We start from the raw sequence: 72,089 nt of genomic DNA, 5'->3' as shown, positions 1-72,089 counted from the left end.
AAAACTTGTTGATACATTTAAATTTGGTGGTTCTTTGCCAGTTCAGTTCAATGGAGATAAATTAACTAGTGGCAAAAAAGAATATGAAAATATAAATGGTGGATCTTTTAACTGGTGAATCTTTTAACAAAAAAAGAGATTACTATGGATAATATAGGTGAAAATTTTGATTCTGTTGATTTATCAAATTATGCTGATATGTTGTATATTGTTAAGCATTATATTCTGATTATAATCCAGATAAATTAAAATCAAGTAAAGGTAATAAATGTAGAAGTTTGATAAAAGAAATTGTTCATATCTACTTCATGTAATTAAGACAGTTACAGAGAAATTCAGATTCCTCAGATTATTCAAATCCAAAAACAGGTGAAAGCTTAATAAAGAAGTATACTGAAAAACTAGTTGAATATACTTGGATGAATCATGTGTGGGGATTAATCAATAGATTAGCAGTAATTCACGATAAAGAATAACCTGGAAATAAAAATTATCATATCAAAAAAGTAGGAATAACACAAATGGTAATGAATAAATTCAGTGATTTTGTAATCAATAAACATAAAGGAATTCCACACTTGATGAGACTTTTGAACAGCTTACCACACACATTTTGAAAAAAATGGGGAGTATAAATATAAATTTTATGATCTTGGTAATCTACTAGATAAACAACTTGCTGACATAGTTCAAGGTAAAAATACATAATCTGAAGCATTTAAACAACATGATATTTTCTAAAGAAATAATAGTTTCAGAAAAAAGGTATGAAGTAGATAAACAACATCAATTGCTTGCAAAAGAGAGAATGTGTGCTTCTGATCCTTTGTTGGATGAAAAATTGGCTTCAGCTGTAATTAAAGGAACAGTGTATGGAACAGTAAAATTAAGTATTGGTATAGTTATTGATGGAAATGATTGAGAACATTAAAAATTTCAGTATCAGTAAAACACCGCTATCTAAAAATTTCAGTAGCATCATTTCGTGTGTTATGTAAAAATATTAATCATCATAAAAATTTTGATATCAATGATGCTTACAAATTGCTACCTAGTGGCAAAATTGAACCAAAAGCGGTTACAATTAAGCTCAATAATGAACAGCTACATAGCACTGGTAATGTTTTAACTTATGCTCAAAAACCGAAGAGAGATCAAAAATTGGTGGAAATGTACTGCTAACATTAGACATATCAGTTGTGAAAAAAATTACTGAGCATCTAAAAAAGGTAAGACGTATTATGAAAAAAATTACTGAGCATTTAATAAAAAAAATATAAGGGTCTGAACTACCATAACACAAAGGAAGATTTCTTCTGTTACTTTTGGTGGTATTACCATATTTAGCTACACTGGCTCAGTAGCAAGTGAAGCTCCCGCTGTTGCAAATGCCATCATAAACAAAAAGAAAGCTGATGGAAAAGTGGCAGAACAAATAAGGCATAATCAAGCAATGGAGAAGAAAGGAACTGGATGTAGTGTAGCAAAGAATTGGGAGACAGATTCTGGAGTAAAACAAAAAAAATCGAATATTTGATTAATAAATATGATACATTATTATCAAACATTGACATAGAAAAACTTGCTAAAAATTTAATGTTAAACAGTTTTGTGGTGTTTACATGATTGATGAATTACCTACTCACCCTAGAGATTATAAATCTGATAATGTTGCCATGAACTGGATATGTTATTAAAAGACTAAAGATACGAAATTTGTATTTGATTTATTCAGTGGCAATAAATTAAATATTTAGGTCAAAATGAATTATGTTACAGTATTAAAAACAACATTGAAAAAATGTAAGATTATGATAAAGTGAAGTCAGACATTTTGTCTTTTATTTATTACTTATTTATTTGATATTTTCTTTTAGTTTGTTATCTATATAAAAGGACAGACTGAAATCTGCACATGAACAGGCCTGCATAAAGCACGTTTCATTTTATCATGAACTCAAATGTGTTAGTAATCACTAAGCATTATGCTACACGAAAAACTACAATAATAATAATAATAATAAACCCCATGGAGGCCCGGTAAAAGAGTGGGCCTCCGGTATGTTCTGCCAGTCTTAAACGGCGATGAAAAGAACAAACCACTAATAGGGCTAACCCCCCTTTTAGTGTGATTAATTGGTTCAGGGCAGAACTAATGAAACCTCGGACAAGCACTGTCATGGTTGGGAACGATGCTTGAACCCTATGCCCGTCCACAATGGTAATGACACTGCTAGCCACACTGAAAATGATTTAAATCCAAATAGAGGTGTTTCGTAGGATATGCTTCCTGCAACCACTCTAGAAGGAAAACAAAGACAGAGGATGAGATGGTCAGATGAAGTTAACCGACTCCTCATGTTCTGTTATTGCCAACCAACAAACTTAGGAACCAACACAACTGGGTACATATCACAAGTATACACAACATTTATTACCAGATACCCAGAGTAAAATTTTTTAACAGAACAACGACTAGCTGATCAGATCTGTGTAATAATCAAAAATAACAGGATACCCCGGTCAGAATTAGAACACATCAAACAACAAGTACAACAAATACTAGAACAAAATAATGTGCAATCAGAAGAAGAAGAAAATACAGTAATGGACTCAAACATCCCATAGCTAAAAAACAAAGAACAACACACACCAATTAAACAATCAGAGGAAAACGAAATCTTAAGACAGCCACCTGAACAAGCATAAATAGAACACGAAGTGACACACATGTTAGATATAGAAGAAAAATTTCAGCTGACATATATAGAATACAAAGATACAAATACAGACATTAGACCATTCTTGCATAGCCCGCTAAATAACCCACAAGTCGAAACAACAATAACAACTATCAACACAATCATACACAACACAATAAATGGAAATACAACTATGGAAGAGTTACAACTACTGGTTTATATAGGAGCACTCGCTACACTAAATATACACACTAGGCAGAGATCAGAACCAACCAACACACAGAAGAAACCCACAAAACCAGCATGGCAACACAGGCTACAGATCAGAATAGAAAAACTGAGAAAAGACGTCGAACAGCTAACTCAATTTATAAGAAATGAAATGTCAGAGAAAAAACAAAAAAAGGTTAGGTAAAATCTCACAACAAGAAGCGATAGAGCAATTAGATGAAAAGATGTAGAAATTACAAGCATTCGCCAAATGACTTAGCAGATACAAAATAGTGAAAATAGAAAGAAACAAAACCAAACATTCAACACAAACCAAAAGAAATTTTACCATACAATAGACAACACACACATTAAAGTAGACAATCCACCAAACATAACAGACATGGAACACTTCTGGAGCAACATATGGTCAAACCTGGTAAACATAACAGGCATGCACGGTGGATACAAGCAGAAACAGACACATACAAGGTGATACCACAAATGCCTGAAGTGATAATTTTGCAACATGAAGTCACCCAAGCAATTAATTCTACTCACAACTGGAAAGCCCCGGGAAAAGATAAAATAGCAAATTTCTGACTAAAGAAGTTCACCTCAACACATTCACATGTAACTAAATTATTTAACAGTTACATTGCAGACCCATACACATTCCCTGATACACTTACACGTGGAATAACTTATCTGAAATCTAAAGATCCAGCAGACACAGCAAACCCAGCTAAATATCGCCCCATAAGATGCCTACTAACAATATACAAAATATTAACTGCAGTCATTACACAGAAATTAATGACGCATACAACACAGGTCAAAATTATAAATGAGGAACAAAAATGCTGTTGCAAAGGAGCACGAGGATGTAAAGAGCAACTGATAATAGATGCAGAGGTGACATATCAAACTAAAACTAAACAAAGGTCGCTACACTACCCATACATTGATTACCAAACAGCTTTTGATAGTGTACCCCACTCATGGTTACTACAGATATTGGAAATATACAAAGTAGATCCTAAATTGATATAGTTCCTAAACATAGTAATGAAAAATTGGAAAACCACACTTAATATCCAAACAAATTCAAATAATATCACATCACAGCCAATACAGATTAAGTATGGAATGTACCAAGGAGACTCATTAAGTCCTTTCTGGTTCTGCCTTGCTCTGAACTCACTATCTAACATGCTAAATAATACAAATTATGGATACAATATTACTGGAACATACCCACACAAAATCACACATTTGCTACACATGGATGATCTAAAACTTCTGGCAGCAACAAATCAACAACTCAACCAATTACTAAAGATAACAGAAGTATTCAGCAATGATATAAATACGGCTTTTGGAACAGACAAATGTAAGAAAAATAGCATGGTCAAGGGAAAACACACTAAACAAGAAGATTACATATTGGATAACCACAGCGACTGCATAGAAGCGATGGAAAAAACAGATGCCTATAAAGATCTAGGATACCGACAAAAAATAGGAATAGATAATACAAATATTAAAAAAGTACTAAAAGAAAAATACAGACGAAGACTAACAAAAATACTGAAAACAGAATTGACAGCAAGAAACAAGACAAAAGCTATAAATACTTATGCTATACCAATATTGACCTACTCATTTAGGGTAGTGAAATGGAGTAACACAGACCTAGAAGCACTCAATACGCTTACACGATCACAATGCCACAAATATAGAATACATCACATTCATTCAGCAACAGAAAGATTCACATTAAGCAGAAAGGAAGGAGGAAGGAGATTTATCGACATGAAAAACCTACATTATGGACAGGTAGACAATTTAAGAAAATTCTTTCTAGAACGAGCAGAAACTAGCAAAATACACAAAGCAATCACTCATATAAGTACATCGGCTACACCACTGCAATTTCATAACCACTTCTACAACCCTTTAGATCACATAACATCAGCAGATATGAAGGAAGTAAATTGGAAAAAGAAAACACTACATGGCAAGCACCCGTATCATCTAGCACAGGCACACATCAATCAAGACGCATCCAATACATGGCTAAGAAAAGGCAATATATACAGTGGGATGGAAGTATTCATGATTGCAATACAGGATCAAACAATAAACACCAGATATTACAGCAAGCATATTATTAAAGATCCCAATACCACAACAGATAAATGCAGACTTTGCAAACAACAAATAGAAACAGTAGATCATATCACAAGCGGATATAAAATACTAGCAAATACAGAATACCCCAGAAGACATGACAATGTAGCAAAAATAATACATCAACAGCTTGCCTTACAACATAAACTTATACAACACGTTCCCACATAAAAGTATGCACCACAAAATGTACTGGAGAATGATGAATACAGATTGTGCTGGAACAGAACCATTATAACAGATAAAACAATACCACATAACAAACCTTACATCATACTCACCAATAAAAAGAAGAAATTAACGCAACTAATCGAAATATCCATACCCAATGCAACAAACATACAAAAGAAAACAGGAGGAAAAAATTGAAAAATACATCCAACTGGCTGAGGAAGTCAAGGACATGTGGCATCAGGATAAAGTTGACATTATACCAATTATACTATCATCTACAGGAGTCATACCACACAATGTCCACCAGTACATCAATGCAATACAGCTAAATCCAAAATTACATATACAACTACAGAAACCTGTAATTATTGATAAATGTTCAATTACCCGAAAGTTCCTAAATGCAATGTAACATATACTATACAGTTAAAAGGAAGTCTCACTTGATCAAGGTCCGTGTCACTTTCCATTTTGACTAGACATAACGTCTGAGAAAAGAAAGAATAATAATAATAATAATAATAATAATAATAATAAAGTCTGAATACTACCATTTGGCCATTTGGCACATAAATATCTGTTCATCAGGAATCCAGAAGGCACGTTCTATCTGTCTATTACACTGTATGGCACTGGTCATTTAATTACATATTCCTAAAGATATTGTCAGATTGTTATGAATTATGTAACACTTTTAATTTAATAAACTGAGATTTTAGGAAACTGTGGATAACTAGAGGAAATGAAAAATTGAATCGAAAATTTGCTACCAAAGACTTATTCAAAAACAGAAAGTTTAATTAATGAGTTTCATAAAGAATTATGTAACATCTTTTAAGTTATCCAAGCTTATATTATTTTAAAGGTAGAAGATCAGGAGGTTTAAAAGAAACCTGTAAGTGGCTATCATCCAGTCATTTGCTACTTAGCAAATGAATTACATAGTGGTGCTTTGTACTCAGTCCCTATGGTCAAACTTTTTGCCAAATCTGAATACACAAGAATTTTAGCACAATTCAGTAATTACATCACTACTAAACATCTTATTGAAAATCATCTTAGTGAACAGTTTAAAAAATTTCTTTACGAGAAAAAATTGAAGTAAAAAAAAGCTTTTACAGTTTTTTTCTTAAAGTCAGATTTAGCATTGTACTTAAACCAGTTAACTAATCTTCAGTCTAGAATGAGTGACAAACATGAAGTGAAATTTCATTTTGATACTGGTGAGGAAATATTAAACTACATGTTTGAGTATGACGTAAAGATTAAGAGTATTTTCATTTTTGGAAACAGTGTAAAAGGTGGCCTGTCACCTACTGATTTTAAAACCGAAATTGAAAGATATAATGTCTATTAACTGCAAACTTTATTTCCCACTCAACTAAAAAATCCCTCACTTGAAAAGAAAGAAAAAATATTTAGATCTCTAAATCAGTCTGTTAAAATTGTACCTATTTTAAGTGAATTACATTTGTGTAAATTGTTTTTAGAATCCAATGGTGATGATAGATTTGAACAATAATTAATAAATTTTTAGTCTATATAAATGGATAATGATATTTAGTGTTTGAAGAGCAGAAAATTTACTGAAGCACATCATTCTCAAGGAATAATAAATAAAAATGGAAGACTGAGGACTGAATTTATACACAATATGCAAGAGCAAAATGAGTAGTTGTATTTAAAAAAATGTAAGTGATGGTATGCGTTCTGAAGAGTGCTTCAATAGTCACTGTCTGAGCCTAATGCTTGAGAAGATATTAATCAGCTACATAAACTTATAGTTTAGATATTAATCAGCAACATAAACTTAAGTTTCAAAAGAAGAAATGACATTACTCTTGGTATAGATGATTCATGGCAAGCTAATCTAGCAGAAATGGACTCTGGAAACTTAAAAGGATTTCAAAAATAATTAAGATATAAAGATTTATTAACTGTAATTGACTTTTTTCAAAATTTGCATATGCTACTCCAGTTAAAGGTAAAAGATGTAAATGTTCTTGATACCCTTGGAAAAAAATTAAAGAAAAAACTCCAAGAAATCTAGAAACAGATAATGGATAAGAATTCTATAATAAAGAATTTCAAGAATTGATCAAAAATATAATACTAACAATTACTCAACTTTCACATGCATTGTTGAAAGATTTATTAGAATATTAAAGGAAAAATGTGGAATAAATTCCCTTCAAAGAAATTAGGAATGCCCAAGAAGACACTTTATTTTAGCAATGCCATTCCCAAATTTAAAGTGGGAGTTAAAATGAGACTAAGCCAAATGAAAGGAATTTTAGGAAAAGGATACGCAGCCAAATTGGCCAACAGAAATATTCGAAATCGAAATTTTTATTCTTTCTGACCTAATTACATACAAATTAAGACCTTTACTTGGAGGAGAAGTGAAAGGAACTTTTTATGTCCAAGAACTACAAAAAATAAATTATCCTGATGTATGTCTTGTTGAGAAAGTTTTGAGGAAGAAAGGAGGTCAAGTGTACCTGAAATGATTGGGTTTCGATAATTCATGTTACAGTTAGATAAATAAAGGTAATCTTATTTTATAAAGGATTTTCCACATCTTGTAACAGTTGTTGGTCTGTGTAGCCATTATCTAACGAAAAGCAAGTTCTGCAAAGACGAACATTTTGATTATATTGTTTTTTAATTTTATTGTACAAATGAACAAATTAAAAACCAAACGGACGTTTTGAGGCAACCAGTTCAAACAAACATCTACTAATGCACGTCATTTGGTTCAAAGAGTAAGGAGGATAAAGTAACAGGTAACCAGCTGCAATACATAACTCAGATATTCTAAAACAGCAATGACAAGCTAAAAAGTTAGTTTGCAATTTACTGGAAACCTGAAATTTTGTCAGATGGGTACACTTTTGCTCTAAATAAGTTGCTCTAAGAAGTTGAATTCATCAAAATTGGCATATATAGTTGATGTGATCTTCTCTACTTCCTTTGCCTACTATTTTCAGAAAATTATAATTGGAGGCATAAGATACTTCAATGAATATTGCCTGTAGCCTGTCTTTTTTACTAATCTGTGCACTCACTGGTAGGAAAGAAAATGGTACCTCAGTTACAAAGTGTTCTGTTTTTAGCCTTTTATAAATATGGTTGTCAACATCATAGTGTAATAAATATCTAAATGATTTTCTCCGAAATGGTTTGATTAATAACCATAATTGTTTATACAAATTTTTATCTACCTCTGCTTTATAAATCAGCAATACGGTGGAGGGAAGGGAATGCTAAAATCTCAGCAAGCTCAGGGACAGGTCCTCTTAACGTGAAGGAAGTGGAAACCTTGTAAAACTCTTTGTGCGCTGAACGCGTTAAATTACTGTAACATGACGTATAGCGTGAATTCCGATGAGTGAAATAAAACTAATGTGGACGAAGTTAACACAGTAACAATGCATGAACAATGGGAGGCTAGAAATTCTAGCAGTAAAGTCATTTATTCTCTGTTTCTGTAGAAATTCTGAAAAATGCGTATTATTAAGCTCGACACCGAGAATAATAGTGCTAAAATACGTTGTGGGGCATCTGATTTAGGTGTACGCTGATAATTTTAAAATTTGTCATACTATGTAATGATTTTCTACAATACTGCATTGAACTGATCATTGATGAGGCCAGAGATATTGGATGATTGAGCCAATGAAAGCGAGTCTTAAGTCGTGCAAGAATAGCTCGTTTATTAAGAACATTTTCAAAAGGGTTTAGGTTGGAAGTTGTATTGCTGACAGCAGCGACCACAAAATTTTACGTACGGTTATTGTGAAGTCCTCGACTGTTTTTAACGTAGCGAAACAAACTTAGAAGCTATAAACAAGAAAGGGGAGCCTCTAACTCATGTAGGAATGTGCTTCACCTTTCATTACAAGAGTGTGCCGAAACCGTTCCGCTTAGGTAATACCTTGTAATGGAGACAGAAATTCAGACATTCAGTAGTCTTCAAGTTGACGTACACTATCCACACAGGTAGAGGTAGCATCCCATCTTCGCTGTAGTCTTCGACTTTCGCCGTATTTCTTCTGATAATCTGCTCCTTATGTTCGAGCATACATGTTAAATGTTGGCGGAACGTCCCAGCAGGGTGTCAGTTATCCATAGCGAAACAAGAGTACAGAAGCACCTTATATTTCTGCGCTTACAGCAGCGCACTGAACGGATCTTCAGGTTGGTCAGTGACTAATCCCAAGCACTTTAATGACGGTGTATCCGTGTTGTCTGTTGTCGGCATCATCACCTGAGACGATGCAGAAAGCGTCTTTCATAACGAAGTCTCATCGGAAAATGGTGTTTTGGTATTTTAATAGTTGATCCCGTTTTCGTGTTAAAACAGTGTTAAACAATTTTCGATTACATTTCAATTGCGTTTACCGTGTGTGACACCAATATTCATCGCATCTGACGTTCACACTTTGATCTATACAGGGCGGAAAATCCTCATGACTGTGTATCCATTGAAGACTACTCAAGTCAGATTTACGTGGGTAAATATTGATAAGGCAGTTGAATTCATTCAGCTACCTTGTGTCTAGTAATAATTACAGTGGTCTCGCATGACTACAGCTTCCTATAATAGATTTTATATTCGCATCGTATAACGAGTTACTGTTTCCCATGCCCTATGCGTTGTCTAGCCACGTAGAACGAACTGATGTATCGAGCTTACCAGCATTTATTTTGCGTGTTGCATCCGTTTATGCTTTGATCTCATACGTGTGAGTGACAAATCCGCAGAGTTATGTAGACAGGGTAGCGAGAGGATTAAATCATTATAATGGTGTCGACAACTTAAACAAGAGATTCCGTTAAATTCCTGATTTTGTGGCCAGTTTTTCTCTGATGTGTCCAGTTCCTCACCCCTATTCAATTCACCAAGCAGCTGAGTAATGATTATCAGTTGGATATTAAGTACTGTTAGCTTGTATGTGTTTCAGTGATGCTTTAATCAAAAGCGACTTCCATCGATTGTAATTTCATTCAACATTATTGTCTTAATGTGTAACATGCATTACATAACATTTTTTTGTGTTAAAAGCGTTTTTTATTTACTTAACCTCGTTGCGATGTACTCGGCCGGTAGTATAACGATGAAAAATAATCTGTTCTGAAGTTTACTGCAGGAATGCTTTCTCGAGTTTCAAAAATTTTGTCTACTAGACCTTGGCTTTGATATCTTCGATACAGACAAGTGTGAAGCATATTTTATCAGCTACGAATTACGACACAAATCATGCCTATTAGTTTTTTTGTTCCACTGATCACTTGCACGATAAATACTTACGGTGTGGAACGAGTCATTTCATACTCACATCATCACAAATTATTTTGGAGGCATGGTTATTAGCCGATAGTTTACAAGTTTTTCTTTTCGGATGTGAACTAGTAATTCCTAACTGCCACATTTTAGACATCACAACGACAGAAATTCTTCTACGGAATAGAAGGAGTTGTCAAGGAGAAACTGTTACAGAGTGTTGTCAAATTTTACTTTACTGTTTGTGAGACATTATTATATCGCTGGATAAGCAATCTAAAATTTTGGTTGCAGCATTGTGCACCCCTTTTTGTGTTTAAGAGATCCTTAATGTGTCATTATTATGTATGTCATTGTTCCTTTCGAACTGTAGTGAATTATTTAGAACAAACTTCACGAGGGAATAAATATACTGTGAAGCTTCAGCCAGAATGCCTAACTCCTTAAACAGACGTCTACAAGCTTGTCGTCGGTGAGCGCTACATATTATAATTACAAGAAGGTTTTGGCCGATGAAGATTTCTTTCCTTAAATATGAATAGTTCCGTATGAGTAGCCCCATATGAAGTTATTGAATCAAAATATGCAAAACTTGTCAGCTCACTGATTTGTCTCCACCCAAAACTGCAATGGTTATAAGTACAAACGTGGCTGAACCAAGTTGCTTTAGGAGTTTCCAAAATGTGTTTTTTTTTAGGTGAAATTCTCATCAATATGGACACCTAAGAATTTTGAAGTTGTTGGAGGGGAGTTCCCTAGCAGTACGCTCAGCCGGTCAGTTACAAAGGACGTCTTTCTTGGCGCCAAATGTCAATTTACCTTCCTGTGATGTGTGAGAATTAACTCTGAAATGTAGCTATTGGGTGCAGGTGACTATGATGAGCACGGTTAGAGTTTAGTGTGATGTTTGTGGTGTTGATGGCGATCAGAGAGGAGAGGTTGAACATGGTGCCGACACGTAGCATACTCTTGCGGAATAACACCAGGAGATCGGCAAAACTTGACGTCCCCATGCGACGGACGGATTTCCATCAATAGTGTCACATGTCCTCACTACGTGAGCCACAGGCGAAGAGGTTTACACGTTCACCTGGAACAGACACAGAGTCGGGTGATTTGAAACTGTACGCAACTACCTATGATTGACTTCCTCGCCAAATACGGACGACGAAAATTTCTTTCATCAGAATGATTCGATCTGGCTACCTAAGAGCAACCATGCGTCAGCTACCTCCGCTACATTTTCCTTTCATTTTTTATTTAAATTCTTAAGCGCCTTCTTCATCTCCTACAGCCCCGTGTTGCACTCGCCAAAATTCGCGTTCGTCGGCCTAAGCGTGTAGTAAATTTTTCCTTGTAAAAATTTTCGAAAAGCATCCTAAGCTAAATCTGATGAAAACAAGCGTTTTTTGAGACTGAAGGATTATGATAATAATTATTGTTATTATTAATTTGTAATAAAACAGTTTTGATGCCAAACCCATGGAAATTAATGTGTAAACCAGCTGAAGCAGAAATACATCGATTAAAGAATTAAAACCAGGAGATACTAACATCTTTTATTATTATATCATAAATACAAATATAAATGACAGGACTGGCAGCAAACACTAGACAATTGGTGAACAAGTAAGGGGGTTTGGAATATCTCTTCTCACCATTCAACAGAATGATCTGAAGGCGTGTGCGGTAGATGCAAGGTCGGCGCGACTTGTCGAGCACTCCTCGAGGCTTTTGCTGTGGCGTTCGACTGCGTGCACCATTTTCCGTGGCTGTGTGGCAACGCTTTGGGTGGCTGAACTCGATACTTCTTCTGCTCTGCCAGACTTAATCCCCTCTGGTATAGAGCGCTCAGTGGCTAACGCGATGTTTCCGTGCTTGGCTACTGTCTGCAGTAATTGTCTTACAGAAGTGATTTTACGAAAGGGTGGTGTCTGTTCTTTCGGATATGTCTGAAAGAACAGACACCACGCGGAACACGCAGCTCTGATATATAGTACGTAAACGGAATGCAGAGGGGGAGTAAGGAAAACAAAGGGACGGAAGTAACCTTCAGTATACATAATACGTATCACAGTTGCGCATTCATGTAATTGATTCGCCTCAATGCGCAATGAATCCACAACTTTCAGTGCGGATGCACGATTATGTTCGACCTCCAGTGGGAACCTAAAATTAGCGAGCATGGAGGACATGGACGGAGACTGCGTATAGTTAACGCCAGGTGCCAGTGTGGAACAGCCCCGAAGCGTGCCCAGATAGTCCGCGCATTTGCGATAAACACCGTGCGCGGGTGTCGCAGTGGTTAACGCAACTGCCTAGTAAGCAGGAGATCCCGGGTTCGCATCCTGGTACAGCACACTGCCTTCTCGCCGTTTCTTCCGCTCACACAGATCACTGACTGACTAATAAATTACCTGACTAGCTGATCAGCTATCTCCTGTGTGTTCTCGCCCGACAATCTTGTTCTTGGTCTCCTGCACTCTATCCTCCAAGTGACTAACTTTCCGTGATATCATCTCAGTCATTGGTAGGCCCAGTTTGCAGTCCAACTCGATAAATGATCGACTGTGCATAAAAATGCCTTCCAGTCTTGGCACAGAGTGAACATTTTCGATTTCTCGGCAGCTGACGTGTAGCCCAGGAACTCACATCTTGTACTCATGCTGTTCCTCGTTGTGGCGGTAACTAATACGGGCTGCGATCTCTCTAGTGAATTGCCGGTTACGAGGCATTGCTTTAAGTGCTTATTAGCTTTCAAGAATTGCCAAGAGACTAGCCATCAAACCATAAACCCCACTTGTTTGTAACGGGAATGCCTATGCTCTCCTCATTGGCGACATTCCTTCTGCTCTCAGTCAGACCTACACAAGCCAATCCTTCCAGAGGAAAGCAAACACTTCGATCTTACTTGTGTGGCTTTTAGGAAAGTCCCACGTTTTGGTTGCGCCTCAAGTGTCCTCCTCAATCTCAGTACCCAGTGGAAAGGTATTACAGACATCTTCAAGACACAAAGCAGTCAACTTGGGAAAAAACAAAACTATTTTTTGACAAATAATAAAGGCCTTTTTGAAAATCTTTAAGAGTCTTCCTTAAAAAAAAACAATAAACCTTGAAAAATCATTAACAGTTTCTGAGAAGAGAAAAAGGACTGTCAACGAAGAAATAATTTTTGAAAATGACACAGATCAGTTCTTAAAAGACAGTAAAGTTCCTCCTCGACGACAACAAAAAACTCTGGAAACAGTAAAATTCTCCTTGAAACAATGAAGCACAGCCAAATTGTGTATTCTCCAGGACTACCTGTAGGAAGTTCTGGAAACGTGTTCAGAATGATCCACTGTAGTTAGCACAGATACTATCACTACTTACCTATTAATATTGTCTTTAAACTTAACATGGAAGTGATTAGTTGTTCCGTAAACCAGGCAAAAGAGCTATTTTTGGATACTAGGTAGAAAGTGCAACGTCGGAATATTCTTCGCCGCAGTGTAGACAGCGGCTGACCTGATTGAACATGCCACTTTTAGACATGTCCAAACTCACATCTGGTTCTGATCACTTGTATGGACGCAGTGGAGCAAAGCTATGGCGGATATATACATCGGTTTACCTCTAATAGAATAACGATACTGTAATAGAAACGTATCAGACACTCTTCATTTATCAACGATAAAAAGAGATTTCTATATTTCGACAGATTAAAAAAATAGCTTATGGTGTGTTTTGCTTGTTGTGAACTCAGGTTATAACGATACATCTTCGAACAAATTGGTGAATTTATTCAATAAAATTCTAAGTAACTCAGTTTATGCACTTTATTCCATTTCTGATAATATACATAAGAAAAGGAAGCTGCTGTCCGAGCAGAAGCGAATACCGATGAGGAGCAGCAAGGAAACAAATAAAATAAACGATATTAGTACTTTCTGTAAGCGGTACAGGATTACTTATTTCATCGGCGTTACTTAACTTTCTTCAGTAGTAGAGGCATACCTTGAATGACAAGCAAAAGTGTAATGTTTAATAATTATAACTCGTGGTAACGACTAAGTGGTAACAAGTGTTTGGTTTCTTCAAATTAAATTAGCTGTTGATCACTGTGTGAGAGCAGTAAGGTACAGAGCGTGCACATTCTCTTGTGCTCGGTTTGCTAATCGTTACTTGTTAAATGTTGAAAGACATCTCTCAAAGCTGCGAACCTTTGGGGTAAAAAAACACTTTAGCGTAGTAGAACGCATAAGTACATCAAAGCAATATCATGACTACTGGAGTTACCAATGTAAGGATTTAAACTGCGATTGCCCCACACATTTAAATCTTCGCCCAGATACTATAACAATGCTATCAGCAGCACATTAAGCAATGTCGACTCATACCATTAGTTCTTAAAAGCAAATAGTTGGAAGCAACACGTCCTGTGCGATCCCCTGCATAGCCTCAAGTTGTCTTTGGAAACAACGTGCATCGCGAATCATCACACCACATAATTCTTTTCCAATCGCCGTTGGCCTATGGTTTGTGGGAAATAGCCTAGGCACTACATGAATTTTAGAACGTTCGCTGGTGTTAACAGAGGTTAGGAAAACGCTAACAACCCGCATCCGTTCCGCACCTGAATCTTCATTTGGAGTTTAGCTGGGAAATAAGTAGTTCAAAGTAAAGCCATTTGCTTTGCTTCAGCTCTGCTGTCCATCGTGACGGACTTCAAATATCGCGGTCGTTATTACTACGGACTAACTCTGCACCAGTGGCGCCTTGGCATAGAGCTGTTTATGCCGTGATCACAGTGGTCGTTACTTATTTCGGTATAGCTAACCGGTTGTTTTCGTTGCATTTACTCCAATGAAACGCTGTATTACGAAATATGAGTGGCCTCTAATTTGTAATTACATTCGTCAGGTCAACTGTACGGATTAACACAGAACACATCGTGTAGCCTGCAACCGCTAATTTCTTTTATTGTAATAACAAAGAACACTAACATGTACGAATAGTCTCAGCCACTACATCACAGACGCATTAATTTTCATTCCTATGTTAACCACTGCCACTCATTGCAGGTTTCTCCGGAACAACATTATCTCTAAACACTGAACAGCACGATATTTTAGTCCGACTTTTTTGTAGTGTATTAGTTGCTCACTAACAAGAGAAGCGCGTTACCTCGAACGCTCAGAAGCGCATGAACTTTGCTTAAAATATAAATCACTCTTTCCAGAAATTGCGGTATTAACCACTGGCCTGCAAAGCTGCGTGTCTTACCACGAGAGACATTTGAATGATCACATATCCAAGGTCGAAGAAAGAAACTTTGGTAAAGTGTAAAGTGTAGAAACAAAATATTGACATAATAGGACCAAAACCACACATATTTCATTGGCGAAACTTATTGCTATATTTCCCTGTGCTTAAAATAATCACACTACAGGAACAACAAACTTTTTCTGCTGACCTGACAGTGTTGAAAAGGTTTTGTATGTGGGTGTGGGATTTCAGTGAAATGGTCAGAGCACAATGGAACAGAACAGTATGCATATATGAGTAGAACTGAGAGCACTTCTTATGTCAAAGCTAAACGGGCCGCTGGAAATAAACCGCTCATATGTTACCAAATTTTAAACTGACGCGATTCTGGCGCAGGTCATCTTCAGAATGTCATATAGAACTGTTTCATAAGAAGTATGGTATCACATGCATATGCACGTGGATGCCATCAGTGCGCAACTGATAGTGAGCACTTAGCGTGTGACGCTATTCTTTGTATGAAGGCTATTTTGTTCGACTTTCTGAAGATGACCTGCGCCACAAAAGTGACACTATAATATTATTGAACAACAAGTAATCATGTGGAATAATTTATACTGCTGGAATAATTATTTACTAATATTTTATTATCTCAATGCATTTCGGCAGTATGCTGCCATCATCAGGTGCATTATACAGTTACTTCTACATCAGCTGATAGATTATGTACATTAGCTGTGTGTACCACTGGGGTTAAGAATCGAAAAATAAACCTGTATGGAAGGATAAATCTCTTACCGTGTGTACATTACGTGAATTGCATGATTAGGTAATATATTAATACGTTTACTTACATTTCTATTGGCGATTTAATTTTCTGGCACACAGAGCACAGTAACAAGTAAATCACAACTTAGTATTTTCGCAAACATCTGTTTACATCTTTCCAAAGAGTTTTAAAATCTAAGATAAACTAATCACAATTTCAAAGACTGTTAATATCTTTCCAGAGAGTTATAAAATCTAAGCTAAACTACTTACAATTTCAAACACAGTAATATATACCTGTAGTGAAGATGAGAGCTTTTATCTAGGTATATTGACAATAAGGAGAATGTTACATGGATACTGAATGAAAACTATTCTGTCAATGAAATAAACATTTAATGTAGGAGAAGTTTTTGAAGAAGTTAACAGTATTACTTTCAAGCTTATCATTTAATAATACATCTCCATGTGCTGTGCCATGAATCAAGATTTCCAGTTCTTCATATAAGTCAATTTGGTGTCCCTTATTCTTTTTATGTAATATATGAATTTCATTCGTAATATCACAGAACGGGTGTCCTGTGTCTTTTATATGGGTGGCTATTGCTGATCTATTGCAATTGTTAGTGTGGTAAGCATTTATGTGTTCATTATATCTTGTTTGGAAGTCTCTCCCAGTTTGACCTATATACTTGTAGAGAGATCTATAGGTATTACATGCTATTTTTAGACGCCTGATTGTTAGTGTATCTCCTTCTGTGTGTACATATTGTGTCTCAGTGTGTATTGCAGTTTGTTGTGTGTTGTAAAGGCAATGTTAGTGTCGTGTGGTCTGAGAATGTTTGCTCTTTTGTAGGAGAGTTTGCCTGTAGAAGGTATGCAAGCCGTGGATTTCTTTTTCTTTTCATGTACGGATGGCGGTTTATTATTGTTTTTCCTTTTTTGGGTAAGGTTATCAATTAATATTTTATCAAAGCCATTTCCTAAAGCTATTTGTTTTATTATTCTGAGCTCATCAAGATGTGCATATTTGTCCATTGGTATATTGTTAACTCTATTACTTAGTGCTCTGTATCCAGTAAGTTTGTGTGTTGTGGGATGACAGGATGTAGAATAGTTGTAGTTTAGCACTAGTTCAAGGATGTCCATGAATTCCATAATTTCAGGCAATGATATTTTCTGATGTTTTATTTTACATTTAATAATAAAATCTACATGCAACATAGAGATCTTGCAATGTGATTTTTTGGATTGGATTGTTTGGGGAAGAGACCAAACGGCGAGGTCATCGGTCTCATCAGATTAGGGAAGGACAGGGAAGGAAGTCGGCTGTGCCCTTTCAAAGGAACCATCCCAGCATTTGCCAGAGCGATTTAGGGAAATCACGGAAAACCTAAATCAGGATGGTCGGACGCGGGATTGAACCGTCGTCCTCCCGAATGCATCTTGCTATGGGCTCAAGCATAGCTGGTACAATTGCCAACATATATATTAACCATCTTGAGTAAAAAACTCTTGCTAAAAATCAAGCTCTATGGATAAAATCACTTACTATAAACGTTAGGTTGATGATATATTACTCCTTGTAGAAGATGACACAAATGATATTAACAACATATTCGACACACTCAATAAACAAGATAGAAATATAAAATTCATAGTGGAATATGAGAGCAATGGTAGCATCAATTTCCTTGATCTAAACGACAGTAAAGACAACAACTCAATCATCTTCAAAGTTTACAGAAAGGCAACAGCAACAGATACCACCATATACAGCTCATCCTGTCACCCCACAACACACAAACTTGCTGCATACAGAGAACTAGTTAACAGAGCCAACAATATACCAATGAATAAATATGCACATCTTGATGGGCTCAGCATAATAAAACAAATAGCTTCAGCAAATTGATAACTTTATGCAAAAAGGAAAAACAATAATAAACCACCTTCCGTATATGAAAAGAAAAAGAAACCCACCGCTTGCATACCTTTCACAGGCAAACTCTCCTACAAAATAGCAAACACTCTCAGACCACATGACATTAACATTGCAGTTACAACACATAACAAACTGCAACACACATTGAGACACAATATATACACACAGATGGATATACACTCACAATCAGGCGTCTATAAAATAGTATGTCATACCTGCAGATCCCTCTATGAGTATATAGGCCAAACTGGGAGAGACTTCCAAACAAGATATAATGAACACATAAATGCTTACCACACTAACAATTGCAATAGATCAGCAATAGCCACCCACATAAAAGACACTTGAGACCCATTCCATGATACTGCGAATGAAATTCATATATTACATTAAGGGACACCAAATGGACTTATGTGAAGAACTAGAAATCTTCATTCATGGCACAGCACATGGAGATGTATTATTAAATGAGAATCTTGAAAGTATAAATGAGAATCTTGAAAGTAATACTGTTAACTTCTTCAAAAACTTCTCCTACATTAAATGTTTATTTCATTGACAGAATAGTTTTTATTCAGTATCCATGTAACATTCTCCTTATTGTCAATATACCTAGATAAAAGTCCTCATCTTCACTACAGGTGTATATTACTGTGTTTGAAATTGTAAGCAGTTTAGCTTAGATTTTATAGTTCTCTGGAAAGATGTTAACAGTCTTTGAAATTGTGATTAGTTTATCTTAGATTTTAAAACTCTTTGGAAAGATGTAAACAGATGTTTGTGAAAATACTAAGTTGTGATTTACCTGTTACTGTCCTCTGTGTGCCAGAAAATGAAATCGCCAACAGAAATGTAAGTAAACGTATTAATATATTACCTAATCATGCAATTCACATAATGTACACACAGTAACAGATTTATCCTTCCATACAGGTTTATTTTTCGATTCTTAACCCCAGTGGTACACACAGCTAATGTACATAATCTATCAGTTCATGTATAATGCAACTGATGATGACAGCATGCTGCCGAAATGCATTGTGCTAATAAAATGCTAATAAAAAGTGGCTGTATCAGTATAAATTATTCCACATAATCTCATAACACAGTCGCAGGCCTCAAATAGCATCCACATAACATGGATAGATTTAAAAATTAAACAAGTGATCAGTTCATTTCAAAGCGACCCGTTCCGCATTAACAAACAGATGTGCCCACACTTTTGCTTCGTGGTCTCAGACCTCTAGCGCGGCTTTATGTCGTAACTAAAGTTCATTTAGCTACAGGCACTTTTTGACATTCAGAATGACTTCTGCATTCAAGCATTCCAATATCGAATGCAACACGAATTCCATACTGAAATGATGATATTGGTGTGTCAATGTCCTGAACTGTATTTCCCAAGCGTATGGAAATACAGGCTTGTACGTCGGGGCAGGAAGTTGACTGCATAGTACACAGTGAAGTTTGCTGATGAAATGACGATCATGTCAATTTACCTGTGGTTCTTCACTTAGAGTCTTACAAAATCAATGATCCGTTTCATGTTGGGCTCATATTGCCTAAATAAATACGCATAAAGAGGTTGACAATGTTTTTTTGTCTTTGGTGTCAATACCTTGAGCATAACATCCTTGTTCGGAAAACTGTCATCCAAAAGGGTACCATATTTATTGGCTGAGCGGGTATCACACAGTAATGCGTCACTCAGATAGTCACTTACATGTTCACCCAACATTACAACATTGCATGTTAACTTTTCATATGTTTTTTCGTTAATTTTTCTGTAGAGGAATTTTTCTTGGACATTTTGTCCAAGTTTCCTTGAAAGATGTGCCTTGCGCATGTAGAAAAAAGATATAGAGCTTCTTAGCTAATCTACCACTCATTGATAAATCCACATCAATTGTGCAACTATGTACAGAGTTATGCACAAGCTACAAGACATGAGCTGTAGTTTCCTCTCCTGGATGTAGTGTCGACAATGAAGTCATTTCATAAGAAAACTGACTTTGGTCGCCGTTGAAAACATTTTCTTTGTCCAGACTCCAAGCTATTACATACTTATTCACTTCATTCACAAACTGTTGTCCCTTCGGATTAAAAACAACAAGAGAGGTTAGGGTTCAATCCCACGTAGACGACGATGACGTTAGAGATGGAGTGCAAGCCGAGAATGGGAAAGGACGGACAACGAAATCGGCTACGTCATTTTCAAAAGATTCATCCTGCTTCTGCATCCGCCATTTATAGCGAAACGGTGGAAAACTTAAGTCTGAATTTCCTGCCAAGGATATGAACCGCCGGTCTCCCCAGTACGAATGCCACCTCGTTTGTTTGGTACTCAGAATTGTCGCGTCAGTGGAAACAGACACATGCACACGCATACACACACACACACACACACACACACACACACACACACACACACACACACACGAAGAGAGACAGTGCAATAACTGTACCACGTACTGCACATTAGTGCTCCATCTTTCATCGCTCCAATTGTTATACTCGTATTTACTTCCGGAGCCAAATCCCTTATCTTTCAGGACTTTCGAAAGGGAGCCGCCGAGTGACAGTATTGTATCTTTTAGGCAGTAGGGACCGGCGTTCTGAACGTTCAGACTCCGTCTTCTCTTCTCTTTTTGCGATTTCTACGCCGTACCACTCGTTACCTCAATCTTGTTTCCTTACAAAGGATACTGCCAGAAAACAGTGCAGCAGACGAGGTACCTGAGGTGCTCTGCGACTGACAAATTGCTCATCCCGTGTTGCGTTCCCTATCAGCTAATGCGGTTTCCGTTAACCTCACCTGCCGTGCCCAGCGGACCGCGTTTGTGACGAGCGTATGGAAGGCTGAGGTTGCAAATTTCGATAGGGGTGGTTAATAGTCGTGAATGCCAACGGGAAGAAGTTGGACGTCAGAGACTGAAAAGAAACGAATGGTCCTAGTACCTCTCCCTTCTGGCAGAGAAGTGAACCCTGACGTAGTTGATGAATGACGAGTCGTTCGCTAGACCATAGTTTCAAGCGATAAGCCCAGAGAACTTGGCCGAGTGAGTTAAGACTGATGCATATGCAGACCAGAACATTGTATTCTATTACTGCTCTCTGTAAATAGCTACGGGAATACAGGACGATCGGCCAGCGTTGGGGTACAGACATTCGAGGAATCGCAAATGTGGGATATCCCTTCAGTATGCACATCCCGAGAGAGAGCTGACAAAAAGAACTCGCAATCTACAGCAAGAGTTCACTGAATGACAGGAGCAGATTTCACCTCTTACTTTCTTCGCAAACGCCAACACGCACCGCAATCACCCACACAGTGAATATCGAAAGAACTTAATGATAACACCATCTCCACACAAGAGGATATTATTTAATGAGTTCCTTGTCAGTTCGACTACACAGCAGGTAGTGCGGGCGGCCAGCTGTCAGCGCAGGCGCGTGGCGCAGATGGTGAAGACGGTGACACACACGCGCACGTGTGGGTTCTGCCACTCGTAGACCAGCGCGTGGTCCATGCCCGGGTGCCAAGCGCATGCGCTCTGCCCGTGCATGCCCGTACCATCATTGGGGCAGATCACGCACGTCGCTGAACAGACAGCACTCTTATAAGCCTGGCGTACTGTCTTAACCTGTTAATGAGCGATACTGGTCATTCACTTAAGCCATAGTTGCGAAATGAAAAAGGTGAACATCACTGCATTCCACCATAAGAGGCCATCTTCAGATCTCAACTGGATGATTATAACTACTGGCCATTAAAATGGCTACACCAAGAAGAAATGCAGATGATAAACGGGTATTCATTGGACAAATATATTATACTAGAACTGACATGTGATTACATTTTCAAGCAATTTGGGTGCATAGATCCTGAGAAATCAGCACCCAGAACAACCACCTCTGGCCGTAATAACGGCCTTGATAGGCCTGGGCATTGAGTCAAACAGAAAATGGTTCTGAGCACTATGGGACTTAACATCTATGGTCAGCAGTCCCCTAGAACTTAGAACTACTTAAACCTAACTAACCTAAGGACAGCACACAACACCCAGCCATCACGAGGCGAGTCAAACAGACCTTAGATGGCGTGTACAGGTACCGCTGCCCATGCAGCTTCAACACGATACCACAGTTCATCAAGAGTAGTGGCTGACGCTTTGTGACGAGCCAGTTGCTCGGCCACCATTTACTAGACGTTTCCAATTGGTGAGAGATCTGGAGAATGTGCTGCCCAGGCCAGGAGTCGAACATTTTCTGTATCCAGAAAAGCCCGTACAGGACCTGCAACATGCGGTTGTGCATTATCCTGCTGAAATGTAGGGTTTCGCTGGGATCGAATGAAGGGTAGAGCCACGGGTCGTAACACATCTGAAATGTAGCGTCCACTGCTAAAAGTGCCGTCACGCGAACAAGAGGTGACCGAGACGTGTAACGAACGGCACACCATACCATCACGCCGGGTGATACGAAAATATGGCGATGACGAATACACGCTTCCAGTGTGCGTTCACCGCGATGTCGCCAGACACGGATGCGACCATCATGATGCTGTAAACAGAATCTGGATTCATCTGAGAAAATGACGTTTTGCCATTCGTGCACCCAGGTTCGTCGTTGAGTACACCATCGCAGGCGCTCCTGTCTGTGATGCAGCGTCAAGGGTAACCGCAGCCATGGTATCCGAGCTGGTAGTCCATGCTGCTGCTAACGTCGTCGAACTGTTCGTGCAGATGGTTGTTGCCTTGCAAACGTCCCCATCTGTTGACTCAGGGATCGTGACGTGGCTGCAAGATCCGTTACAGCCATACGGACAAGATGCCTGTCATCTAGACTGCTAGTGGTACGAGGCCCTTGGGATCCAGCACGGCGTTCCGTATTACCCTCCTGAACCCACCGATTCCATATTCTGCTAACAGTCATTGGATTTCAACCAACGCGAGCAGCAATGTCGCTATACGATAAACCGCAATAGCGATAGCCTACAATCCGACCTTTATCAAAGTCGGAAACGTGATGGTATGCAATTCTCCTCCTTACACGAGGCATCACAATAACGGTTCACCAGCCAACGCCGGTCAACTGCTGTTTGTGTATGAGAAATCGGTTGGAAACTTTCCTCATGTCAGCACGTTGTAAGTGTCGCCACCGGCGCCAACCTTGTGTGAATGCTCTGAAAAGCTAATCATTTGCTTATCACAGCTTCTTATTCCTGTCGGTTAAATTTCGCATCTGTAGCACGTCATCTTCGTGGTGTAGCAATTTTAATGGCCAATAGTGTATTATAACATTAACATATTGTGTTTTAAAGTACACTCTAAGAGAAAAAAGACGAACGACTAAAAATTGTTCGAATGGGACGGAAATCGGTAGATGTGATGTACATGTACACACAAACAAATGATTAAAATTTCAGAAAAATTGGGAACTTTATTGAAGACAAAGAGCTTCGCAAATTTACGAATACAATTACACGTTGGTCTACCTATGGCCCCTACGCAAGCAGTTATTCAGCTTGGCGCTAACTGGTAGAGTTGTTGGATGTCCTGTTGATGGATACCGTGCCAAATTCTGTCCTATTGCCGCCTAGGACCGTCAGAATTACCTGCTGGTTGGAAGGCCTGCCCTAGTGCTCCGAACTTCTCAATTGTGGAGAGATCCGGCAGCCTTTCTGGCCAATGCAGGATTTCGCAAGCGCGAAGACAATCAGTAGAAACCCCCGGCGTCTGCTGACGGGCATTATCTTGCTGAAGTGTAAGCTCAGGATGGTTTACCATGAAGGGCAACTAAGTGGGGCGTAGAACACGGTTGACGTACCACTTTGTTGTAATGGTGCCGAGGGTGAAAATCAAAGGGGTCTCACCATGAAACGAAATAGCAGCCGAGATCGTTACTACTCGTTGCCCAGCGATATGGAGGGCGACAGTCATCCCACCAATGTGTCGGGAGTCTTCAGACACGTCTTCGGTTATCATCGGGGCTCATTTCGAAGCGGAACTCATCCCTGAAGACAATTCTACTCCAGTCAAAGAGATTCCAGGCCGAAGACGTCTCTGCTGCAGAAGCCTCGGACAGTGGCGGAATACCAAAATGACTATCGTCCTCCATACTGCCCAACAGCCTAGAGTGATGATCTGGGGTACCATTTCTTTTCACAGCAGGACCATTTTGGTTTTCATACGCGGCACCCTTACAGCACAGCGGTAAGTCGGCAATACCATGTACCCCATTCTGTTGGCCTTCGTGCAAAGCCATCCTGGACTCACATTTCACTAAAATAATGTCCGCCCACACACGGCAAGTGTTTATACTGATGATCTTTGTGCTCTACCTTGGCCAGCAAGGTCGCAGGATCTCTGCCCAATGGAGAACGTGCGGAGCATTGTGGTGAGGCCTTCCAACCAGCTCGTGATTTTAACGATGTAACGCACCAGTTGGACAAAATATGTCACGATATCTCTTAGGAGGACGTCCAACAACTTTGACAATCATTGCTAAGCCGAGTAAGTGATTGCATAAGGGCCAGGTTTAGACCAACGCATTATTGACTTGCTCAGGTTGTGAGGCTCTTTTTCTTGACTAAATCATCCAATTTTTCTGAAATCGTAATCATTTGTCTCTACACGTACATCAGATCTACCAATTTCTGTCCCATTTGTATAATTCCCTTCGTGATGTGTCTTTTTTTTCCTTGTCTTAGAGTGTATATCGAAGCCGTGATTGAAATAAAAGTAAATTAAGATACCACTTTGTTATCCTCATCACTGTCGCTCTGACTCTCCTACCGTTAACATTAGGTACTATTCAAATAAATGCACACTGTAATTGTGCAACACACGAAAGTGACTTAGGAAGTACAGGTGTTGGACAAAAATATGTAAACACCAAAACCACAATACATTACCACGCCTAATACTGTGTGGGAAAACCGTTGGCATTCAGAGGAAAACAAATGCGGATTCTGTGTGGATTTACAGGGAATATTATAAATTCCTTCTGCAAAATAGTGGCAACTTCTGGTAATGATGGTGTGGATGGGTAGCGATCACCTCCTCTCCCCCTCCCCCTCCCTTCCGTACCTTGTCGCCAAAGGAGGCCACAAAGATTCAGTAATATTGAGATCTGGTGACTGTGGTGGCCACGGAAAATTTGAGAGTTCATTCATAATCGTTCCCACAAAAGAAGGACGGACGATATGAGCTGTGTGAACAGGGATTCTGTCGTCTTGCAACACGGCATCCCCAGTGGGGAACAATCGCTGTACCATGGGGTGGATCTGATCAACCAATTTCCGTAGGTTGGAACTTAAATAGTGGCAACACTGCTGTGGAGACACTATGCAATGGACTCTACTATTGTCGCTGATAGCACACGTTGCTGACATACCCTACCTTACCTCCGAGCAAATGGATTCGCCCGTCCCACGTCACAGACATGCGCACAATCGAGGGATACACAGTCACTTGTGAGCGAGCGGTCTAACGTAATGGTGTCGCAATGTTTTCCAAACAGGAACAACGGAGTTGGATCAAGATTGAAAGTGCCAGAGATCGTGCAGCACGACAGTGTCATCAAGGTCTTCAAGAGGAGTGCGGGGAATTGGCATTGCCGTACAGAACAGTGGCACGTTGGGTAAAAGCCTTCAACGAAGCTCCGCAAACTGTGTCAGACATGCATCGGGCAGGTCGTCCTAGCGTCTCTGAAGAAGACGTGCATGTGCATGCTTTTGCCGCATTAGTGGACAGTGATCGACACCATACGATTCGTGAGCTCACCAACGAAACCGGATTAGCGAATACGACTGTGCTTCCCATCCTGAAGGAACGCCTGGGCATGCGAAAAATTGCATCATGATTGGTTCCGCATGACTTGAGGGAAATGCAGAAATGGATGCGATACAACGCCGCTAAGACACACTTGGAGCGCTATGAGCGCGAAGGAGAGGCTTTCTTACACCGTATCGTAACACTGGATGGGACATGGGCCACATCGTACGAGCCAAAACTGAAACGCCAATCCAACGAATGGCGTCATTATGGGTCGCTGCGAAAGTCGAAAGTGCGTCAGAGCCCCAGTATGGTAAAGGTTATGGCGACTCTCGAGTACGACTGTGATGGTGTTATCCAAATGCTTTACGTTCCTCCACGACACCCCGTGAATGCGCAGAATTACTGTTCGTTTTTGCCACCTGCGAACAGCTTCGCGAAAGAAACAGCTACACTTTCTGCGCAAGTCACTCATCATTTTCCACGACAATGCGCGGGCGCATACAGCGCAAGCTGTGGCTGCTCTGTTCGGTTGATGGGACTAGAAAGTAATGTACCATCCACCTTACTCCCCGGAATTAAGTCCTTGTGACTTTGATTTTATTCCGAAGATGAAGGAACCACTTCGTAGCATTCGCTTCGGAACTGTTCCAGGGATTCGACAGACAGTAGACCGCTCCATTCGCACCATCAACAGAACAGGCTCTGATAACGGTATACTACGACTTCCACATCGCTGGCAACGGGTTCTACACAACGCTGGTGACTACTTTGTAGGACAGTAAGAGGAGCAAACATGTAACTTTTTTGTATCGGTTGTGAATAAATAGTTGGCACTATTTAAGTTCCAACCCTCTTAGATTCAGAACCCTTGGCAGAATGCGAGCTTACTGAGTAACCAAGGTGATCATGGAATATCACGATACGGCTGTATAAATCATCACCGAATCCCCCCCCTCCCCCCTCCCACAATGTTTCTCTATTCGCAAGTGTAAGCACGGCCATAAGTTGGAAGCAGTGTGAAGCAAGGTTCATCCGACGAAATGACTTTCTTCCATTGATCCACTGCCCAGACTTGAAGGTTTCGGCACCACATTTCCCTGTTACTGGCATTAGCAACAGAAAGAAGTGATTTCGGAAATCCAGCTCGCTCTAGAATTCCCTGCTTATGGAACTGCCTTCATCTTGTTTTGGTGCTGACAGGGCTTGAAAGTGCGACATTCTGTTCTGCAATTATTTCTGTAGCTGTCGTCCTCTTTATTTTTCGTCACCAACCTATTCAATGGTCGTCTGTCACTATTACTCAACACTCACTTTCATCGAAGTTGCGACTCAACGAATGATGGGTTTCCGTTTTACCTGTATGCCTCTTGAAACGCGAAAGACTTCTACTATCTTAGTTACGGAAGCACCTACCGTACGAGTATCAACGATTTGCCCACGTTCGAATTCACTTAGCTCCGACATAATGTACTTACAGTCACACAGGACACCGTTCTGACAACGTGTGACACTTGCAACGTACTGCCGTTAGCGGTAAAACACTACAGCGCAACCATCTAATTTATGTTCAAGCATGCATTTCCCGCATTGTTTACGTATTTTTGTCCAATGCTCTATGAATGTATGTATCTATGTTCGCCGTTTCATCTTTTACAACTGGATCCATTTCACCCACATTTAGCACACATGTCACTTGCTATCTCGAAAAAAGCACTGTAGAGGTAAGAACCACGTACCTGTTGCAGAAGTGGGAGTAGGGGTGGAAAAGACGCGTACCGCTCACATAGGAGTGGGAATGGAAATGGGATGATATTGAAGTATAAAAAAGTAACACGTGGAACAATTGCAACGAAATCTGTTCCGGGCACTCCCATACGCTGCCAAAGTTGTTTTGATTATTCTGCAGAAGCTCTAACGCGAATCCTTTACACATCCTTTATACGGTCCATGTCTCTTTCCATGCGACTTCCAATATTTTGGAATCCATGAAAAAAGACATTCGTCGCCGTCGATTTGCTTCTGGCGAAGAGGTACTATCATCGTTCCGTAGACAAATATTTTTCATGAAAGCACTGACTCTCTTGTCTCACAGTGGGATAGATGTATCAATACTTTTGAAATAATAAACAGTTTACTTACGTTTTTCCATCTGCCTCATTTTCATTTTACTTATGTTTATTTGTTAATTGTTCTGTCTTCCACATTTGTTGGAAAAAATTCATATTTTGCATTGACGAAAGTTACTGACCTGTACGCTGGTCAGGGCGTCAAACCAAGACCCTCCCCTCCGCCGAGCGACATGCTTCCCAGAACGTCAAATCGTTCTGCATTTTACGACTCAAGCTTCCACTGCAAGTACCTCCGCCACTAATTGCTGAACTAGCACTCCAAACAGAACGATTGCGCAGGTGTTAGGGCTCTGGACTCGCTTTTGAAAGTCGCGTGGCTTAAATTCCCGCAAGCTATCCGAGTATAGATTTTCCATGGTTTCCCTGATTCGGTTATAGAAAATGATGAGACAGCCTCTTAAAGAAATAGAAGGTCGGAAATAATATGTTAAGCTTAAAAAAAGAAGAACTGATGTCTTTTCAGGATATCCACAGGGGTCTATTTTATCTTAATTCTTTAATCCACAAGAGAATCTCGGTAAGTCGTTGTTCAAAACTTGAAAGCTGTATTTACTTTGTGTGATACTGAGCCGTGTAACTGTACATAACTGAGGAAACTTCTGTTATGTGTGAATCCTGTGATTCGAAAATACAATCATAATACACTGAAGAGCCATACAAACAGGTACATGTGCCTAAAATCGTGGAGGGCCCCTGGAAGCACGCAGAAGTGCCGTAACACGACGTGGCCTAGACTAGACTAATGTCTGAAGTAGTGCTGGAGGGAACTGACACCATTAATCGTGCAGGGCTGTCCATAGATCCGTAAGAGTAAGAGGGGGTGGAGATCTCCTCTGATCAGCATGTTGCAAGGCATCCCAAATATGCTCAATAATGTTCATGTCTGGGGAGTTTGGTGGACAGCGGAGGTGCTTAAACTCAGAAGAGTGTTCCTGCAGCCACTCTGTAGAATTTCTGGACGTGTGGGATGTCGCATTGTCCTGCTGGAATTGCCCAAGTCCGTTGGAATGCAAAAGGGACATGAATGGATGCATATGACCAGACAGGATGCTTACGTACGTGTCACCTGTCAGAGTCGTATCTAGACGCATTGGGGATCCCTTACAACTCCAACTGCACACGCCCCACACCATTACGGAGCCTCCACCAGCTTAAACAGTCCCCTGCTGACATGCAGGGTCCATGGATTCATGATGTTGTCTCCATACCCGTACACGTCCATCAGCTAGATACAATCTGAAACGAGACTCGTCCGACCAGGCAACATGCTTCCTGTCATCATCAATCCATTGTCGGTGTTGATGGGTCCAGACGAGGCATAAAGCTTTGTGTCCTGCAGTCATCAAAAGTAACCGAGTGGGCCTTCGACACTGAAAGCCCATATCGATGATGTTTCGTTGAGTCCTTCGCACGCTGACACTTGCTGATGGCCCAGCATTGAAATCTGCAGTAATTTGCGAGAGTGTTGTACTCCTGTCGCGTTGAACGATCCTCTTCAGTGTCGTTGGTTCTATTGTTGCACGATCTTTTTCCAACCTCAGTGATGTCGGAGATTTGAAGTTTTTCCAGATTCCTGATATTCACGGTACAGTCATGAAATACTCGTACGTGAAAATCCCCACTTGTTAGCTACCTCGGAGATGCTGTGACCCATCGCTCGTGCGCCGACTATAACACCACGTTCAGACCCACTTAAATCTTAATAACCTGTCGTTGTAAAAGCAGTAACCGATCTTACAACTGTTCTAGGCATTTTTTGTCCTGTATAGGCGCTGCCGATAGCAGTGCCGTCTTCTGCCTGTTTACGTATCTCTTTATTTCAATGCGCATGCCTACACCACTTTCTTTGGCGCTTCAGTGTATATCTGCAAGAGACACCCACATGTTCGCGCCTTTAATGTATGATAAAGAGATTAACACCTCTGGCAAAACTGTATTACGTAATGAGCATTGCGCCTGCGTCAGTTTGTGAACTACCATGTGTGAGCTACGCTTCACAAGAGCAGTGCTTTCTCAATATGGATGAAATTTGGTCATTTATGTGTTATAAGTCTGCAAGTATGTGCAGCAGTAAAGTACTGTGTTTTAGTATAAGCTTCGACCACGAATGACATCTTCGAAATGCGAAATTACATTGTCGGTAACGTAACGAAAATAGCTGCTAATTCAATCGAACGCTGCCCTCATTTCGAGCCCCGACCCATCAATAAAAAATGAGTACCAGCCACAATTCGTTACGAGAGAAATTCATATTTCAACGATTCAGTTTACTATTCCAGTCGAACGTTTAATTAAAGAACCCACTGTCAATCGTGTGGTCGTTCACCATTAATTGTTTACTGAGTCAGCAAACATATGGAACAGAGACTGTTCTGTTTGGAACGCCATAGCTCGAACTGTTGTGTTCTTTCGAAGCCGCTAACAAAACTATGTACTGAGAAATTTATAACAGGCTGAAGTGAGGTTAACTGCAAGTAAAAAAAGTCATATTCTTATGAGTCTTTCTTCAAAACTAAAAGTTTTAGTACTTAAATGGTAAAGCAAGAATGAAAATGCAGCTGGTGTACTGTTTCGAAAGTAAAACGCCAAAGGTCATCTAGGGTCTAGTCCAGTTTTGGTGAAAAATGAGTTACAGGCAAAAATGCATACTCTGCATGTAGCTACACCAGACGGTGTACGAAAACAGCCGATGTCATAGTTTGTTGCTGTTCAAACAGAGGTAGTAAGTTTGAGCTGAGTGCAGAAACGTCCAAAGTCAAGGACTTCGGTTATTTTTCTTCTCAACTGATGGCACCACAGTAAAGTGCGGTACAACTGTACGGAAGACATTGGCATTGTTGATTTTTGTATTCTTGTGAAAATGGATGAAGTGGCGTGTACCAGCAGTTATGTGAAGAAAAGGGTGAAATATTCTTCGGAATATCAAAGAAACGTTATGAAGAAAGCTAAAATTAAAAGAGAGGAATATGTGAATTATAGAGGCAAAGGAATTCCGAAAAAGGTGACAGGAGTAGACTGCGAGTGTCGAAGAAGATGTTTCAGTGTTATTGCAGAAGACAACAAAACTCAAGCTATAGCACGTTTTCTGAACATGGAATGCAAGAATGAACTGGACCTTTTCCTGCAAGGACTGATCATAGCTAGTGATGTTTAAAGACACCGCCCAAGAAGTGAGAAGGGGTGCAGGTGTGAAAAATCTTTTAGCTACTTTGTCCTCGTTGGAGGCAAACGATTTGAAGTGGTTAGAAAAGCTTTTCGAAGTATTTATGCAGTAACTGATGCCAGAGTTAAAAGAATTCGCAAATTTTAATGGGCAGACACTGAAAGTCGGAAGAGGGAAACGTAAGAGTGTTAATGCTGTGCCGTCAGAAGGAATTGTCAAAATTTCAGATTATATCGGATCATTTACCATTAAGGAAAGTCATTATGGCAGCCGAACTATGCACTACCTTGACTGTGAACTATCTGTGAAGAAAATGCACCAACATTTTATTGCCAAACATCCTATCACGCCAGAGAAATACGAGTAATATAATAAGATTTTTCGTGAAAACTTTTCGCTTGCTATAGGAAGACCTAAAGTAGACATTTGCTGCCTTGCGAAGAACTGACGTTAAAGAATAAATCAAAAACATTCCATGAGGTAGCAAAACGAGAAGCAGTAGCATAGAAGATTGTCCATATTCGAAGTTCTGAGAAGTTTTATGATGCTCTGCAAGATGGGAAAAGACAGTCAGAGACTAATCCTAGAACTACTGATTTATTTTTCGAACGCATGCAAAATGTTCAACTTCCTCGTGCCCTGGGGCAAGGACTGTTCTACTTGCGCCAGTTGACTGTTGCAGTATTTTGTATACATAATCTACATACAAGGTCATCTGTTTTCTCTGTATCACGAAGGGAATGCGGAGAAAAGATCCAATGAAGTTTGTACTTTTCTATTAAGCTACATCAGTGAACATATAGCCCAAGTCGTGAAAAACGTACTTCTGTTTTCTGATAACTGCCCGGGACAGAACAAACACAACATCGTGATCCGCCTGCATTCTCCACTCTCGTGGAGTTAGATTGATTTGAAAAGATTGAACATTTTTACCCTATCCACGGTCTTTCATTTCTGCCATGTGACAGGGTATTTGGGGTAATAAAGAGAGTTCTCAAGAAAGTAGAGAGAATGTTCACAATCCATGAATTAATGGAACTTATAGTAAGTGCAAACTGTAATTTCATGGTGCATTTGGTGGATGGAGATGAAATAGTAGATTTCAAGACGCCGTGGCTATCAGTTTTTAAGAAGACTTGCTTTTCTATTGAAACATCGAAACGAGATATTCCAAGGGCTGACAAACTACCACTAAATATTTCAAAGTTTCATCATTTTCGTTATAAATCATCAATGCCACGAGTTGTGGAGGCAATGGATTTCATTAATGGGCTTCAGACCAATAACTTCTCCCTGAAATTTGACCAAAGGAAGAGTCCACAGTTGCCAGATGAAAAGTGTTACAAGGTTACGAAACTAACTACTGGGGTCAAGAAAATGGAAGACATTAAACAACGTATATTATTTGTTCCTGACAGTGAAAGTGTGTCATCCTTCTTGACCTACAGCAAATATGCAAGAGACGTTGGGTGGACTTCTCTATTGTAAACATTAAATATTTTTTTGTTTTGTTACTTGTTTTTCCTTTTGTAAACAGTGTTAATTAGCAAAAGCATTCAAATATGTCGTATTACAGCTCTGCAATAAACATAATAACTGTGTACTGTATTCAAAATTAAAAACAGTTAATTTGTTTTTATATTTTTTGTTTTGTTTTACCATCAAATGCATTGATTGCAAAAACAACCTAAATCCACAGCATAAAAAGTTTTTGCAATCCAAATGGGTTAGCATGTAGGTGTGAGATGTTGACAATGAACCTGTTGAGTGCTAGTTAATCTTCAGCTTAGGTTTCACTGTATTCTAATAATTTATATAGTACTTATATTATTTTTCTCACTTTCCTTAAAAGTAGACGAATCATATTTTTTTGAAATTAACCAACTACAATTTAGAATAAAGGTACTTCGGTAAACTGCTGCCATTCACCTGACTGAAATCGCAATTCATTGTTGAGATAGATGAAAACCATTGAAGTAATCATTTATCATCTTAAAAGAAAATAAGCAGGTTTCTAGTATTTTTAGAAAGCCATATTGAACAGACAGTAAAATCCATGGCCAGTCATGTCAGCCACAATGTTACAAAACATTAGAGTTTTACGCAGCACTTACATCACTTAACAGCCTTTCTTTACAACTAGAAGAAAATAATGAAAGAGTTTAACATCTTACAACAGACAGCTGTCTTAATGACTATAAGGGAACAAGAGTCATAAAAATGTGTAGTAACATTATGAGACACTTTTTTCTCTTTATCTCACACTTTATAATATTTTTGTAATTTTTACATGTAGAGGAAGTGGTGGTAATATGGCACCTGCAACAAATATGGCCCCCCTTAATATCTTAATAACATTTAGCTGAACTCCAGTGGTGACAGCCGGAACTAGTCTACTAGTATCCTTACTGGTCTGTAGGAGCGCTGAAAGCAGGTCAGTCCAGTGATTGAGTGACAGTTAGGTTATATTTTTCAAGATCCTGTTCAAAACTTTGAGAGGTATGTTAATTTCACTTTATTAACGTACCATTACTGGTTAATACATAGATGTAAGCACCATGCATACAACCTAGAAAGCATTAGCAACAGTTTCAAATAGATTAAAAGGTGTGGTATTCTTTCGTTTTATGTTTTTTACATGAGTTTACAAGGTGTAGGTGACTGTAATATGGTCCCCACTGGTGCTTGTAATGTGGGCCTCATGGTCTGTAAAATGTTTTTATTTTTGTTTTCAGATGCCTAGGACTAATCTGGCACCTAAACTAACTCCCAAAAGGCAGGTGTGAGACAAAAAAAAAAAAAAAAAAAAAAAAAAAAAAAATGCGACAGGCAGTGTCTGCTGTTATAGGCAAAACGATGAGAGTTAAAAAAGCATCGAATCATTTTTCTGTCCCAAAAACAACTCTGCGCCGGTATGTGTGTGAGGCTAATACCTCACAGATAGCAGATGTTGAAACTAAAAATCTTGGAAGAAGATGAGCTCTACCAGCAGCCCAAGAAAGTGAACTAGTGGATTACTTACACTATATGTCTTGAAGGGAGGATATAAGATGAACATCAACAAAAGAAAAACGAGGATAATGGAATGTAGTCGAATTAAGTCGGGTTATGTTGAGGGTATTAGATTAGGAAATGGGACACTTAAAGTAGTAAAGGAGTTTTGCTATTTGGGGAGCAAAATAACTGATGATGGTCGAAGTAGAGAGAATATAAAATGTAGAATGGCAATGGGAAGGAAAGCGTTTCTGAAGAAGATAAATTTGTTAACATCGAGTATAGATTTAAGCGTCAGGAAGTCGTTTCTGAAAGTATTTGTATGGAGTGTAGCCATGTATGGAAGTGAAACATGGACGATAACTAGATTGGACAAGAAGAGAATAGATGCTTTCGAAATGTGATGCTACAGAAGAATGCTGAAGATAAGGTGGGTAGATCACGTAACTAATGAGGAGGTATTGAATAGAATTGGGGAGAAGAGAAGTTTGTGGCACAACTTGACTAGAAGAAGGGATCGGTTGGTAGGACATGTTCTGAGGCATCAACGGATCACCAATTTAGTGTTGGAGGGCAGCGTGGAGGGTAAAAATCGTAGAGGGAGACCAAGAGATGAATACACCAAACAGATTCAGAAGGATGTAGGTTGCAGTAGGTACTGGGAAATGAAGAAGCTTGCACAGGATAGAGTAGCATTGAGAGCTGCATCAAACCAGTCTCAGGACTGAAGACCACAGCAACAACAACAACAACAACATAGAGGGCTAATTCTACTGTTTTACTCGTATGAATGTTCGAAAAATGGCCTACCAACTTAAAGTTAGGAATGGAATTGCAACAAACTTCAGAAATGAAATTGCTGGAAGGGCTTGGCTTGACCATTTTCTTCGACACAATCAAGATAAGCTTTCAATTAGGAAGCCAACCAGAACGTCGTATGCTCGAGCAAAAGGCTTTACCCGTGAGAAAGTTAACTTATTCTACGACTTGCTACAAGCTGAATATGTATGTCCTTGACAGAGGAACTGTAATAGGTCATGTGTATCGGGATGTCATTTCGCTTTTCAGGGGTGCAGTGGATCCCACCTTCCGCCTGATGGATGATAATGCACGGCCCCACTGACCTGCCATTGTCGAGGAATACCTTGAAACAGAAGATATTAGGCGAGTGGAGTGGCCTGCCTGTTCTCCAGACCTAAACCCCATCGAGCACGTCTGGGACGCTCTCGGTCGACGTATCGCTGCACGTCTTTAAACCCCTACGACATTTCAGGAGCTCTGACAGGCACTGGTGCAAGAATAGGAGGCTATACCCCAGCAGCTGCTCGACCACCTGATCCAGAGTATGCCAACCTGTTGTGCGGCCTGTGTACGTGTGCGTGGTGATCATATCCCATATTGATGTCGGGGTACATGCGAAGGAAACAGTGGCGTTTTGTAACACATGTGTTTCGGGACGGTTTTCTCAACTTATCCCCAATACCATGGACTTACAGATCTGCTTCGTGTGTGTTCCCTATGTGCCTATGCTATTAGCGCCAGTTTTGTGTAGTGCCACGTTGTGTGGCACCACATTCTGCAATTATCCTTAATTTATGAGCCTGAGTGTAGGCTTTGTAGTGTTCGGTCAAGGTGATTAGGGTGTAACATTTCGCATTTCCGTTAGCGTATATGGAAATAAGGCAACTGGACAGTAAGCAGATCAAGCTTAACTTCTCTCAGAACGAACATTTGGTAGTCAACAGACCTACAAACTTGCTGTTCTTCTCTAGGCCCACGAAGCGGCCGAGGCAACTCTCCAGGATGGCGTTGATCCACATCTCGACCCGGTGCTCCTGGAACTCGGCGTCGCCCACTACGGCGTCCAGCGCCTCCTGCACCGCCGTCCCGATCTCCTCCCTCAGGTAGGACGACTGCGAATCGATTACATGCAGGTGTCACCGTCACCAATAGAAACAGTAAAGGTCCATCTAGCTCACTTACCAAAGACACGAAATGTATTCTCAGCTGAGAACACTGTATAAACCGCCTCCATCTGTATGATGGAATGACGACAATGAAAATTTGTGAAGAACAGTGACTCGAACCCGCATTTTTCGGTGGAAGCGAGCGGTCGCCTTAACCGCTTTCACACTGGACTCGCATTCGGAAGGACGACGGTTCAATCCCGCGTCCGGCCATCCTGATTTAGGTTTTCCGTGATTTCTCTAAATCGCTCCATGCAAATGCCAGGATGGTTTCTTTGAAAGGGCACGGTCGACTTTCTTTCCCTAACCCGATGAGACCGATGACCTCGCTGTCTGCTCTCCTCCCCCACAACAACCCAACCCAACCTTAACCTCTTTGGTTATCCGAGCACGGCCCAAGGCCGGACCCAAATTTCCACATTTTGTAACGCATGTGTTGTACCTGTGTACACTAATCAAACGTCAGCACCTTACGCACAAGTGTCTCGGTTAAGTGCATACAAGTCCAAAGATTTCTAAAACTCCTCTCTCATTTGCTTTATGACCAATGCATACAGTCCCTCATATCTCTCCTCGACATTATCATTCTCGCATGGACAACACAGCAGAAAGATTCGTTCCCATAAGACAAAACTGCTTTCTGTCCGTTTCTATCACACAGGCGCCTTCGCCAAGTCGACCTCAGTAGCAGGAAATGGAATGGTCTCCTTCACTATACCGGAAAACTGAATCACATTTCCGACCTCACACCAGTAATAACTTTTACGTTTGCTTTTTTCACACTGCTTACCCTGTCACAACTAAGAAATCATCCTTTCCTCTCATCAGATTTCTCTTTTCCCAACGTCCCTAGCTAGGGCAGTGCGTCGGAACCACTCTGTCTTAGACCTCGCTGTGTCACAATGTCACGGTTTTCTGTACAAACAATTAGATATCTTGCTCCTGTTACCAACGTTTTTAGTATTATTATTGTTTATTTACCATTAATAGCTGTTGTATTTCTATTATTATCACTATCATGGCTCTTAGTTTTTACACTGAAGGGCCAAAGAATACTGGTACATGCCTAATATCGTGTAAGACTCCCGCGAACGCGCAGAAGTGCATGGTATGAACTCGTCTAATGTCTGAAGTAGTGCTGGAAGGAACTGACACCATGAATTCTGCAGGGTTGTGCATACATCTTTAAGAGTACGAGGGGGTGGAGATCTCCTCTGATCAGCATGTTGCAAGGCATCCCAGATATGCTCAATAATGCTCATGTCTGGGGAGTTTGGTGGACAGCCGAAGTGGTTAAACTAAGAAGAGTGTTCCTGGAGCCAATCTGGCAATTCTGGAAGTGCGGGGTCTCGTATTGTCCAGCTGAAATTGCCCAAGTTCGTCGGAATGCACAATGGACATGAATGGATGCCGTTAATCAGACAGGATGCTTACGTAAGTGTCACCTTGTAACCGCTCTTTAGAGAGTGGGTATTCAGAAACGAATATTATATTAAATTCTGTAATGCGAAATGAGCCAAGAGCCAAAAAACGGTAGTTGAAACTCCAAGTAATACTTAGTTAAAATTTTGCAAAGAGTAGATATTTGAAATAGAGTAACACCAAGTAGTACAAAGAGAATTCAAGGAAGACATAACAGAGATGCGTTTTGTTTTGAATATAATATATAAACTAATACACGGCATTGTTAGCATTCTTGAGTCTTTGTTTTCGCATGTTCGCAGTCTTCCGTGGTAGTTGGAAGTTAGGGATTATAAGCCTAATTAAATATCATTCTGATAACTGGATTATACATTGGAGTGGCGGATAATAGATTATTTTGAAATATTGGGACAGAAGATACTTGGACCTTATCATAATAATAACTTTGCCGATCATTGTCAAGGCGATTCTGCTAATAAACAAGACGTGAGATGTAGTGCCCGAGAAAGGACTAAATTTGTGCTGAACAGACATTGAAACAACTCGAACTTATAATTAATATCGTGTCGTGAGAATTAAGAAGCTTAGTCATTGTAAAGCCAAAGACATATTTATGATTTATCAGATATTAATGGTAAAGGACAGTTTCATGAGAAATAATATCTATGGTGATAGGAACGCGAAAGAATGTGTACGAGACTTTCTCCGTGTTTTCTAAATCTCAAAAATCAGCTAGTACATAGACAGTTATATCTGTGAATATTCAAGGGTTATTGAGAAAAGCTGATCAATCTGTTACAAATAGATAATAGGATTTAACGAAGGCACATTGGCTACGAAGGTAACTAAATCAAATTATTTGGGAAACAAAAATTAGAAAAAAAGTAGACTGGAACCCGACTGCTTTGTTATTCCCTAGTAATAAATAAAATCACTGTCTTTGGTTCCGTCGTGGTTGAAAGTGTATGAAATATCTTTGGAAATAGAAAACGAGATCAATTTTGAACTGTTAATTCATAAGCTGTCAGTCGTATCTAGATGTTTCAGGGGTCATATCAATCCAACTGCGCACGCCTCATACCATTACAGTGCCTCCACCAGCTTGAACAGTTCCCTGCTTACGTGATGGGTCCATGGATTCATGAGGTTGTCTCCATAACCATACACGTCCATCCGCTTGATACAACTTGAAACGAGACTCGTCCGACCTGGCAACGTGTTTCCAGTGAACAACAGTCCAATGTCTGTGTTGGCGAGGCGTAAAACTTTGTGTCGTCCAGTGATCAAGGGTAGAGGAGTGGGCTTCGTCTCCTGAAACCCATATAGATGATGTTTTATTGAATGATTCGCACGCAGACACTTATTGATGGCTCAGCATTGAAATCTGCAGTAGTTTGCTGAATGGTTGCACTTCTGTCACGTTGAACGATTCTCTTCATTCGTTGTTCGTCTCTTTCTTGCAGGATCTTTTTTCCGGCCGCAGCGATGTCGGAGATTTGATGTTTTCCCAGATTACAGGTATTCATGGTACACTGGTGAAATGGTCGTACGGGAAAATCCCCAGTTAATCGCTACCTCGGAGATGGTGTGTCCCATCGCTTGTGCGCCGAGTGTGAGACCAGGCTGAAACTCACTTAAATCTTGATAGCCTGCCATTGCAGTAGCAGTAATTGATTTAACAACTGCGCCAGAGACTTGTGTTATTCTGCTTGTTTACGTATCCCCGTATCTGAACACGCATGCCTATACCAGTTTCCTTGGCGCTTCCATGTATTTACTTATTTATTTAACGTGATCTGATCACGGCCGTCAGGCACTCTCTTACGTCGGACCAGGATTTCACATGTACAGTAACTTTTTTGCACCATAGATATTTAAGAAATCTATGGCGATGCGGTCTGGACTGTGCGGCTGATCCCGGCGGAGGTTCGAGTCCTCCCTCGGGCATGGGTGTGTGTGTGTTTGGCCTTAGGGCAATTTAGGTTAAGTAGTGTGTAAGCGTAGGGACTGATGACCTTAGCAGTTAAGTCCCATATGATTTCACACACATTTGAACATTCTTTTTTCCCATCTGGACATGACTTGGTTTTATTGCACCTGATGATGCAAGCAAATTGCTGCGAACCGGTTGTGCCTACAAATACAGTACTTGCAGATGAAGCGGTCTATCTTTTCAAAATAAGAAATAATAATTTTAATGTGACAAATGGTATTCAAATGATTTGAGTTTCTGTAGTGTCAGTGTGAGTAAGTAATACAGACTACGAACTAATAAAGTTAATACTGGCAATATTTGTACCACTGCTGCTATCATTAAGAGTGACGATAGTAATAATAATAATAATAATAATAATAATAATAATGAGATATAAAAAATAATTTACAAGGGTACATAACAGATGTTTTATGGTATAGCTAGTTCTGGAGAAAGGAAATTTAACAAGGCTGCATTAGCTAAGAATACTGGGAAGTGAGGAAGAGCTGGTTGGAAAGAAACACGTGTATGGGTAACGAGTGCATGCAAGGACAATGATAATCATAATTTTCGCTTTAGTAAATATGTGGCTGACTGCCTTCTGAAGTTTGAGTTGTTATTCAGTTCTCTAATATAATACGGAAAGTTTTCCACAGTCAGGTTCCTGTTACTGAGAAGGACTTTGAGAAAATAGCTGAACGTTGGAGCTGGACAGCAGGGATTTTGCTGTGATGGGGACGGGTGCCTCTGCCATATTGTTCAGATGAGAGCGTTAAGGTCGAGAAGAGATATGGGGGATGGTGTACGTTGATAAGACAGCACAGAAGACAAATGATATGGAAATCACTGCACTTGTCTGCACGCATCCACGATAGCTATGCTTATGATGGTGAAGTATTATCAAATAGAACAAACACAGGCATTCATAATCAGTTCTAGGCGTCGTGATCTTTCCTGAGAGAGGCCTAGCGCAGGATAACGTCGCCGTATTCAATAACTCGATGTATAAGCGTTTGTAAAAGTTTCTTTTTCCGATGGAGAGGGAGGGGTTTTTATACATTTATAGGTCATCGAGAGATGCCTTCTTACACATTGCACTTATGTGCTCAGTACACTTTAGATTTTCATCTGATATTTTTCATAGACTCTTTGTTGAAGCAGAGAAGTTGATATTCGTCCCATTTTGGTTTAAAGATGATATGGATGCTCGATATTTCAGGCTAATAAGCCTAGAACGACCGACCATTAGCACTTGTGTTGTGAATGTGATGAACGTTAACCCTCTGTCCAACGCCCATTTCGATAGTGCGCACCGACCGGTATTGAGATTCTCGACAGCTGTCTTTAGGTTTATTGGTTTTCCATTTAGGTACAACTGGAGATCATCAGCATATATATATATATATATATATATATATATATATATATATATATGTGTGTGTGTGTGTGTGTGTGTGTGTGTGTGTGTGTGTGTCGGGCGAGGGAGTGGGGGATGTTTGCCAATGTCAAACACCAATGAAACACCATGCCACCAGCTTGCAAGATTTTGAATATGTAGGAAGGAAAGACTTTGTTAGTAACGTAAATGTCTTTCCTTTAAGTATTACACAATTAGTATAATAAGCTGAAACTGCGAAGGAAGTTACTCACATAACTCTTTAAACCGTGTAATGAAGCTTCTTCTTCTTCCTCCATGACGTTAGCTTAAAGTGTAGCAGACGTTTCAGGAAATAATCTCTGTTTACAATTGAACTGTTATTCAATGCTCTCGCCTTCGGCTGAAACATTGTAGCGGCCAATAGCGGTGTTATGAGTTCTGTGTGAAATGATTGCTGATATTTAGTAGCAAATAATAAAGTCACTTATCTTGGAAATATTTACTTATCCTACAAACATAATTGGTAATCTCACGTTAGTTTTGTATACATATATGCACAGTAGTCACAATTAATATGTGGCTCATTATTATCTTACATTTACTTTCAAATGATAACGAAAAATACTGAATGTCGGCAAATCCATAAATATTATAAAAGTGGATGCGTGTATGTATGTTCAGCATCTCCTAAACTACCGAACAGATTTAAATCAAACTTAGTACACATAGGCTTCGTGACTAGGATTGCACGAAGACATACACTGTTGAGAAAGCACACTCCTCTCGCCAGCATTCCCCTCCTTCTTGTTTTGAATGCTCGTATTGAGTTCTTTAGCTAACACGAGAAATACTTCAATTGATCGATGAAAGGAGGAAATACGAAAATGTTACCGAGCGAGATGGCGCAGTGGTTAGCACTCTGGACTCGCATTCGGGAGATGACTGTTCAATCCCGCGTCCGGCCATCCTATTTAGGTTTTTTGTAATTTCTCTAAATCGCTCCAGGCAAATGCCGGGATGCTTCCTTTGAAAGGGCACTGCCGACTTCCTTCCCCGTCCTTCTCTAATCCGATGACAACGATGACATCGCCGTTTGGTCTCTTCCCCCAAAACAACCAAACCCAACAAAAATGTCCCGGGAAACTCAGGAATACAGAAACACAAGTCGATGAGGAATGCAATAAATAGGAAGTGCAGGGAAGCTAAGACGAAATGACTGCAGGGAAAATGTGAAGACATCGAAAAAGAAATGATTGTCGGAAGAACACACTCAGCATACACAAAAGTCAAAACAGCCTTCGATGACATTAAAAGCAAGGCTGATATCATTAAGAGTGCAACGGGAATTCCACTGTTAAATGCAGAGGGGAGAGCGGATACGTGGAAAGAATACATTGAAAGCCTCAATGTGCGGGAAGATTTGTCTGATGTGATAGAAGAAGAAGCAGGAGACGATTTAGAAGAGATAGGGGATCCAGTATTAGAATCAGAATTTAAAAGAACTTTGGAGGACTTACGATCAAATAAGGCAGAAGGGATAGATAACATTCCATCAGAATTTCTAAAATCATTGGGGGAAGTGACAACAAAACTACTATTCACATTGGTGTGTAGAATGTATGAGTCTGGCGACATACCATCTGACTTTCGGAAAAGCATCATCCACACAAATCGGAAGACGGCAAGAGCTGACAAGTGCGAGAACTATCGCACAATCAGCTTAACAGCTCATGCATACAAGTAGCTTACAAGAATAATATACAGATGAATGGAAAAGAAAATTGAGAACGCGCTAGATGACGATCAGTTTGGCTTTAGGAAAGGTAAACGCACGAGAGAGGCAATTCTGACATTGCGGTCAATAATGGAAGCAAGATAAAAGAAAAATCAAGACACTTTCGTAGGATTTGTCGACCTGGAAAAAGTGTTCGACAATGTAAAATGGTGCAAGATGTGCGAAATTCTGGTAAAAGTACGGGTAAGTTATAGGGAGAGACGGGTCACATACAATATGTACAGCCAAGAGGGAATAATAAGAGTGGACGACCAGGAACGAAGTGCTCGTATTGGTTCAAATGGCTCTGAGCACTATGGGACTTAACTTCTGAGGTCATCAGTCCCCTAGAACTTGGAACTACTTAAACCGAACTAACCTAAGAACATCACACACATCCATGCCCGAAGCAGGATTCGAACCTGCGACCGTAGCGGTAGCGCGATTCCAGACTGCAGGGCCTAGAACCAATCGGCCACACCAGCCGGCGAAGTGCTCGTATTAAAAAGAGTGTAAGACAAGGATGTAGACTTTCTCCCCTACTGTTTAATCTGTACATCGAGGAAGCAATGATGTAAATAAAAGAAAAGTTCAGGAGTGGAATTAAAATTCAGGGTGGACGATATTAATGATACGATTTGCTAATGACATTGCTATCCTGAGTGAAAGTGAAGAAGAATTACATGATCTGCTGAATGGAATGGTCTAATGAGTACAGAATATGGATTGAGAGTAAATCGAAGAAAGACGAAGGTAATGAGAAGTAGTAGAAATGAGAACACCGAGAAAGTTGACATCAGGATTGATGGTCACGAAGTAGATAAAGTTGTGGTACTTAGGCTGTAAAATAACCAATGACGGACGGAACAATGAGGACATCAAAAGCAGACTAGTAATGGGAAAAAGGGCATTCCTAGCCAAGAGAAGTCTGCTAATATCAAATATCGGCCTTAATTTGAGGAAGAAATTTCTGAGAGTGTACGTCTGGAGTACAGCATTGTATGGCAGTGAAACATGGACAGTGGGAAAACCGGAACAGAAGAGAATCGAAGCATTTGAGATGTGGTGCTACAGACGAATGTTGAAAATTAGGTGGACTGATAAGGTAAGGAATGAGGAGGTTGTGCGCAGAATCGGAGAGGAGAAGAATATGCGGAAAACAGTGATAAGGAGAAGGGAGAGGATGATAGGACATCTGTTCAGACATGAGGGAATGACTTTCATGGTACTAGATGGAGCTGTGAGGGTAAAAACTGTAGAGGAAGACAGAGATTGGAAAACATCCAGCAAATAATTGAGGACGTCGGTTGTAAATGCTACTCTGAGATGAAGAGGTTAGCACCGAAGAGGAATTCGTAGCGGGCAGCATCAAACCATGTAAGTGTACTGTCATATCACTGGTTTAGTTGTGGAGTATCTTTGCGGGCAGCCGCGTCTAGAATCGAGCGCGGGACGCGGAACTGTTATGTTACGGGTAGCTCTGCATGTGAGAGGCATTGTTAGTATGGAAGCTGAAGTGTTGCTGCAACTGCTATTACAGTAAAGTGATGAAATATGGAAATGATTCAGAGGAAAGTGCGTCAAGAAGTAATTTAAAAATGAGGAGTGCTGCTGATAACTTATTTGTGTATCCTCTCATTGCGTGTCGTACCGTACAGTATCAATCATCCGCGCCATGTTCGGTCTCCCAGAATGAAATGATGTGAATCAGTAAATATTAGTTACCATAAAAGAGTGCAGTCAAGTACCAGTGTCTTCTAGCGAGCCAGAGGACATGCGTTCGATCATCGCGTTTTCTTATTATCAGCAATCAGCCGCGCCGCGACGGTTACGCGTACGCTCGTGCAACTGAGAACTGTGAACTGTAAAATTTAACTTTGTGAACAGTGTTAAAATATCATTAACAGTGTCAAGGAGGACTGGTACCAAATATCTGTGTATGCGTGATGAGCGTAAGAACTTTCGTGCGATCATTCGGCTTCCATATTATCAACAATCACCCGCGTCGTGTCGGTTAAGCGTACGCTCGTGCGAATGATTTTGTGGACTGTTAATCATCCATTAATTGGGATAACACTTCTGAATTAGAATGTAAACAGTGCAAGCTGCGGTTTCCTTTAATCGTCTCAGAATATAGTTGTTCATACCAGGCGTAGAACAGCGTTGTGTTCTGACGGTGAGTGGCTCCCCTAAACCCGCTTGCATAATTTGATCGACAATTTCAGGCAAGCCAGAAGCAGTGTGGAGCAGAACAAACGACCGCCGCGGGGTTATCAGGTATGTGGTGTGGACAGGGCGCACGGTCACGAAACGAGAAGTCAGTATAAAGTACCCCACCCATTCGTACTTCCGGGCGTGTTACATGGCTACGTGTATTCAGGACCTGCAATTTCGGTTAAGAAGTGCCGCATAATTTATTTGGGAGTGTGAACTATTTGTGTGTAATCAGTACTATTATTCTCTATTGTTGAGTGACGTCACGCGAGCTCTGGTATGTGTACGTCAAAGAACTTGTGACACAGTGTATATACTCGTCCGATTCGTGACAGTACAAAGAGCTAGTGCTACGAATTAAACATACTCGACGGTGGTGCGCTTTTGGTAACGCCAGGTATCTATGTGAGAAAGGGAACAGCTATTTGGCAGCCATTATGAAAGACGTCGCTAGTGACACCTATGGGCGAAAGTGAAAACTTTTTGGAAACCGTCAGCGTGTACGACGTGAGCGGCACCTAGGAGCGACGCAGCAAATATTACCACGCTTTGCAGAGTGCAGTGCTGACAGCCGGACGGCGTCAACTGAGTTGGCGCATCGCAACAGCTGCGACTACGGAGCCAGCAGACAACCCAAAGTAAGTCGCGCATCACAACGTTACCTCACATAACTGAAGCAACGAGAGTAATTTACTGGCAGTGCAGATTGCGTTCTATAATTATGTAATTACAAATAGTAACAGTTGAAATACTTTTGTTCACAAAATTACGAGCCATATTTACTTTGCAGATCGTAAAGTAAATGTCACTGTCAGATCCTGTTTAGTTAGTGCTCTAATTTTTAATAACAGTTGATACAATTGCAGAACTGTATTTACGTTAGCTTATATTTAATTCTTTTTTTTTCTTTCACGTGATCTTGTATGTTATGTGTGCTTCTGAGCACGAATTACAGCGTTGAATGTGTATGGCGTTGTAGTTTCGTGGTGATTATTGCCATCCATTCTATGCTACGAGTGTTACTGTGATTTGTTTATTTCTTTTTTCTGCTTGGGTGACTTTACGGTGGTTCAATATGGCAAGTAATGAGCTTGGTGCAACTGCACTAGACAGGGATGTGAAATCAGTTTCTTTGGGTGAAAGTAATCAGGTGGAAATGTCGAAGGATTCCGGTATAGGTGACAGTAGTCTTTCAGCAACCATCGTTGACATGCTCAAAACATTATTGAATGATAGCAAACAAATAAGAGAAGATATTAGGCGATTAGTAGACGACCAGGAATTATTATTGCAAGAAAACAAACAATTAATGGAAGGTATTAAGCGATCCATAGTGCATAATTACAAACAACTAGGGAAGATATTAAGCGATCAGTAGAGCAAATAAACGAAGGACTCAACGAAAAGACCGATGAAACTTATGAGGCTCTAAAAAAGCGGGCTGAATCAAGTCATCAAAGGATAAATGAAGTTACCATTCCACTTGAGCAGAGTGTTCCAGGCGATACTAAACGTTTTGAAATGGTAGAATCGGTTGTCGAAGAAGTGAAGGAAGTACTTACAAAAAGGGTTGAGATTTACGACGAGCATTCGAACAACTAGGAGAGGAAGTGAAACACTGTAAACACAGGACATCAGAGGAATTTTTGCAACGATTTTGTTTTCGACATATCCAAAATGAAGTACGCAACTGTCTATACCGAGGTAGAAGGTTTGAGACCGGATGTGACCAGAAATTAAAGAAATTTTTTCAAGATCATTATGAGAGGAACTTGTATTTAGGTGAACCAGTGATGACAGAAGAAACAGTGTCTCTGAGCATAAGTAACCTACCAACTGTAGTTCAGGATAAGTTGCTAGCTATCTCTAAAGATGACGTAGAGGCAATGAAATTAGTCTCAGGACAATTAAACCCGTTGTATGGGCCACAAGGAACAGGAGGAGGAAAAGATGATAGAAGAGTATCAGGGAACAATGAAACCAATACAAATACCCATTCAAACCATGACAGTAGACATAGTGGACGACAGTGGAATAATTATAATGACAGGAGGCATTACGGTGGTTTCGGTGCCCATAGTGGTCACAGAAGCGACGGTGGCGGCTATGGATATCAGAATTCAAGGCACATTGCATCGGATGACCAGGTGCGAAACTGGAAACATAGGAAGTGGAAAGCGTATATAACATATTTTGAGGATGTAATCAACAGCATACCTCCTGGCACAAGGGCAAACACCAAGTGGAAAACATTAAACTATACTATAGTGAGCAAGATTAATGACTGAGTGATATATTGTGACGTGTCTGAATCTGTATATATGTCAGCTGCTGTTGTCCTTAAGTACAGACATTAATTTCTGATTATTTTGAGGTTTTATGAGGACACTTTAATCGAGTGAGATTTAACTAGGGTGTGTTCCCATCATCTGCAATATAACTTTTTTTTCTTTTCGCTTTCTATCTGTTTAATCTAGATTATACGTATTGCACTTCTTCTTGCCCATACAGTGTTATGGTTTCAGTGATTACTAGTGTCTAGTGTTTATAGGTTGTTCTATCCAAAAGTTTTTTATTTAAAAGTTTCTTACTACTCTTGCTTAATGATTGCTATTATTTTTTGTACCATCCACTTAGTAACTAAATTTAACTTCGTGGACATCCATATATATATTTTTTTCTTAATAGCCTTATGTGTTTATTATGTCATATAGAACACCGTAATGTCTACTGTAGTAGTAACAGACTAAGGCTAAATTGAATAGGCATTGCTAGGGCAACACTGAGAGCGCCATTAAACTGTTTCGTGTATGCCAATGGACGGATTACCGCGAGGCAAAAGTGGCGAACTGACGACTATACTGCACATCTGCCGGTCGGCGCAGCGTCGACGATACAGTCACTCCCACCCCCTTTCATTGCAAAGAGCGCTCCCTTGTGATGCAGTGTTGTGAGTAGTGAAATAATTTTTCTTTTCACTGGATTTTGCAAGCCTAGTGCTGATGGAGGTTCTTCAGTTTTAGCCTAATAGTATCACCAGTGATATTGTCTAGCAAGAGTAGCAGTGAACGCATGTGTTTTTCTACTATTTTTTTATCTCTTTCTTTCAGGCACCTGTCTGTCATATCTAACCTATTATATTTGTAAACTTTTCTATTTCAGGGACTTAATATTTTTGTTTCTTATTGCATTAGCTCCTTGTTTATCCACTCTATTGTAACTGTGTTTTGCTATACAGGTTGCACTGTAGGTAGGGTTCTTTTATTATGTAAAATTCTGCATATTAGACAACTGTTCTTTATGTTTCCATGATTATGTGTAACTCATGTCTGGTCCACAATGTGGCAATGAAATATAACTGTGGGATGCGGCAGTATACCCCCCTCCCCTCACACCATCACTTTAACCACCTGCAGAAGGGAATTATTTATATTTCGATATTCTCTTCGACAATTCGAAACTTTTTGTGCGGGAATGTAAGTGTACTGTCATATCGCTGGTTTGGTTGTGGATTATCTTTGCGGGCAGCCGCGTCTAGAGCCGAATGCGGGACACGGAACTTTTATGTTGTGTTATGGGCAGCTTTGCATGTGAGAGGCATTGTTAGTATGGAAGTTGAAGTGTTGGTACAAGTGCTATTACAGTAAAGTGATGAAATATGGAAATGATTTAGAGGAAAGTGCGTCAAGAAGTAATTAAAAAATGAGCAGCGCTGCTGATAACGTATTTGTGTATCCTCTCGTTGCGTATCGTACCTTACAGCATCAATTATCCTCACCGTGTTCGGGCTCCCAGAATGAACTGATGTGAAACAGTAAATATTAGTTACCATAAAAGAGTGCAGTCAAGTGTCAGTGTCTTGTGGCGAGCCTGAGGACATGGGTTCGATCATCGTGTTTTCGCATTATCAACAATCAGCCGCGCCGCGACGGTTACGCGTACGCTCGTACAACTGAGAACTGTGAACTGTAAAATTTAACTTTGTGAACAGTGTTAAAATATCATTACTAGTGTCAAGGAGGACTGGTACCAAATATCTGTGTATGCGTGATGAGCGTAAGAACTTTCGTGCGATCATTCGGCTTCCATATCATCAACAATCCCCCGCGTCGTGTCGGTTACGCGTACGCTCGTCCGAATGATTTTGTGGACTGTTAATCATCCATTAATTGGGATAACACTTCTGAATTAGAATGTAAACAGTGCAACCTGCGGTTTCCTTTAATCGTCTCAGAATATAGTTGTTCATACCAGGCGTAGAACAGCGTTGTGTTCTGACGGTGAGTGGCTCCCCTAAACCCGCTTGCATAATTTGATCGACAATTTCAGGCAAGCCAGAAGCAGTGTGGAGCAGAACAAACGACCGCCGCGGGGTTATCAGGTACGTGGTGTGGACAGGGCACACGGTCACGAAACGAGAAGTCAGTATAAAGTACCCCCCCTTTCGTACTCCTGCGACATGTTACATCCAGTCAGAAGATTGATGGGGGAAAAAAAAGCAGCTTCTCGTAATACCGTTGTGCGTTGATAGTCTACCCATGAAGACGAAAATGATGTGTTTTCAGTCCCAAAGTACAGAAACCGTGGCTATGAAACCCCCGGAATTGTGGTTTTGAATTTTTTGGCAGATGGGGAGTTGGTGTGACGCCACTGTGACGACTGTTTTTTTGTATCTGGTGCTTAATGAGCCAACCACCTTTCGTGTTAAGGCACAACAGAGCTCAGAAAATCTCTACATCCAGTACAAGTTGCTCAAGGCACTTGCGGGCACTATTGATCCGACTTTTCTTGTGCTACTCTGTCAGATGTTTTTTGACCCATCTCGTGCACAATTACCGGTATCTCAGCGTTTCTGTGAGTGTCTTGTATAAGAAAGTTCTGAAGAGTTGTGGAAATGGTTCAAATGGCTCTGAGCCCTATGGGACGTAACGTCTATGGTCATCAGTCCCCTAGAACTTAGAACTACTTAAACCTAACGAACCTAAGGACAGCACACAACACCCAGTCATCACGAGGCAGAGAAAATCAGTTGTGGAAATATCGCAGAAAATCATCCATTGTCAATATGTGTCCTTCAAGAAGTTTCTTCGATTTTTTGCACCAAATCATAGTCAAAATGGAAGGTCGTCCGCTTCTCTGTTCGTCATGGACATTTGTTCCGTCCCTACTAAACTCTTTCTGTTCATAACGTCTTCGCCATGAACCGTTTTGATCCACGAAAAAATTTGGATAGGTGTTATTCCTTCCACGAGTTTTTTCTTCATCATTTTAGGCAACTGTTTTAGAAAGAATGTTGGTGTCTAGAAATAGCTCACTGGTTGCGTTAAAAATTGCTTTTTAACGCAAGTGGGAGCTGTTTCTCTACATCGGAAATCTTGATACTCTATCCACACCACCAGCCCCCAGTGCCATCGGTGTTCTACTTTTGTGCCACATATAAAGATTGGACGTGATGAAAGCTCAAAAAGTAGCAACACTGCTTCACACAGTGACAGTAGAGTTGTGTCCTATTACAATTCCAAGAGAACAACTTCAAATATTTTCCAAAAATTGTGAAAAATATATAAGATAAAAATATCGGCACTCGATATTGCCGTTCTGATATCGATGTATGATACATCGTGTGAAATATACTGCAGATAGATATCGATATTTTTGGAGAGATATCGATGCGTCGATGTATCAATATTTCATCAACAGCTCTACTTCAGACACGGATACATCAATGATGACGCAGTATGCAGAACCAAGACTCTTCTGAAAAGACATCGTGTTGCTATTCCCGTCTCCACTGCTGTCCTTGAGGGGCACTGCTGTCGGCGCCCATCTCCATGCAGCTGTTCAAAAAAATGGTTCAAATGGCTCTGAGCACTATGGGACTTAAATTTTGAGGTCATCAGTCCCCTAGAACTTGGAACTACTTAAGCCTAACTAACCTAAGGACATCACAAACATCCATGCCCGAGGCACGATTCGAACCTGCGACCGTAGCGGTCGCGCGGTTCCAGACTGTAGCGCCTATAACCGCTCGGCCACCCTGTTCGGCCCTGCAGCTGTCTCAAGCGACGCCGCTACAGTGCTCGCCGTGCTGACACCACTTGGTAATCCAGACGTCTTCACACTTTGAGTCTGGATACTAGTTTTTCTGCCAACAACTTAGATTCCTGACAAAAGTTACGTGACACGATGGTACGATGTCGTACGCCCGAACGAACGATATATCTGTTCGTTTGGGCGTTTGTAGCGTTGGAACGTTGAGATCTTGGATAACTTTGAGTATTGTCCTCATGTACCCCTCGATTACATATTCACATTACAATTACGGCATTCTGGCCTTCTTGAGCAGCTATAGCGTGTAACGGCAAACAGCAGCCTCGTTAGGCCGCTAACCTACAGTTTCCGAATTCTGACTCGTGTCGCGGACGTTTCGCCTTTTTACAAAAGGCGTGACATGCTCTTGTCACAACACATCTAACACTCAAATGCGATTTCTGAATGAGAAATCTCCGCGTAAACGTTCGTGATGTTCAGTAGTCTGATGGTGCTCGTGCTACTAACATAGGTTGGAAAAAATATGAAATCACCGAGGGGAATGCATGCTTGAACATAAATGCAAATGGTAACCAAGCTTGCATTTTGCGCTGTTAAATTTGTCCACTAACGGCACAACTCCAATGTCCTCAATGCGTTGCAGGGGTCAGTTGTGGTCAGAGGAGTGTTTTGTGTACTTGAGTGTGCCTTATATAGGAGCTAAGCGAATTCGTAGATGGGCAAATTGTTGGTGCTCCTATAGTGGGTGCTTCCGTACCCAAGAGAGCCGAGATGTTTGGTGTTTCAAGAGGCACCGAACCGAGCATTTATTCTGCATACAGGGAAAGGGGAAAAACATCATACGCTAAGTCACAACGTGGAAGAAAGTGTGACAGGCGTTCATTCTACATCTACATCTATACTGTGCAAACCACCATGAGGTGCATGGCAGAGAGTACATCCCATTGTACCATTTCTTAGTGTTTCTAGCTGTTCCACTTACGTATGGAGTGCAGGACGAATGACGGTTTCAATGCCTCCATGTATATGGTAATTATTCTAATCTTATCCACATGAACCCTATGCGAGCAATACATAGGGGGTTGTAGTATATTCCTAGAGTTATCATTTAAATCTGGTTCTTGAAACTTTGTCAGCAGACTTTCTCGGGATAATTTACATCTATCTTTGTAAGTATACCAGTTGAGTTTCTTCAGTATGTCTGAAACCCCTCACAGATTAAACAAACCTGTGACCGTTCAGGCTACCCTTCACTGTCTACGTTCAGTATCCCCTTTTAGTCCTACCTGGTATGGGTCCCAAACACTTGAGCAATATTCTAGAACCGGTCACATGAGTGATTTGTAAGCTATCCCTTTTGTAGACTGATTGCACTTTCCCAGTATTTTACCAATAAACCAATGTCTACCAACTGCTTTACCCACAACTGAACTTTTGTGATCATTCCTATTGAGTGTTACAGCCAGATATTTGTACGAGTTGGCGGATTCCAACAGTGACTCACCGATATTATAGTCATGGGATACTACGATTTTTCATTTTGTGAAGTTCACAATTTTACATTTCTGAATGTTTGGAGCAAGTTGCCAATCTCTGCTCCACATTTAAATCTTGTTAAGATCCAACTGAATATTTATGCAGCTTTTTTCCGATAGTACTTCAGAGAGCCTGAGTTTACTATTAATATTGTCTGCAAGGTTATTAATATACAATATGAACAGCAAGGGCCCAACATATTTCTCTGGGGCGCACTCAAAGCTGCTTCTACATCTGGTGATGACGCTCCATCCATGATAACATGCTGTGTCCTCCCTACCAAAAATTCCTTAATCCAGTCAGAAATTTCACTTGATACCCCATACAATCATACTTTTGACAATAAGCGTGGATGTGGCACTGAGTCAAATGCTTTTCGGAAATCAAGGAATACTGCTTCTATCTGGTTGCCTTGACCCAAAGCTTTTAGTATGTTGTGTGAGAAAAGTGCAAGTTGGGTTTCACATGGTCGATGTTTTCGAAATCCACAGAGGTTGGCACTGAGGAGGTCATTCTGTTCAAGATACCTCATTATGTTTGCACTCGAATATGTTCTAAGATTCTATAACAAATTGATGTCAAGGATAACGGACAGTAGTTTTGTGGATCACTTCCACTACCCTTCTTTTAGAAGAGTGTGACCTGTGCCTTTTTCCAAGAACTGAGCACAATTTTGTTCGAGGGATCTACAGTAAATTATGGTGAGAAGAGAAGCTAACTCAGCTGCAAATTCAGTATAGAATCTGACAGGTATTCCATCGAGGCCTGAAAAAGAGGATGGTGACAGAAATGGAGAGAAGAGCGTCAAAAATCACCTGCGACACCTGTCAGTACCAAACCAACACGAAGGGAGCTGCATAAGCAAGGAAATGCAGGGCGAGCTGGAACTCCAAAACCGCACTTCAGTGATGCAAGTCTTCGTAACAGGAAAACGTGGTGATGAAGCCATAAAACCTGGACTATTGAGCCATGCAAGAATATAATTTGGTCGGATGAGTCCCTGCAGCTGTCTCAACTTCTGTTTTCAACATCTGACCTAGTTTACGACTCAAGAATGAGTCATGGCAGGGACTCGGTGATGATTTGGGCAGTCATGTCGTGGTATTACATGAACCCCACGACTACTACGTAAAGTCACATTACTGCCAAAGACTGTGTGACCACTGTGGCTGAACAGGTCCATCCTGTGGTACAATGTTGAAAGTAGCTAGGACTGTGGTGCTCCACGGCTACGCTGCACTCCCGAATTTGAGGAAGGTGTACTGCGTCGCATTGAAGATAGCCCGTCAACGAGCTCGCGAATAATTGCGCGTGCAATGGCTGTTAGTCACAATACCGTCTTGGACATCCTGCATGAGCAACAATTACATCCGTATCACTTACAAAAGGTACACGCTATGGGTCCAGCAGACTTTCGACAACGCGTCGCCTTCTCCACATGGTTCCTGCACCGTTGCATCGGCGTGCCCCTGTTTCCACGTCTAGTTTTCTCCACAGATGAATGTAGGTTCGCAAGGGATTGTGTTCTGAATGCTCTTTTCTGAATGTTTGGGGGGACGAAAACCCTCATGCCACGCATGTTCAGGGATTTCAAGACAGGTTTGGAATTAACGTGTGGGGAGGTATTCTGGACGGTCATGTGATTGGACCATACCTCCTTCCATCAAAGCTCACGGGTCCTGCATACTTAAGTCTACCTACGACACTTAATGGACCCGTTCTTGGAAGCTATGCCATTGAATGTCCGTCAGGAAATGTGATTTTAGCACGATAGAGCACCACCTCACGTTTCACTGACTGTCCGGAGACATCTCAACAGACGGTATGGTGAAAGATGGGTAGGCGGTGGTGGTTCAACCGCGTGGTCGCCGCGATCGCAGGATTTAACCCCTATGGACTACTTCTTGTGGGGTCGTATGAAGAGCCTAATTTATGAGACACCTGTAGAGACAGATGAAGATCTGCTGGCACGAGTTCAGCCGCGCGGGATTAGCCGAGCGGTCTTGGGCGCTGCAGTCAGGACTATGCGGCTGATCCCGGCGGAGGTTCGAGTCCTCCCTCGGGCATGGGTGTGTGTGTTTGTCCTTAGGATAATTTAGTTAAGTAGTGTGTAAGCTTAGGGACTGATGACCTTAGCAGTTAAGTCCCATAAGATTCCACACACATTTGAACGTTTTTGAACTTCCGGTGTAATAGAGGAAGCTCTAGAGGATAAAAACAATGGGAGAAGAGAGAGATTGTAGTACGTCCAACAAATAAGTGAGAACGTAGCTTGTAATCGTTACTCTGAAGAGGTTAGCAGGAGAGGGCGTGACAGGCCACATCAAACTGATGACTAAGCCTACGACTTATTCTTTATGTGATTTATGACAGTAGGCAGAAACTCAGACATTCAGTTTACAATAAAGAATGTGGAGTACGAAACAACAGCGTTCTGGTTCTTAACAACGCATATCAGTTCTCAAAAAATTCCTTGACGGACTGGACCACCACAATGACTTGCAAGAAGTATTATTACTGTAAGGTTGAAATTTTATTGTAGCAGTAATCAGACGTTGGTTTGGGTAACTGTAACTATTTCTGGCCGCTGCACAAGACACTGAAGAGACGCCAGGTAGGATGGAGAGAGCGTACCAGAATATACTTCGGAGGTACAATGTGCGAAACAACGTTGGTGGTCGCCACATCGAGCCGCTGTTGTAACGCATCGGTACGTTGCGACTGGGGCCGTAGATGCTGGGTTCTTGTTGTTGTCGACTAATGTAAACCGTAAGGTGTAAGTTGTAATGTAAATGCGTTAGTAATGACGGAACGAGTCAGTATTCTTTTCAAATGGATTCCAGCAATTGTACTGGGTCACGCCTAAGTACATTCCTCAAGTTGGTGTGGATGAGATAATCATCTCCATTGAAACTGTCGTTGAACGGAAACGATACGTTTCCGGACATGGGTTCCTATTCAAAATGTTATGTACTCACTACCCTCTACATGTCCTACAAGTTTGTAACGGGAATTTCCGACCACCCCGTATTTAACATAGAATTGAGAGACAACATAAAATACCAGTTTTGACACTTTCACAAAGTATACATGGTAGTGTCACATTTCAAACTCATACCCACGTCCGGGACGAGACTCGCACCGCAATGTTCGATCCACTAAGGAGCATCGCTGTTGCCTTCCTTGAAATAAAACTGTTGTTTCAGAACAGTAGTTCACCAATTGGACAGTAAGTATCAGACGCGGAACGACCTAAGCCCTATAAGGTCCGACCCAGAGATAGGGAGGGGAAGTGTCATAAACAAACGACGCAAAAATTACCAGACCATGGTTAGAGATAGAACAATTCACAAGCAGCGTCACAAAGGATGGCGGTCGACTTTAGGTTTATTCTGCGCACCTACGTCATGCTTTCTCCGACAGCAAAGAAGCGTTCAACAGCGTTCTCTAGTCTCTGCTCTGAATGAGGCACCCAATGCGAGCATTAAACGTGACCATAGCGAGTTACTTATCGAAGTTTTGTTTCATCTGTTGCGAGTTGTCACGGCTGATGATGGAGGTAAGTGACAAATTCTATACAAGCAAGTGAGAGCTATAATTTCATCAAGCGCAAAGCAGCTGTAAGCGCGCACTGCAACTGTCGTTACAACAATGCAATCTCCGTCCGTTTCTCGACTGACGCCAACCGCTATCGTTAGTTCAAATGGTTCAAATGGCTCTGAGCACTATGGGACTTAACTGCTGAGGTCATCAGTCCCCTAGAACTTAGAACTACTTAAACGTAACTAACCTAAGGACATCACACACATCCATACCCGAGGCAGGATTCGAACCTGCGACCGTAGTGGTAGCGCGGTTCCAGATTGTAGCGCCTAGAACCGCTCGGCCACAACGGCCGGCGCCATCGTTAGTGGATCGGACTATAGTACATTCAGATATCTGGGATACATCATTATGGAAGATATGAGATGCAATAATTAGGTAAATGTCGTGTTACTAGGGCCTCCCGTCGGGTAAACCGTTCGCCGGGTGCAAGTCTTTCGATTTGACGCCACTTCGGCGACTTGCACGTCGATGGTGTTGAAATGATGATGATTAGGACAACACAACACCCAGTCCCTGAGCGGAAAAAATCTCCGACCCAGCCGGGAATCGAAGCTGGGCTCTTAGGATTGACATTCTGTCGCGCTGACCCCTCAGCTACCGGGGACGATCAATAAGTAGGTGAAAACGCGTTTAGCAATTTCCAAAGAGGCGTTTGATAAAAAGAGGAGGCTTTTGTACTGTTGCATGGACATGGGCCTGAGGAAGAGACTGCCGAAGTGCATTATATGGTGCCTGGCATTATATGGAGCTGAGACATGGACACTGCTCAAAAATAGTTCAAATGGCTCTGAGCACTATGGGACTTAACATCTGAGGTCATCAGTCCCCTAGAACTTAGAACTACTTAAACCGAGCTAACCTAGGGACATCACACACATACATGCCCGAGGCCGGATTCGAACCTGCGACCGTAGCAGTCGCGAGGGTCCGGACTGAAGCGCCTAGAACCGCTCGGCCACCGCGACTGGCTCATGGACATTGTAGAAGGAGGAAGAAAGAAGGATAGAAACATTTGAGAGATAGGTTTGGACGAGGATGGAGGGGATAAAATGAGAAGACAAAATGAGAAATGAGCAGGTGTTGAGAAGAATGAGGGAAGTGAGAGAAATTTTAATCAGGTAGAGGAAACACAACTACTTGAAATTTGGACGGGAGCAGATTGTCTAGTGAATGAGACTGGGAAGGAACGGTGAATGGAAGAAGAAGACGCAGAAGATACCAGGTGGTCGATAATACACTGAGATGACAAAAGTCACATGCAGCATGCATATATACGTGTGGCGGTAGTACCGCGTATACCGGGTATAAAAGGGCACTGCACTGGCGGAACTGTCGTTTGCACTCAGCTGATTCATGTGAAAAGTCTTCCAGACGTGATTGTGGCCGCACTTCAGTAATTAACAGACTTTGAACGAAGAATGGTAGTTGGAGCTAGACGCATGGGACATCTCACTTTCAAAAGTAGTCACCTTAGTGTATAAGGATAGAAAAGAATTATGAGAAAACGAAAAGGGTAGCAATGGACAGGACTGGATGGAGAGCTACATTTGAAGACCTGCCACGGGACAGAACACTGATGATTGTTACAGACGCGCCGGCCGGAGTGACCGTGCGGTTCTAGGCGCTACAGTCTGGAGCCGCGAAACCGCTACGGTCGCAGGTTCGAATCTTGCTTCGGGCATGGATGTGTGTGATGTCCCTAGGTTCGTTAGGTTTAAGTACTTCTAAGTTCTAGGGGACTGATGACGTAAGAAGTTGAGTCCCATATTACTCAGAGCCATCTGAACCATTTTTTGTTACAGATGCACAAAACTAAACGCTGAATCTGTTCCAAGTTTTTGCTGCACCGCGTTGGTGCCACGACTCGGAGGCAACTATGCGGGGCAGGAGACAGGGCGCCGCCGTTGCTAGGCGACAACGTGGTGCGCTTCAAGATGCTGCGCGCCGCAGCCGCCGCCGCCGCGGCCGGCAGACGCCTCCTACGCACAGCGATGCACCCGTCCTACCAGGTGAGCGGCAGCGCAGCGTCCGTACAATCCCGTTCATTCCATCCACATCTCCCTGCCAGCGGTTCTGCTGTCCAAGTGAGTCCCACACTTACGCAGGCAGGCGCAGAGCAGTCATCATGTACCAGTCTTCTCGACTAGGTCCTAGTGGAGGTGGTTTGCTGTTGCCTTTCACCGAGCTGTTACCAAGTGTCAAGCGCACATATAGTTGAAATAGGTGACAGAGGAGTGCTCGTACAGAGTAGTACTTCGTTCAACAAAGGATAGAAGAAGGTGCTTTGCGGCGCCGGTACATAGTCTATTGCCGTGACTTTCATTAAGCCACCAGTCGAACTTACGACGAATTGATCACACTCAATAGTGGTATTCTTTCACGCCATGATACATTCCGGGGTAATTTCCAAGAATGATTGCCTGTCGAAGTTGGACGGCTCCGAACGATACATATCGAACGTGCGATAGTAATCGATTATGGAAGTCTCGTGGCGCGCGTTATGATTAATTATTTGTGATAGTCATTTTTATCAGTTTTGCGTTGTTTCTTCAGTTCGTGTATACTACATTCCCGCCGTAATTGTTTGTGATTCCTTTGGGAAATCGACATGGTTTCTCTTGATAGCGAGTGTAATGTCTGCTGCTTCTGACGTTTCTTCTGCGGATTGCCTCACATGGAAAACTCTAATTCCATGCATGTCCAGCACCGACAAATTTTTGACTTTTTGCTGGAAATGTGGGCTTCTGCCGGACGAGGAAAGCAGGGACTGTGTTGACTGTGGTGCTGCGAAGTCTGTGAAACTTCGTAAGGGGAGTGTGGACACTGAGATTCCGTTGCAATTTCATTGCGGACTTTGCGGAAAGTGAACCAGCGTCAGGAAAAATACGTGGTTGGAACCCTCCAAATTATCGATTGAGACAAGCGTAATTCTTGTGTCATGCTGGACACTGAGTTATCGGCAAATACCGTGTGTGACTACTTCGGGTTTTGCCGAGAAGTGTGTTACGTGATAGTAAAAAATGACAATGCGCCAATTGGTGGACCAGATAAAACAGTAGAAGTAGACGAATCTCATTTCGGTTGGGTAGAAAGGGAGTTCCGCAAGTGTTTCGTTCTGAGGGTATTGTCCCAAGACAAGGTGACTTTAGTGGGTCTCATAAAACATTTCATACTGCCTGGAACAAAAGTCATCACAGGCAGGTTTCAGTCGTACCAGACTCTCAAAGCCAAATGATTCGACCACGAATTAGTGAACCACTCTGCGGAGTTCGTCTCTTCAGATGACGCCAGTGTCCATATCCAGAATATAGAACGGCTGTGGGAGTCTGTCAAGTCCACTACAAAAAGAGAAGGGCGTCCAGGACAGAGGGACGAACTGTACTTGTTCCAGTACCTATCCTTTCACAACTTGCGTTTGCAGGGGAAAGTCGACGCATGCGACACTCTGCCCATATTCCTGCTCGATATTGGCATAGTTTACCTTGGGTACGGGAAAAAAGGAATTGTCCCTGTCGCTTATACATCACGCGGACTGTCACAAGACGATAACACTGACGACGAGTAAGGTAAGTCGTGTCCTTTGAATTTGTAAGTGCTTCTCTAAAGCTTTTCTTTTGTCGTTGCTGTAGTGACAACTTCAAACATACTCGTAACGCGCGCCACGAGACTTCCATAATCGATTTACTATCGCACGTTCGATACGTGTCGTTTGGAGCCCTCCAACTTCGATAGGCAATCATTCTTGGAAATTACCGACTCCGATTATAGGCTGGATCATTATATACGAGGGCTGTTTGGAAAGCAAGGCCTGATATGTCACGAAACGGGAACGACGGCGATAGTCAAAAATATTTTATTTACAATAGTTAGCTACACCTTCCAGCTACTTCTCTACATAGTGGCCTGTCCGATTTAGACATCCGTCGTAGCGTTGTACCAACTTTCCAACACACTCATCACAGAATGCAGCCGCCTCTGCTTTCCACCAATTCTCACGACTCCCTGTTTCCTAAATACGAGCGATGAAAATTTATTTTACCACTTACATGTGAGACAGCTACCTCTGAGGTGACTGACTTCGCACTAGCTTGAGTTAACACTTGAGTTACGGAGGGGAGTTCTGCGCTTATTGGAGTAAATTTGTATAGCGTAATACTCTAGTGATAGACGGTAATGCTTAATGGGATAAGTAAGTCAAGGATCCCCAACAAACTACAACTTTACTACTTTTATAGAGAAGGAAGATCCTCGGTTTCAGAGTGACATCCGAATCAAAGAAAGAGAAGCGCAGAAAGTTAGGCCCATAATGTTTCTGTCGAGTTTTCACGATCATTGTGAGCAGAGAGTAGTCTCTTGCCGGAGTCTACAATAGACTATTATACATGGTGAGTCACCAGAATCATGCAACGCAAGTATTTCGATAATCGATGAAGCAGTTGATACGCGGAATTCACAGATTCATCTGCATCTGCATCTACATCTACGTGATTACTCTGCTATTCACAGTAAAGTGCCTCGCAGAGGGTTCAATGAACCACCTTCATGCTGTCTCTCTACCGTTCCACTCTCGAACGGCACGCGGGAAAAACGAGCACTTAAATTTTTCCGCGCGAACCCTAATTTCTCTTATTTTATCGTGATGATCGTTTCTCGCTATGTAGGTGGGTGCCAACAGAATGTTTTCGCAATCGGAGGAGAAAACTGGTGATTGAAATTTCATGAGAAGATCCCGTCGCAATGAAAAACGCCTTTGTTTTAGTGATTGCCACTCCAATTCACGTATCATGTTTGTGACACTATCTCCCCTATTTCGGGATAATACAAAACGAGCTGTCCTTCTTTGTACTTTTTTGATGTCATCCGTCAGTCGCACCTGATGCGGATCCCACACCGCACAGCAGTACTCCAGAATAGGGCGGACAAGCGTAGTGTAAGCAGTGTCTTTGGTGGACCTGTTGCACCTTCTAAGTGTTCTGCCAATGAATCCCGGTCTTTGCTTTGATCTACCCACAATATTATGTATGTGATCGTTCCAATTTAGGTTATTTGTAATTGTAATCCATAAGTATTTAGTTGAATTTACAGCCCTCAGATATGTGTGACTTATCGCGTAATCGAAATTTAGCGGATTTCTTTTAGTACTCATGTGAATAACTTCGTACTTTTCTTTATTCAGGGTCAATTGTCACTTTTCGCACCACACAGATGTCTTCTCAAAATCATATTGCAAGTCGTTTTGGTCAGCTGATGACTTTACAAGACAGTAAATGACAGCATCATCTGCAAACAATCTAAGACGGCTACTCAGATTGTCTCCTATGTCGTTAATATAGACCAGGAACAATAGATGGCCTATAATACTTCCTTGGGGAACGCCGGATGTTACTTCTGTTTTACTGGATGATTTCCCGTCTATTACTACGAACTGTTACCTTTCTGACAGGAAATCACGAATCCAGTCGCACAACTGAGGCGATACTCCGTAGGCACGCAGTTTGATTAGAAGACACTTATGAGGAACGGTGTCCAAAGCATTCTGGAAATCTAAAAATATGGAATCAATTTGACATCCCCTTTCGATAGCATTTATTACTTCATGAGTATAAAGAGCTAGTTGTGTTTCAGAAGAACGATATTTTCTGAATCCGTGCTGACTATATGTCAGTAAATCGTTTTCTTCGAGGTACTTCATAATGTTCGAATACAGTATATGTTCTAAAACCCTACTGCAAATCGACGTTAGCGATATAGGCCTGTAATTCAGTGGATTACTCCCACTTCCCATTTTGGGTATTGGTGTGACTTGAGCAATTTTCCAGTCTTTAGGTACGTATCTTTCTGTGAGCGAGTGGTTGTATATAATTGCTAAATATGGAGCTATTTTATCAGCATACTCTAAGAGGAACCTGACTGGTATACAGTCTGGACCGGAGGCCTTGGCTTTATTAAGTGATTTAAGCTGCTTTGTTACACCGAGGATATCTACTTCTATGTTTCTCATCTTGGCAGTTGTTCTTGATTGGAATTCAGGAATATTTACTTCGTCTTCTTTGGTGAACGAGTTTCGGAAAACCGTGTTTAATAACTCTGCTTTAGTGGCACTGTCATCAGTGACTTCACTGTTGTTATCGCGCAGTGAAGGTATTGATTGTGTCTTGCCACTGGTGTGCTTTATGTATGACCAGAATCTCTTTGGGTTTTCTGGCAGATTTCGAGGCAGAATTTCGTTGTGGAAATTATTAAAAGCATCTCGCATTGAAGTACTCGCCATATTTCGAACTTCTGTAAAACTTTGCCAATCTTGGGGATTTTGCGTTCTTTTAAATTTGGCATTCTTTTTTCGTTGCTTCTGCAACAACGAGCTGACCCGTTTTGTGTACCTTGGGGGATCAGTACCATCACTTTTTAATTTATGTGTTATGTATCTCTCAATTGCTGTTGATACTATCTCTTTGAAAACATTCCACAACTTTTCTACACTTACATGACGAGATCGGTAAGGGTCAAGACTGTCGCTTAAAAAGACATTAAGAGCATTTTTATCAGCTTTTTTAAATAGATATACATTGCGTTTCTTTTTGATGGTTGTAGGTGCTAGGATATTCAGCCTATCAGGAACTGCCTTGTGGTCGCTAATCCCTGTATTCGTCACAACACTCACTATTTGTCCAGGATTATTTGTTGCTAAAAGGACAAGTATGCTTTCGCAATCATTTACCCTTCAAGTGGGCTCATGAACTAATTGTTCAAAATAATTTTCTGAGAAAACTTTCAGTAAAATTTCGGATGATGTTTTATGCCTGCCGCCTGCTTTAAACGTATAATTTTTCCAGCATATCTATATCTACATCTACATCTACATTTATACTCCGCAAGCCACCCAGCGGTGTGCGGCGGAGGGCACTTTACGTGCCACTCTCATTACCTCCCTTTCCTGTTCCAGTCGCGTATGTTCCGCGGGAAGAACGACTGCCGGAAGCCTCCGTGCGCGCTCGAATCTCTCTAATTTTACATTCGTGATCTCCTCGGGAGATATAAGTAGGGGGAAGCAATATATTCGATACCTCATCCAGAAACGCACCCTCTCGAAATCTGGACAGCGATGCAGAGCGCCTCTCTGGCAAAGTCTGCCACTTGAGTTTGCTAAACATCTCCGTAACGCTATCACGGTTACCAAATAACCCTGTGACGAAACGCGCCGCACTTCTTTGAATCTTCTCTATCTCCTCTGTCAACTCGACCTGGTACGGATCCCACACTGATGAGCAATACTCAAGTATAGGTCGAACGAGTGTTTTGTAAGCCACCTCCTTTGTTGATGGACCACATTTTCTAAGGACTCTCCCAATGAATCTCAACTTGGCACCCGCCTTACCAACAATTAATTTTATATGATCATTCCACTTCAAATCGTTCCGCACGCATACTCCCAGATATTTTACAGAAGTAACTGCTACCAGTGTTTGTTCCGCTATCATATAATCGTACAATAAAGGATCCTTCTTTCTATGTATTCGCAATACATTACATTTGTCTATGTTAAGGGTCAGTTGCCACTCCCTGCACCAAGTGCCTATCTGCTGCAGATCTTCCCGCATTTCGCTGTAATTTTCTAATGCTGCAACTTCTCTGTATACTGCAGCATCATCCGCGAAAAGCCGCATGGAACTTCCGACACTATCTACTAGGTCATTTATATATATTGTGAAAAGTAATGGCCCGTAACACTCCCCTGTGGCACGCCAGAGGTAACTTTAACGTCTGTAGACGTCTCTGCATTGAATACAACATGCTGTGTTCTGTTTGCTAAAAACTCTTCAATCCAGCCACACAGCTGGTCTGATATTCCGTAGGCTCATACTTTGTTTATCAGGCGACAGTGTGGAACTGTATCGAACGCCTTCCGGAAGTCAAGGAAAATGGAATCTATCTGGGAGCCTGTATTTAATATTTTCTGGGTCTCATAAACAAATAAAGTGAGTTGGGTCTCACACGATCGCTGTTTCTGGAATCCATGTTGATTCCTACAGAGTAGATTCTGGGTTTCCAGAAATGACATGATACTTGAGCAAAATACATATTCTAAAATTCTACAACAGATCGATGTCAGAGATATAGGCCTATAGTTTTGCGCATCTGCTCGACGACCCTTCTTGAAAACTGGAAGGGTAGATTGAAGTCACCACCGACTATAACTGTAGGAGCGAGGTACTTATTTGAAATGAGACTCAAGTTTTCTTTGAACTGTTCAGCAACCATGTCTTCTGAGTCGGGGCGTCGGTAAAACGACCCAATTAATAGTTTAGTCCGATTGTCAGGTATAACCTCTACCCATACTATTTCACGTGAACTATCTACTTCAATATCGCTACAAGACAAACTGTCTCTGACACAATAAATACTCCACCACGAACTGTATTTAATCTATCCTTTCTGAACACTGTTAGATCGTTTGAAAAAATTTCGGCTGAACTTATTTCCGGCTTTAGCCAGCTCTCTCTACCTACAACTATTTGAGCTTCAGTACTTTCTATTACGGCTTGGAGCACTGGTTCTTTCCCAACACAGCTATGCCAATTTACAGCTACAATACCAATCGTTTCTACAGCTACCTTACTGCGTTTTACCTGCCCACTTTCTGACGGACGCCCCTTCTGTGGTTCCCTGAGACCCTCAATCCTAAAAAACAGCCCAGTCCCTACCACACAGCTCCCGCTACCCGTGTAGCCACCTCCTGTGTGTAGTGGACTCCTGCCCTATTCAGCGGAACCCGGAAACCCGGAAACCCACCACCCGATGGCGCAAGTCAAGGAATCTGCACCATACACGGTCACAGAACCGCCTGATCCTCTGATTCAGACCTTCCACTCGGCTCTGCACCAAAGGACCACAGTCGGTTCTATCGACGATGCTCCAGATGGTGAGCTCCGCCTTAATCTCGGAAGCAAGACCGGCAGTCTTTACCATTTCCGCTAGCCGCCGGAAAGCAGACAGAAACCGCTCCGATCCAAAGCGACACACGTCATTAGTACCGACATGAGCCACCATCTGCAGTTGGCTGCACCATGTGCTCTTCATTGCATCCGGAAGCACCTTTTCCACATCCAGAATGACTCCCCCCCCCCCCCCCCCCCCGCCCCCCGGAATGCACACAGAGTGCACACTGGCTTCCTTCCCCTCCTTGGCAGCCATGTTCCTAAGGGGCTCCATTACGCGCCTAACGTTGCAGCTCCCAAGTACCAGAAAACCCAGCCTTTTCAATGCCCAGACCTTGCGGGCAGAGAAGCTTCCTCTGGAACGGGGTGGACGACTGTATCGGGCTCAGAGACATCGTCAGCCACAGATAACTCCCGAAACCTGTTTGTCAAACGAACTGGGGAGGCCCTACGATCGGCCCCACGGAAAGTTTTTCGCTGCCTGCCACCGACTTTGGAATGATCTCCCAGTCGACCACGGGTGAGGGGTCAAACTCAGTGCACGAAGTACCCGGGGAGGTCACGGCAGTGGACCGATCGGATGACACGTGGGACGTGCTGGACGTCCCTCGCATCCCCGCGTCCGATCCCCAACAGTGACGCCCTTTGGCAGCAGCCACAAGCTGTGTGACGGAAGCCAACGCAGCCTGAAGCTGTGAGCGTTTGGTCGCCAGCTCAGCTCGCATCTGTACTAGAATGATAGGCAGGGGTCCACCTTTGCAACCCATACAAAGAGTGTTTTGAATTTCATGTGTGTATTTATTTACAAAAAGTAACCCGCCAGGTTAGCCGAGTGCGCTAATGCGCTGCTTCATGGACTCGGGTAGGCGCGCCGGCCCCGGATCGAATCCGCTCGCCGGATTAACGACGAGGGCCAGTATGCCGGCCAGCCTGGATGTGGTTTTTAGGCGGTTCTCCACATCCCTCTAGGTGAATACCGGGCTGGTCCCCACGTCCCGCCTCAGTTACACGACTCACAGACATTTGCAACACGTCCGCACTATTTCACAATTTACACTGGACTCAGACAGTTGGGGTACACTGATTCCGTCCTGGGGGGGTACAGGGTGGCGGCAGGAAGGGCATCCGGCCACCCCTTCACATTAACATGCCAAATCAGATTTAACCACGCCAACCCCGCGCAAAATGCGGGACAAAGGCGCAAGCGATAGATAGAAATTTATTTACAAAAAGTACAAATATTTCAATGGAACAACGCCTATTAGCGCCACAACCAAAATAGACTAAATAAGAATGTCAATGGTGTTTGTAGCACGACTCCAGTGCAAGCGGTTTACGAGATATTGTAATTTGAATATTGTAAACGCAGACATTTGTTTGTTCCATATGGATGCGTATGTGCAGCCCTATACAGAAGTTAATACGTCCCCGGAGGTGTCGTGTTGTTAAATGGGACATTGCCTAGGCCAAACTAAAGACAAACAAATGTGGACACAGTTCCTCTGTGGAGTCTGACATGTAAAGAAACAATGCACGCTCGAAGCCTGTGCTCGAAATGACCACCAGCAGCGTCAGAACAAGCTTGCAGTCTGCCGTGCAACGATTGTTTCACACCTTCCAGCATTTCAACAGAAACTGCAGTGCAGGCAGCAATAATACACAAATCATCTGAACTCTTTGAAGAGGTTTAAGTGGATGAACGGGTTGATATCTGTAGGGATATCTTTCAGCGTACTTGGTACAAGTCCTACATTCACCATTCATCATACACCACGAGAATATCCGCTGTTTTGCATTGGAGAAATATCTTCTTCCAAGTACGAATACGTCCTGCTACGTCCACTATCACATAATAGCTGATAGGACCGTCGGAATGCTGTCGCAGTGTACACGCAACACAATGTAAACAACCATAACGTTGCTGCCTAGCATGTAAGCAATAGTATACAAGAAACAGCTGTCGGTGTTTACAACGTTCACAACGCGATATCTCGTGAATTATTTGCACTTGCTTCCTGCTACAAACACCACTGACGTTTTACGCTACTTAAGGATTTTACTGTCAATAAGTATTGTCCCATTTAACAATATGTAACTTCTGTCAATAAATGTACTCTCGTCAACGTCCCAAAATCTGTGTATTGGGTGCAAATACCCTTGCCTATAATTCAGTTCTGTGAAGACAGCATATTGATAGTGCCATGTCCGAAATATACGCAGTGCAAGTGTCAAGTGATTCAGTCTGTGGAGTATTCATTTGTACCTCTATTACAAGGATCAGACCTGCGATGCTGTGAGAAGGGTAACACAAGCTTCAATCACAGCCAGATAACTAGCTAGCTAATACTAAAGTGAACATCATAAAAAGAACTTAATGCTTCGACGCTGTCCAATGTGTCTACTGAAAGAACGTTGAATTAAAAAAAGGAAAACATTTACGACACTGATATTACTTTCTAATTGTAACAGTACTTTAATCGTTGCTAACATCAAAGTAAACTAAGGAAAAGTCGGAACGTCGCTTCCAATGCGTGACTCATGCGAGATATGGAAATTTTATACCAGTAACCCTGTAATCATAAAGTTAAACGAAACTGAGAGCAGCGAACACATTAACTGCAAAAGTCAAAACTACATTTATTCCAAAGTAGAGCAGTCCTTGCTGTTGATGTCAAAGTATTTAGTCTTTTAAATTATGAGTAGCGCAACAAGTATGATACGTTCCGTAACCAATAAAACCGAATGCCCATCTCAGGTTCGAGTTTGATCATCACTCTATTTAGCGCCCAGAGCAAAAGTCATCTACCATTATACTCATCGCTTGCGATCTCACTCACAATGGATCATAAATGGTCCCCATCTCGTTTCTCAACCACACGTTTGATTGACTGAGTGCTATCAATCCACGCTACTAAAAGTAAGCTTGTTACGCACATGCTAAAGAATTTTCTTGCTTGCGTCAGGTATTCACTCAGTACACTCCGCAAATGTGCGCTAAATCATCGATAAAACGGCAACAGTTTTTCATTGACTGCGGGGAAAATGCTATTCATGTACGACAGGAGTTCAATAAGTGATGCAACACTTTTTTTCTGAAAGCGGATTGATTTATTGAGGATTCAAAGTACAGCATGTTATTCCGCACTCATTGGGCTATAAAATCCTGTTTTCGACATAATCTCTGTTCATTGCGACGGCCTTAAGCCACCTTAGTGGGAGGACCTGTAGACCCGCGTGGTACCCCACTCTACCGGCCGACGTCGGAACCAAAGTCTTGCTGCATCAGTTAAGTCCCGCATCCTTCGTTGGGCCAAACAGATAGAAGTCAGAAGCTGTGAGATCCGGGTTGTAGAATGGATCAGGAAGAACAGTCTAATGTTTTGTGAACTCCTCTCGGGATACGCAGACTTGTGTAGCGCCTTGCGTTGTCATATACACTCCTGGAAATTGAAATAAGAACACCGTGAATTCATTGTCCCAGGAAGGGGAAACTTTATTGACACATTCCTGGGGTCAGATACATCACATGATCACACTGACAGAACCACAGGCACATAGACACAGGCAACAGAGCATGCACAATGTCGGCACTAGCACAGTGTATATCCACCTTTCGCAGCAATGCAGGCTGCTATTCTCCCATGGAGACGATCGTAGAGATGCTGGATGTAGTCCTGTGGAACGGCTTGCCATGCCATTTCCACCTGGCGCCTCAGTTGGACCAGCGTTCGTGCTGGACGTGCAGACCGCGTGAGACGACGCTTCATCCAGTCCCAAACATGCTCAATGGGGGACAGATCCGGAGATCTTGCTGGCCAGGGTAGTTGACTTACACCTCCTAGAGCACGTTGGGTGGCACGGGATACATACGGACGTGCATTGTCCTTTTGGAACAGCAAGTTCCCTTGCCGGTCTAGGAATGGTAGAACGATGGGTTCGATGACGGTTTGGATGTACCGTGCACTATTCAGTGTCCCCTCGACGATCACCAGTGGTGTACGGCCAGTGTAGGAGATCGCTCCCCACACCATGATGCCGGGTGTTGGCCCTGTGTGCCTCGGTCGTATGCAGTCCTGATTGTGGCGCTCACCTGCACGGCGCCAAACACGCATACGACCATCATTGGCACCAAGGCAGAAGCGACTCTCATCGCTGAAGACGACACGTCTCCATTCGTCCCTCCATTCACGCCTGTCGCGACACCACTGGAGGCGGGCTGCACGATGTTGGGGCGTGACCGGAAGACGGCCTAACGGTGTGCGGGACCGTAGCCCAGCTTCATGGAGACGGTTGCGAATGGTCCTCGCCGATACCCCAGGAGCAACAGTGTCCCTAATCTGCTGGGAAGTGGCGGTGCGGTCCCCTACGGCACTGCGTAGGATCCTACGGTCTTGGCGTGCATCCGTGCGTCGCTGCGGTCCGGTCCCAGGTCGACGGGCACGTGCACCTTCCGCCGACCACTGGCGACAACATCGATGTACTGTGGAGACCTCACGCCCCACGTGTCGAGCAATTCGGCGGTACGGCCACCCGGCCTCCCGCATGCCCACTATACGCCCTCGCTCAAAGTCCGTCAACTGCACATACGGTTCACGTCCACGCTGACGCGGCATGCTACCAGTGTTAAAGACTGCGATGGAGCTCCGTATGCCACGGCAAACTGGCTGACACTGACGGCGGCGGTGCACAAATGCTGCGCAGCTAGCGCCATTCGACGGCCAACACCGCGGTTCCTGGTGTGTCCGCTGTGCCGTGCGTGTGATCATTGCTTGTACAGCCCTCTCGCAGTGTCCGGAGCAAGTATGGTGGGTCTGACACACCGGTGTCAATGTGTTCTTTTTTCAATTTCCAGGAGTGTAGAGGAGAAGTTCGTTTGCATTTTTGTGGCGACGAACACTATGAATTCGTTTCTTCAATTTCCTGAGGATAGCACAGTAGCTGCACCATGAGGGAGGACATAAAACAGAAAAACCGCTTCAAAGTGTCAGAAGACCGGCGCCGGGACTTTACGGGCTGCGGGTGCGGCTATGAACTTTTTATTTGTAAGAGAGGTCGTGTGGCGCCACTCCATGGATCGCAACTTTGCTTCCGGTTCAAAGTGATGAACCCAAGTTTCATCTCCCTTGACGTTGTTCAACATAAAACTTATACGATCAGCCTCGTAACGCGCACGTTCCCAATTGCAAGAGTCACAGCTTTGTGCGGCCAGCCGGCGCGTGGGAGGTAGAAGAAGTTTGCGCGATCTTGTTGCGATGATGACAGTCGTTTCACCCAACGAATCACCGTGCTTTTGTTCACTGCCAGGTCTTCGTAGACATTCCGTAAGCGCCTTTGAACACCTCAATGCTTTGGCTTTTCGCCAAAAGAAACTCAATAACAGCTCTGTGCCAGGAATGCACCTACACTTACGTTACAGACGCCAGCCGCTACATATAGCACCGCCACGTGCCGGATCATCATGAAGTGGGAATATTCCACCATGTTCCATAAGTTCCGCATTTTTTCAACCGAAATTGGTCGAGTAAAAGAAAATGTGTTGAAGTACTTATTGAACGCTCCTCGTAACTCGAGTAGCCAATCACAGCATGACAAACTTATTTTCCAGAGAGTGATAATTCTATCGCGATCTACCTCATTCACACGCTTCTACTGCTCCATTTGCCGTCACGAGACTTGCAAACACTTTGTTTCATGCACCCACTTCGTCTGACAGCCCTTCGCCATCTGAGCCCATCGTGACACTCGTATCTCTGTTCGCACAAGAGGAAGCGCTACACGCCTCGGGTATCCGTTATCTCTCTATAGTGTTAATTTATCGCTTATTGCTAGCACTCTGTCCTTTACAGCTTTCGACTCTGGATTCATGCAACTTAGTCTTTCTGCCTGTTGCAATATGCCAGCACTTTTGTGTAAATGAACAGGACTAAACGCCTTCTTTCCTGTCTACACTCCATTCACTGCAAAACAAAATTTGTGATAATGTCACAGCCTTAATTTGTTTTTAACATTTCGACTGTTCTTTTTATGCATATACCATATGAATTTTAATCTGTGCATTTCTTGTGTACGTAATAACTGAACTTAACTTGTACTCGTACATAACCTCAGCCGGCTTAAAGAAATCCATACGTAAGCGGTCAGTATGTCTGTGGCTGTGTTAACACTGAGACTTTCTATATGCAGCTACACCCTAGCTTTATTTCCACATCACTAGGTGTATTCAGCATAGAGTCGGCGATAAAATGACTGAACTTACTGCTCATATAAACTGATCTACTTTCGCTTGAAAGTTGGTCCTTCAACGTAACCATTACTAACCAGTTGAATGTTATGCAGCAATGAATTAAAAATTAAGTGAAATATTTAAGACATCTTAAAATACTTAGTAAGGTTTTACAAATTTTGTCTTACAACTTTATTTAATCTGAGAAACTTGTTACCTCGACCCACCGAACCCTACGACAAATATCGTTTCTCAACAATTTTTCATCAGTTAATGATGGTTACATTTGTATAACTCTATTTTTACGCCGAGGCAGCTCTAATATTTCAAACCGTCCAAAATATCGTAATTCTGTTTTCATCTACATGAAATGTAACGAAGTGCGCGCTAAATGACATAGTCCCCTGTCATATC

General features: G+C 41.7%; 1 protein-coding gene across 1 annotated transcript; it reads right to left on the bottom strand.

Moving 5' to 3' along the window:
• Nucleotides 1-21,966: 21,966 nt before the first annotated feature.
• LOC124588643 (dynein light chain Tctex-type 1-like) lies at nucleotides 21,967-41,652 on the bottom strand. Its single transcript, XM_047131478.1, has 3 exons — nucleotides 41,608-41,652; nucleotides 36,345-36,506; nucleotides 21,967-22,170 (listed from the first exon to the last, which is right to left on the bottom strand). Exons 1-3 carry the CDS (start codon nucleotides 41,650-41,652, stop codon nucleotides 21,967-21,969), a joined length of 411 nt encoding a protein of 136 aa, XP_046987434.1.
• Nucleotides 41,653-72,089: the final 30,437 nt, after the last annotated feature.

The sequence above is a fragment of the Schistocerca americana genome, chromosome 1 (genome assembly GCF_021461395.2).
Source record: "Schistocerca americana isolate TAMUIC-IGC-003095 chromosome 1, iqSchAmer2.1, whole genome shotgun sequence".
NCBI lineage: Eukaryota > Metazoa > Arthropoda > Insecta > Orthoptera > Acrididae > Schistocerca > Schistocerca americana.
Note: the sequence above shows the minus strand (reverse complement) of the source record. Positions and strands in the feature narration are given on the sequence as shown.

Bases quoted from the DNA above. Each gene is read 5' to 3' on its own strand.
- LOC124588643 (XM_047131478.1), bottom strand. From the start codon at position 41,652: ATGGAGGAAGAAGAAGAAGCTTCATTACACGGTTTAAAGAGTTAT. The intron at 36,507-41,607 runs GTGAGTAACTTC...ATCGATTCGCAG, and splicing joins TACACGGTTTAAAGAGTTAT to TCGTCCTACCTGAGGGAGGA. The intron at 22,171-36,344 runs GTAGGTCTGTTG...GCTCATTAACAG, and splicing joins TAGAGAAGAACAGCAAGTTT to GTTAAGACAGTACGCCAGGC.